At 47.5% G+C, this 72,089-nt stretch overlaps 1 protein-coding gene across 2 annotated transcripts; it reads left to right on the plus strand.

Annotated features, from left to right (window-relative positions):
- The first annotated feature begins 2,393 nt into the window (after positions 1 to 2,393).
- Positions 2,394 to 58,627, plus strand: LOC142312132 (uncharacterized). 2 transcript variants are annotated; one of them, XM_075351023.1, is made up of 7 exons: positions 2,394 to 2,478; positions 26,636 to 26,785; positions 26,915 to 27,094; positions 27,177 to 27,300; positions 27,383 to 27,480; positions 27,671 to 27,761; positions 56,093 to 58,627. In XM_075351023.1, the coding sequence occupies exons 2-7, from the start codon at positions 26,708 to 26,710 to the stop codon at positions 57,157 to 57,159; spliced, it is 1,638 nt and encodes a 545-aa protein (XP_075207138.1). In that variant the 5' UTR covers positions 2,394 to 2,478; positions 26,636 to 26,707; the 3' UTR covers positions 57,160 to 58,627. The 2 variants fall into 2 exon arrangements, with proteins under 2 accessions (XP_075207138.1, XP_075207139.1); XM_075351024.1 differs by having other exon boundaries at positions 56,096 to 58,627.
- Positions 58,628 to 72,089: the final 13,462 nt, after the last annotated feature.

Below are 72,089 nucleotides of genomic sequence, written 5' to 3' on the forward strand. Positions count from 1 at the left end.
TCCGCTCCGTACACCTCGCACACGCACAGCTCCGTACACCTCGCACACGCACAGCTCCGCTCCGTACACCTCGCACACGCACAGCTCCGCTCCGTACACCTCGCACACACACGCCTCCGCTCCATACACCTCGCACACGCACGCCTCCGCTCCGTACACCTCGCACACGCACGGCTCTGCTCCGTACACCTTGCACACGCACGGCTCTGCTCCGTACACCTCTGCTCCGTACACCTCGCACACGCACGGCTCTGCTCCGTACACCTCTGCTCCGTACACCTCGTACACACACGGCTCTGTGCTCCGTACACCTCGTACACACATGGCTCTGCTCCGTACACCTCGTACACACACGGCTCCGCTCAGTATACCTCGTACACACACTGCTCTGTGCTCCGTACACCTCGTACACACACGGCTCTGCTCCGCACACCTCGTACACACACGGCTCTGCTCCGCACACCTCGTACACACACGGCTCTGCTCCGCACACCTCGTACACACACGGCTCTGCTCCGCACACCTCGTACACACACGGCTCTGCTCCGCACACCTCGTACACACACGGCTCTGCTCCGCACACCTCGTACACACACGGCTCTGCTCCGCACACCTCGTACACACACGGCTCTGCTCCGCACACCTCGTACACACACGGCTCCGCTCCGCACACCTCGTACACACACGGCTCCGCTCCGTACACCTCGTACACACACGGCTCCGCTCGTACACACACGGCTCCGCTCCGTACACCTCGTACACACACGGCTCCGCTCCGTACACCTCGTACACACACGGCTCCGCTCCGTACACCTCGTACACACACGGCTCCGCTCCGTACACCTCGTACACACACGGCTCCGCTCCGTACACCTCGTACACGCACGGCTCCGCTCCATACACCTCGTACACGCACGGCTCCGCTCCGTACACCTCGCACACGCACGCCTCCGCTCCGTACACCTCGCACACGCACGCCTCCGCTCCGTACACCTCGCACACGCACGCCTCCGCTCCGTACACCTCGCACACGCACGCCTCCGCTCCGTACACCTCGCACACGCACGCCTCCGCTCCGTACACCTCGCACACGCACGCCTCCGCTCCGTACACCTCGCACACGCACGCCTCCGCTCCGTACACCTCGCACACGCACGCCTCCGCTCCGTACACCTCTGCTCCGTACACCTCGCACACGCACGGCTCCGCTCCGTACACCTCTGCTCCGTACACCTCGTACACACACGGCTCTGCTCCGTACACCTCGTACACACACGGCTCTGCTCCGTACACCTCGTACACACACGGCTCTGCTCCGTACACCTCGTACACACACGGCTCTGCTCCGTACACCTCGTACACACACGGCTCTGCTCCGTACACCTCGTACACACGCGGCTCTGCTCCGTACACCTCGTACACACGCGGCTCTGCTCCGTACACCTCGTACACACACGGCTCCGCTCCGTACACCTCGTACACACACGGCTCCGCTCCGTACACCTCGCACACGCACGCCTCCGCTCCGTACACCTCGCACACGCACGCCTCCGCTCCGTACACCTCGCACACGCACGCCTCCGCTCCGTACACCTCGCACACGCACGCCTCCGCTCCGTACACCTCGCACACGCACGCCTCCGCTCCGTACACCTCGCACACGCACGCCTCCGCTCCGTACACCTCTGCTCCGTACACCTCGCACACGCACGGCTCCGCTCCGTACACCTCTGCTCCGTACACCTCGTACACACACGGCTCTGCTCCGTACACCTCGTACACACACGGCTCTGCTCCGTACACCTCGTACACACACGGCTCTGCTCCGTACACCTTGTACACACACGGCTCTGCTCCGTACACCTCGTACACACACGGCTCTGCTCCGTACACCTCGTACACACACGGCTCTGCTCCGTACACCTCGTACACACACGGCTCTGCTCCGTACACCTCGTACACACGCGGCTCTGCTCCGTACACCTCGTACACACACGGCTCCGCTCCGTACACCTCGTACACACACGGCTCTGCTACATCCACATTGTAAACCCCTCCTGACCCCACACACAACCTTCCCCTCATCCAGCACCATGACACCCAGCACAGCAGAGTCCTGCATACACTGAGGAGCTGATCATGTGACCCCTGACTCCTCCCCTCCAGGTGACATCATCACAGGTCCTGTAAGCACAGAGCAGCTTGTATTGGTGGGCGTGGCTGGCTTGGTTGGTGGGCGTAGTGATGTTTAGCCCCACCACTCCAGCCTCCCCCATCTAGAGCTCTTACCCCCCCAGATCCCCACTTTTAATATAAAGAGCTCCATGCCCACCTGGACTTTATAATATAACGTTGCTTCCTTCTAGTTTGTGGAGGCCCCGCCCCTTCAGGTCACATGGGCATGACGTCAGCATAGGTCCCTCTGGCCACTGGGATTAAGCCGTTACCATATACCTAGTGTGGGCCCTGCAGGAGGAGGTATGTGGCGGTTCTCCATTACGGGGTGCGGGGTGGGCATTAACCCTATGTGTATGTGTTCACCTGCAGTTTCCAGTGATTGCAGTCATAGCCGCCTCCAGGTTTTTGTGGCCCCCCTAATGAGTCTCAGCAGGCCACATGCACACGCACATACACAGGTACACATACAGGCATACATACGTATACATATTTAACCCCTTTACGACGGCTGTACGGATTAAAATGGCGGTAGAAGAGAGGGTCCTTCTTCCATTTCACTGCGTTGGAAAACCTCCGGGATTTCAGTTTTCGGGATTAGCTGAGACCCTGGAGATCACGATTTCGGCCATTTTTTCCGGGTTCCGGTCATGTGATCATCAGTGCACACCATGTAACCGTGATGATGTGACAGTGAATGGCGGTGCTGGTAAAAAATGATTTATCTCCCACTTGGAATGATCAAACATATCAAATGGGAGATAAATCTCCTCCCCCGGTCCCCAATGTGGCCAAATTACCCCTCCGACCCCCTCCTGATAATCCAAGATGGCGGCGCGCACGACCAGCACTGCCACATTCATCCTCTTCTGATTGCTGTCGCATGTGCTAGGATGCATGCCACAGAAAACTGCTCCCCAGGTCCAGCTAGGTCACCCCCTATAATCTCCCCCGGTACCTTGTGCAGCTCGAATCCCCCACGATCTCTCCTTCTCAAAAGATGCTTGCCGCATGCATTTGCGCAGAGCGGCTGTCACCCTGCTTCCTACGTTCAGTAACGCTCAGCTCACTGCCGCTCATACTGCCGAGCTGAGGACCCGGGGTGAGTGGGTGCACCCAAACTCCTCACAAGGAGGGTCTACAGTTCCAGAAAATGGGGGATACGTTCCCTGAGCGTGCCCCCCATATTGAGGAATGAGGTTACTGCAGGTCACTCTTCCCTCAGTTGGATCGGGGCAGTGTGAGTGCAGCATTCTCAGATCACTGCAGCCACACTCCTCACATGGAGGGTCTGCACTTCCAGAAAAAAAGGGATAGGTTCACTGAGGGTGCCTCCCCATATTCTGGAAGGTCCAGAGTCGTCATGGGACCTCCAAAATGGATTACGGCGGACCAGATTTTATTTTTCTTTTCAATAAATTGGTGAAAGAGGATGGGGAGCATTTTTTTTTTTATTACTGACAGTTAGTGATGTCTGGTATCTGATAGATGCTGTGACATCACTAACCCCTGGGCTTGATGCCAGGTGACATTACAGCTGGCATCAACCTCATTTATTACCCCGCTTACCACCGCACCAGGGCAACGGGATGAGCTGGTTTGAAGCACCAGGACTGGCATATCTAATGGATGCGCCACTACTGAGGCGGCTGTGGCCTGCTATTTTTAGGCTAGGAAGGGCCAAATAACCGTGGCTCTTCCCACCCCAGATGTCAGCTTCACCTTGGCTGATAATCCAATTTAGGGGAAACCCCATATTTTTTTTCTTTATTATTTATTTATACATAATAAAAAACAGCCTGGGTTATACTCCGTTTTGGATCACCAGCCAAGGTGAAGCTGTGAGCTATGGTCTGCAGGCTGCCCCACGTCGATTTTCTCTTTATTATTTATTTTTTGGCTAAATACAAGGCTAAACACCCTTTAATGCCACATGAAAGTCACTAAAGGGTGCCAGCTTAGAATACACTGTGTTCTAAATTATTATGCAAAAAGAGTTTAGGAGTGATAAGGTTAGAAATTCTTTGTTTGTCATTTAAACTCATTGATGGTGATGTGTGTCAGGGCTCTTTATATCACTGAAAGCAATTGCAGAGACCTGTGCAAATTAGTTTGGAAGGTGTGTCCAAATAAAGGCAAGACTACTTAAGAGGGATGTTCCACATTATTAAGCAGCCTACATTTTTTGCCAAAATTGGAAAGAAAAAGGATGTGTCTGCTGCTGAGAAGCAACAAATTGTGGAGTATTTAGGTCAAGGCATGACTACAATCAACATTGCCAAGACACTTCATCGTGATCATCGCACAATCAAGAAGTATGTAGCTGATTCACAGCACACGCGTGTGCGCGCTGATAAGGAAAAATTGAGGACTCTTTCCAACAGGTAATTGCGTCAGGTTAAAAGAGCAGCTGCTAAAATGCCTTGTCATAGCAGCAAAGTTTTTAAAGCTGCTGGTGCCTCCAACGTCCCCCGAACAACAAGATGCAGGGTCCTTCAGAGGTTTGCAGCTGTGCGTAAGCCCTCCTGTCGACCACCTCTATCCACTGCACACAAGCAGAAATGGCTCCAGTAGGCTAAACGATACATGAAGACTGACTTCCAAACTGTTTTGTTCACTGATGAGTGCTGTGCAACTATCGATGGTCCAGACGGATGGAGTGGAGGATGGCTGGTTGATGGACACCCCATGAAAACACGGCTAAGGCGCCAACAAGGAGGAGTAATGTTTTGGGCTGGAATCATGGGGAGAGAGATTGTCGGCCCCTTTAGGATCCCAAAAGGGGTAAAGATGAACTCCAAAATCTATGTGGAGTTTCTAAAACAGCACTTCCTGCCATGGTTCAGGAGGAAGAACCGTGCATTCCGCAGCAAGATTATTTTCATGCATGATAATGCACCGTCTCATGCTGCAAATAACACATCTCTGGCTGCTATGGGCATAAAAGAGGACAAACTTATGGTGTGGCCACCATCTTCCCCTGACCTCAACCCCATTGAGAACCTCTGGAGCATCATCAAAAGGAGTGTCTATGATGGCGGGAGGCAGTTCACATCTAAGGAACAGCTCTGGGAGGGTATTCTGTCCACATGCAAAACAATTGAAGCACAAACCATCCAAAAACTGAGAAATTCAATGGACGAGAGAGTTCAGATGCTTCTTTCGAACAAGGGGTCTGTCACAAACCACCGGGGGGGTCACTCAGAAATCCCCCGCGCTGGCTACCAGTACGTCACAATCGGGGGGTAACAAGTGGGGGTCACCCCTCCTTTATACCTCCCGACCGACAGACAGAGCACGTGACGCGCTCTCTAGCGCCCCTCTTATAGTCAGGCCAATTATGGAATTGCCCGACAATAAGCAAGGAGGCCGCTATACTACTTATGCCGATTATTGAAGGGTCCCCGGTGAGAGTAAGGTATATATTCCCCCGACCTCCGCGGGCGGAATATATAATATCTTCCCGAATCTCACTGGCCTCCCCACAATAATCCTTGGCACAACTCGCTGCCACCAACCGCTTCACGGTAACTATTAGCCGAACACACAGACGTGGGATTCAAGATCGAGATAACAGAACAGCCCAAGATTAATTATATAATTTAATCGCCTAAGGCACACTAGAAACTACAATATATACAATAGGGAATCTACAGAATATACAGTTATGTCAGAGTACAGTTACAATCAAAGCATGGGTTACAAACAGGCACACACAGTTCAATCAGTTACCTTGTGCGTCTGGCCACAGGGGGGCGCTGTAGACCAGGTTTCCAGGAACTCTCTCACAGGTCTGTCCCAACCAGGCCCCCGAGCAGAAGAACACTGGAAAATGGCCGAAGTAGGGTTATCAACCTGGGCAGATCCAGGTCCCCTCCTACCTTAGTGACCTCACAGGGAAGCACTGCCACTCCCCCTGCATGGATCAGAATTATCCAGCAAAGGGGATTTTGGCTATAACTTTGCCTGGGAGCGTCGTAGGCAGACGCCAATGCTCTCATTGTGACAGTTATGAATTTAGCTACAGAACGAGGGGACTCATGACCTGTCTGCCAGTTCCCCATTGGCTGATATCACGCCTGGGGCATTTCCCAATGTCCTGTTCCCATAAAAAGGGGGTGCCGGCATCGTCCACATGCGGAGACACCATTTTTATGGTTGCCATATTTATCGGAAATATGGCTTGCGAGATATGAACCATTTTTTACTGGAGTCGTTCTGTCTGGCTATTTCCATAGCCTTGCTAACTAGCTAGCAGCCCCCACTACAGGGTGACGGCAGGGAGTCATCCTGTGTCCATTGTCCTAAAGCCACCTAATTTCCATATCACAGGACATGGCCATGGATTTGTTGCTAAACCAGTTGTGTGAAGGGAAGGGGGTAGTGACACCAGGAGAGGGCTTCCTGACATGACTTGAATGTCATGATTTATCGTCATATCTCCGGATTTACCTCACACCTCCCCCCTTTTGAGGGCGCTAGGGGGCAGCACACTCCGGTGTTCCCCCGTGCGCCCGTCCGCGACCTCTCCTTGTCGGGACAGCCCGTCTGCGTTACCGTGGTCACGGCCCCTTTTGTGGCGAATGGTGAAGTTGTATTGCTGGAGCGCAAGGCTCCATCGCAACAATCGCCCATTCGTCCCAGAGACGGTGTGCAACCAGCTGAGGGGATTGTGGTCCGTCTCCACGATGAAGTGGCGCCCGTATAGATAGGGTTGCAGGCGCTGCAGGGCCCACACTATGGCCAGGCACTCCTTCTCCATTGTAGAATAGGCCACTTCCCTTGGTAACAGCTTCCTGCTCAGGTACAAGACTGGGTGCTCTTGGCTCGCAGAGTCCACCTGGCTGAGCACCGCACCGAGGCCGAAGTCACTGGCGTCGGTCTGTACTACAAACGGCCGCGTGAAGTCGGCTGCCTGTAGCACGGGCGGGCTGGACAGGGCGTCCTTTAGGGCCCGGAAGGCTGTCTCGCCGTCCACTGTCCAATCGACTGCAGAGGGCAGCTTCTTCTTGGTGAGGTCCGTCAAGGGCTTTGCTAGGCTACTATAGCATGGAACAAACCTCCTATAGTACCCAGCGGTCCCCAAGAAGGACATCACCTGCTTCTTGGTCCTGGGGGTGGGCCAGGATGCGATGGCCTCCACTTTCTCAGGCTCGGGCTTCAGCGTTCCCCCACCTACCCGGTGACCGAGGTACTGGACCTCGCTCATGGCCAGCTGACACTTTCCCGGCTTGATGGTCAAACCTGCCCGGTGGATCCGCCTGAGCACCTGTGCTAGATGCTCTAGGTGGTCCTCCCAGGTGGGACTGAAGACGGCAATGTCATCCAGGTACGCGGCCGCGTACCCTTCAAGTCCCTTGAGCAGGGTGTTGACCATCCGCTGGAAAGTGGCAGGGGCATTCCTCATCCCGAATGGCATCACCGTGGACTCGTACAGTCCAAATGGGGTAATAAAGGCAGAGCGTTCCCTGGCCTTGCGAGTCAGGGGGATCTGCCAATATCCCCGGCTCAGATCCATGATGGTCAGGTACTGAGCCCCGGCCAACTGATCGAGCAGGTCATCGATGCGTGGCATTGGGTACGCATCGGCGACCGTGACCGCATTGAGCCCCCTGTAGTCCACGCAGAACCGCGTGGTTCGGTCCTTCTTAGGGACGAGGACTACAGGCGAGGCCCAAGCGCTGTTGGATGCCTGGATCACCCCCAGCTTCAGCATCTCGTCAATCTCCTGGCGCATGTGTTGCTGCACCTCCAGGGAGACCCGATATGCTGAACGCCGGATCGGGGGATGATCCCCAGTGTCCACGTGATGGACAGCCAAGTCAGTCCTTCCGGGCTGGTTGGTAAACAACCCCCGGAAGGGGTGTAGGGTGGCCCACAGCTGGGACCGTTGGTCCTCCAAGAGCTGGTGGCCAACCTCCACATCCTCAATGGATCCGCCTGCCCTAACCTGGGCTAGCATATCCAAGAGGGTTTCCGCTTCTCCCTCCTCGGGCAGGTTGCACACGGGGAGCGCACATGCCTCCCGCTCATGATGTGCTTTCATCATGTTCACATGGAAGGGCTTCCGCCTTCCACGGGCAGGGTCCAGGGTGACCAGGTACGTCACAGGGTTGAGCTGCTGGTACACGAGGTATGGGCCTTCCCAGGCTGCCTGAAGCTTGTCCTGTGGTACGGGGACCAGTACCCACACCTCTTGACCCACTTGGTAGGTCCTCTCACAAGCGTTCTGGTCGTACCAACGCTTCTGATCGGCCTGGGCTTGAGCCATATTGTCGTGTACCAGTTGCGTCAAGGCCTGCATTTTGTCCCGGAAGCGCATGACATACTCGATAACCGACACTCCAGGGGTGGCCAAATCCCCTTCCCAAGCCTCTTTCACCAGAGCCAGGGGGCCCCGCACACGTCGCCCGTACAGGAGCTCAAACGGTGAGAATCCTGTTGAGGCCTGTGGAACCTCCCGGTAAGCAAATAACAGGTGTGGGAGATACCGCTCCCAGTCACGCCCATGGGAGTCGACCAACATCTTAAGCATCTGCTTTAAGGTGCCATTGAACCGCTCGCACAGGCCATTAGTCTGTGGATGGTACGGGCTGGCCACCAGATGTCGCACCTGGACTTGCTTACAGAGGGTCTCCATCAGCTGGGACATGAATTGGGTCCCCCGGTCGGTGAGCATTTCCTGGGGAAAACCCACTCGGGAGAAAATCTCCAGCAATGCGGTGGCCACCTTGTCAGCCCGAATGGACGACAAGGCCACTGCTTCTGGGTACCGGGTGGCATAGTCCACTACCGTCAGTATGAAGCGTTTCCCGGAGCTGCTGGGGATGGCCAGCGGGCCGACCAGATCCACAGCCACCCTCCTGAAAGGCTCATCGATGATGGGCAGAGATACCAGTGGGGCTTTGGGGCGTGGCCCCGCCTTCCCCACTCTCTGACAGGTTTCACACGAACGGCAGTAGGCAGCCACATCGGCCCCCATTTTTGGCCAGTAGAAATGCTGGTTTAACCTGGCCTTGGTCTTAGCGATCCCTAGGTGTCCGGCCATCGGAATCTCATGTGCGATCCGCAACAACTCCGTCCGGAACGGATAGGGTACCACCAACTGTCGGTCCCTGGGCCACGCCTCCGGTGAACCCTGCTGGACCGTGGCCCGGTACAGCCGTCCTTGGTCCCAGACCACTCGCTCCGGGTCCGAGGGAGGCTGTGCCGCCTGCTCCTTTAGAGCTTTCAGGCTGTCGTCAGCTTCTAACGCTGCCTGAAACTCCTGACTAGATGTGGCCAGAATCGACGAGACTGTCACATCTTCAGTCAGTACCCCGGGACCTGTGTCCTGGCCTCCACCTGACTCGGCTGCCACTTGGTCAGAAGGGGAAGAGCTATCGGACCTCCGGGAGGCCCCTTGGCTTCCAGCACTCCCACTGCGGGTGACAGCGGCCACAGCCGCTGCGACCGTGGGTCGTGCCTGCTCCTCCTCCGTTCCTGACCAAGTCGCCGGTTCAGGCAGACCTACCTGGCTTCCTGACACCCCGGTTGTGGGGGAACCCTGCACCGAGATCTTACCTGGGAGCACTTCCGCTCCTGGACCGGCCCCAATCTCACCTGCCTGTTCCCCCTCTGCAGCAACAGAACCCCGCTGTGAAATCTCTGGGGACCCCACATTTGCTGTGGTAGCCCCCACCCCACACACTGGTCCTCCCCCTGCAGCACCCTGCTCTCTGCTTATCCCTGCAGAGGGCAACAGATCCCAGCTCACAGGCTGGTTACTTGTAGAGGCATTGTCACACCTGTCTCTGACCCCCTCCCCTGTCACAGCTGCAGCTGTGTGTGTGTCTATGGTGTCTGTGCAAGCAGAAATATCAGAGTTCACTCCCTCCTCCCTTACATCATTCATAGATAACACATTAACATTGTCAGGAGTCATGTCAGCACTGGCTGAAGGTTCAGCCTTTGGGGCGGGGCCAAACTGGGAGGTTATTTGCCCCAAATCTGTCCCAAGTAGCACGTTTGCAGGGATCCGATCAGTTACCCCCACCTCCCTCACCCCTCGCCCTGCGCCCCAGTCCACATAAATGTCAGCAACAGGCAGCGCCGGGTCAATGCCTCCAATCCCGGAGACAGCGAGGGTTTTTCCAGGGATCAAGTCTTGGGGGGACACCATCTCAGGCCGCACCAGAGTCACCTCCGAGGCGCTGTCTCGCAGTCCTATGGTCACAGACTGGCCGACGGTGACAGGTTGGAAGCTGTCCAGGGACCTACCACCACCCCCACCCACACAATACACCTTGGGCGGCCCTTGGGACGGGGACGGAGCCGGGGCCTTGGGACGCTGAGGGCACATGGCCTTGAAGTGTCCAGGTAGGTTGCACTGGTGGCACCGTCTTGGCTCTGCCACGGGCCTGGAGAGGGGAGTTGAGGGGGACACCCCCTGCAGTCTAGGGGCAGGTGGGGCAGTCGCAGAGTTCATCTTACCCCCTCTCCAGGTGCTGCTGGTGGCTGCTCTCCTGGCTTCAGGAGCCCGATTGTTGGTGTAGTCATCTGCCAGGGCAGCTGTAGCCGTGGATCCCTTTGGCTTCTGGTCTCGGATGAACTGGCGGAGATCCTCAGGGCAGTTCCACAAGAGTTGCTCCGTGATGAACAAGTCCAGGATCTCCGGTCCGGTGGAAAGCTGCAGGCCTTGGGTCCAGTGGTCGGCAGCTCGGGCAAGTGCCCGCCGGTGGTCAGCCCAGGAGTCCTTTGGTCCCTTCTGCAGCGTCCGGAACTTCTTGCGGTAGGACTCCGGGGTGAGGTTGTACTGTTGGATCAGGGCCCGCTTGATGGTGTCGTAGCCCTGATCCGCCTCAGCAGGCAAGTCCCCAAGGATATCCAGGGCCTTACCCCTTAAACGGGGGGTCAGGTATTTGGCCCACTGGTCCTTGTTCAGATGGTGCTGCAAGCAAGTCCGCTCAAAAGCAGTCAAGAAAGAGTCCAAGTCTCCATCCTTCTCCAGCACTGGGAAGTCCTCAACACGGACCTTTGGAAGTTTGGTGTCTTGAAGGTCACGTGTGGCTGATGAGGGCCGGAGCTGAGCTAGCTGCAGCTGGTAGTCACGCTCTGCCTGGCGCTCTTCACGCGCTGCCTGCCGCTCTGCCCTGCGCTCTGCCATGAGTATCTCGTAGGTATCCCGGTCTCCAGCCTGGAGAAGGGCCATAGCCATTTGAAGAAGGCTATCCGAGCCTCCCAGGCTCGGTGGAATGGCACGTGGTGATCTGCGGCCCGCTGCGGAGCCTGGTGCTTCACTGTCCATTGCAGAGCGGAGGGCTGGCATCTGGCTCGTTGAGGAACCTTGGGCGAGCTCCTCCTCATCTTGTCCAGCAGTGCCCGGTTGTGCAATGTCCTCGGCAGAACGGTTTTCTGGCGTCGAGCTCCTGGAGGGCTCGTGGACAACCTCCTCATCGTCTCTGGCCTGAGCATCGGCCATTCCTTTGGCTTTGCTCCTGGTGCTATCAGCCATTGTTGCAGACTTTGGTCACTGACACAGAACTGACACCTGATGCCTCCACACACCTTACAGCATCTGCACTCTGACACTCTAGTGTTGAGCTGGTCTGAAGACCCCAGCAGCCACAGCTGCTGCAGGCAGTCTTTAGTGTCTGGGAGTATGGGTCTCACACTCACACACACTATTATCTCGATCCCACCGCTTGCCACCAATATGTCACAAACCACCGGGGGGGGTCACTCAGAAATCCCCCGCGCTGGCTACCAGTACGTCACAATCGGGGGGTAACAAGTGGGGGTCACCCCTCCTTTATACCTCCCGACCGACAGACAGAGCACGTGACGCGCTCTCTAGCGCCCCTCTTATAGTCAGGCCAATTATGGAATTGCCCGACAATAAGCAAGGAGGCCGCTATACTACTTATGCCGATTATTGAAGGGTCCCCGGTGAGAGTAAGGTATATATTCCCCCGACCTCCGCGGGCGGAATATATAATATCTTCCCGAATCTCACTGGCCTCCCCACAATAATCCTTGGCACAACTCGCTGCCACCAACCGCTTCACGGTAACTATTAGCCGAACACACAGACGTGGGATTCAAGATCGAGATAACAGAACAGCCCAAGATTAATTATATAATTTAATCGCCTAAGGCACACTAGAAACTACAATATATACAATAGGGAATCTACAGAATATACAGTTATGTCAGAGTACAGTTACAATCAAAGCATGGGTTACAAACAGGCACACACAGTTCAATCAGTTACCTTGTGCGTCTGGCCACAGGGGGGCGCTGTAGACCAGGTTTCCAGGAACTCTCTCACAGGTCTGTCCCAACCAGGCCCCCGAGCAGAAGAACACTGGAAAATGGCCGAAGTAGGGTTATCAACCTGGGCAGATCCAGGTCCCCTCCTACCTTAGTGACCTCACAGGGAAGCACTGCCACTCCCCCTGCATGGATCAGAATTATCCAGCAAAGGGGATTTTGGCTATAACTTTGCCTGGGAGCGTCGTAGGCAGACGCCAATGCTCTCATTGTGACAGTTATGAATTTAGCTACAGAACGAGGGGACTCATGACCTGTCTGCCAGTTCCCCATTGGCTGATATCACGCCTGGGGCATTTCCCAATGTCCTGTTCCCATAAAAAGGGGGTGCCGGCATCGTCCACATGCGGAGACACCATTTTTATGGTTGCCATATTTATCGGAAATATGGCTTGCGAGATATGAACCATTTTTTACTGGAGTCGTTCTGTCTGGCTATTTCCATAGCCTTGCTAACTAGCTAGCAGCCCCCACTACAGGGTGACGGCAGGGAGTCATCCTGTGTCCATTGTCCTAAAGCCACCTAATTTCCATATCACAGGACATGGCCATGGATTTGTTGCTAAACCAGTTGTGTGAAGGGAAGGGGGTAGTGACACCAGGAGAGGGCTTCCTGACATGACTTGAATGTCATGATTTATCGTCATATCTCCGGATTTACCTCACAGGGTCCTATGTGCAAATGTAACATCACCTAGAATTAAGTTTTGACTTGAAAACTGTTTGATTTCATTTTGTAATAAGCTGATAATGCTTAGAATTTCACAATTGACCATTTTGTTTTTCAAAATAAAAATAAAAAAGGTTGAAAACTCTGCTGTTTATAATAACTTGGAACATGCATTTTAGTGTTTATTATTTTAAAAAATATACTGTTTTCATAGGCAGTTTGATCAAAAACATTTCAATTATACTCGAATAGCAGATGACTGGAAAATAACAATGACTGCCATTCATAAAGTTAATTTAGGAAAATATGAAAAAATATTTTTTACATAATAATTTGGAACACAGTGTATGCAGGGGTAGGACATTATACAGTGGAACCTCGGTTAACGAGTAATCCGGTTTGCGAATATTTCGCTATATGAGCACAGCTTGCTGTAAATTTGTAACTCAGTTTACGAGCAATGCTTTACTGTATGAGCAAATACCGCACACACTTCCGGTTCCGTACTGTCACCGCGCTCTGACCCGCTCTTGCAGTACCCACTTCCGCTGTCAGACGCTACTCAAAGGTAGTGCGCTGACCAATCAGAGGCAAGCAGCTCATGCCTTTGACGTCAGCGCTCTGGCAGCGGAAGTTCCTCCATCGGTCGCAATGGTTACCCGATACACATCCTGTACCGGTGAACTACAAGAACCAGGAGGCCGGCGATGGAACGGAAGGTAAGGTGAGCATAATATGTGTGTGTTTGTTTGTGCATGTGTGGAATGGGACAATAGAGGACCAGGATGGGGACATTCAACAAGTTGTGGAACAAATTGTCAGCATTCCAATGATTTCCTATGGGAAATCTTGGTTTGCTAGATGAGTAACTTGGTTTACAAGCACACTCCCAGAACGCATTGTTCTCGTAAACCAAGGTTCCACTTTATATGTGTTTGACATCCATCCATCCATCCTAGCTTTTTAGGCTGTGTGCCTACGATCAGGGTTTGTAACGTTTTGGACACAGATTGTTTTCGCTGCGTCCATAATGTTGCGTTGAGCAGTACAAGCGCATTGGAAGGATTCAGAAAAACATATAAATAGTCATAAATATATATGAAGTCATATACACTGACACATTAGAGGTATAAAAATGGGAAAGTCGGCAGCAGCCTCCTCACCTCCCCGCTTGTCTCCATCCAACTCCTCCTGGCCATGTGGCTGTGCCGCGCTGATTGGTGGCCGGCACTAACAGATATGGCCGCACACAGACACTGCTGTGTATATATACATCACAAGAGAGGCTGAGGACTAAGCTATGTTCACACAGTACATTTTTATTGCATTTTTGGTGCGTTTTTGAGGTCACAAAGATGCACCTAAATACATGCATTTCCTTCTCCCAGCAAAGTCTATGAGATTTCGATTTTGCTGTCCACACTGGCCATCTTTGTTTGTCTGCATCTTTGCTGCGGTTTTGAAGATGCAGCATGTCAATTCTTTTTGCGTTTTTTCCCAGTGTTTTTGAGCCCTTCCAGTCAATAGATTTGACTTAAACGCATTGGGCAAAATGCGTTAACACGTCAAAAACACATGCGTTTTTTTGGGGCCAAAAACGCTGAATCTTTGATGCACTATGTGAACATAGCCAAACACATTACTAGAGGGCATACAGCTCTAGAGGGGGGCATTAGGCTGTGGATTGAGGGGACATACAGCTCTGGGAGCGCATATAGCACTGGAGTGGAGGGGACATACAGGTGCATCTCAATAAATTAGAATATAATCAAAAAGTTAATTTATTTCAGTAATTCAATACAAAAAGGAAACGCATATTATATAGAGTCATTACACACAGAGGGATCTATTTCAAGTGTTTATTTCTGTTAATGTTGATGATTATGGCTTACAGCCAATGAAAACCCAAAGGTCATTATCTCAGAAAATTGATATAATTACCCCAAAACACCTGCAAAGACTTCCTAAGCGTTTAAAATGGTCCCTTAGTCTGGTTCAATAGGCTACACAATCATGGGGAAAACTGCTAACTTGACAGATGTACAGACACATGGAGATGTCATTGACACACTCCACAAGGAGGGTAACCTGCAAAAGGACATTTGCTAAAGAACCTTGCTGTTCAGAGTGCTTTATCCAAGCATCTTAATGGAACGTTGAGTGGAAGGAAAGTGTGGTAGAAAAAAGTGCACAAGCAACCGGGATAACCGCATCCTTGATAGGATTGTTAAAAAATGTGAGTCAAACATTTGGGGGAGATTCACAAGGAGTGGACTGCTGCTGGAGTCAGTGCTTCAAGAGCCACCACACACAGACGTATCCAGGACATGGGCTACAAGTGTAGCATTCCTTGTGTCAAGCCGCTCATGACCAATAGACAACGCCAGAAGCGTCTTACCTGGGCCAAAGAGAAATAGAACTGGACTGTTGCTCAGTGGTCCAAAGTGTTGTTTTCAGATGAAAGTAAATTTTGCATTTCATTTGGAAGTCAAGGTCCCAGAGTCTTGAGGAAGAGTGGAGAGGCCACAATCCAAGCTGCTTGAGGTCTAGTATGAGGTTTCCACACTCAGTGATGGTTTGGGAAGCCATGTCATCTGCTGGTGTAGATCCACTGTGTTTTATCAAGACTAAAGTCAGCGCAGCCGTCTACCAGGAAATTTTAGAGCACTTCATGCTTCCCTCTGCTGACAAGCTGTTTGAAGATGGAAATTTAATTTTCCAGCAGGACTTGACACCTGTCCACACTGCCAAAAGTACCAATACCTGGTTTAATAACCACAGTATCACTGTGCTTGATTGGCCAGGAAACTCACCTGACCTAAACCCCATAAAGAATCTATGGGGTATTGTCAAAAGGAAGATGACAGACACGAGACCCAACAATGCAGATGAGCTGAAGGCTGCTATCAAAGCAACCTTGTCTGCCATAACACCTCAGCAATGCCACAGGCTGATCATATCCATGCCATGCCGCATTGATGCAGTAATTCATGCAAAAGGAACCCCGACCAGGTATTGAGTGCATTTACTGTACAGACTTTTCAGTAGGCGCCAACATTTCTGAGTTTAAAATCTTTTTTTCAGTTGGTCTTATATAATATTCTAATATTCTACTTTATTGAGATGCACCTGTACAGCTCTGGGGGTATACAGCACTGGGGTGCAAGGGACATACAGCTCTGGGGGGTATACAGCACTTTGGTGGAGTGGACATACAGCTCTGGGGGTTATAGTAGTATGCAATAAGTCCAGATCGTATAATGCAACCATCTTAGACATGGAATAACCATAGAATACATATAACTAACAACAAGCAAAAGGGTAACAATGTTTTGAACTTTTGACTTTCAGGTTCCATATCTCACTATATCACTCATCACTCATTATTATATCACTCACTCTCATTATAGCTTTGAGCATCAGACGACTTTCATTTTAGAAACAATCATCTTGGCTATCTCGTATATAAATTTGACTTGCAACTATTTAGCATATGATTAGTTATGCAGATTCTTGTCATGTCACTGCATTGTTAGGGTACGTTCACACAGTGCGTTTTTCACGGCGGTTTTGCGCGTTTTTGGGATGCGTTTTTGGCCTCAAAACTGCATGACTTTGCTTCCCCAGCAAAGTCTATGAGTTTTCATTTTTGCTGTCCGCACAAAACTTTTTTTTTAAGCTGCGTTTTTTAGCTTAAAAAAAAATGGACGTGTCAATTCTTTCCTGCGTTTTTCTGCGTTTTCCCCCCATGCAATGCATTGGAAAAACGCAGAGATCAAAACAGCAGCAAAACGCAGCCAAAAACGCACCAAATCGTGGTAAAAACGCATGCTATTTTTGCCGCGTTTTTTTTGCCGTGGGTGCGTTTTTGTGCGTTTTTAGCGGTTAAAACCGCAGCGTCAAAAAAACTCAGCATGTGCACAAAGCCTTATTGATTCAAGCTGAAATCTGATCCCTGGTCTCTTCTACACATTCCCAAAGTTGGTGCATACTGTTCGGCACACTTGAGCATGCATAGTCTTAAGATTTAGCACACAATGGGTTATCACCTTATCCCTAGCTGGTGTAGAAGATAGGTTAATTAGCAATAACACATGATCATTGATTAAGTAGACACTCCCTCATCTACAATAAGGGGTGCTTCACACACAGCGAGCTCGCTGCCGAGATCGCTGCTGAGTCACGCTTTTTGTGACGCAGCAGTGACCTCATTAGCGATCTCGCTGTGTGTGACACTGAGCAGCGATCTGGCCCCTGCTGCGAGATCGCTGCTCGTTACACACAGCCCTGGTTCGTTTTCTTCAAAGCCGCTCTCCCGCTGTGACATACAGATCGCTGTGTGTGACAGCGAGAGAGCGACAAATGAAGCGAGCAGGGAGCAGGAGCCGGCATCTGACAGCTGAGGTAAGCTGTATCCAAGATAAACATCGGGTAACCAAGGTGGTTACCCGATATTTACCTTAGTTACGAGCCTCTGCAGCTCTCACGCTGCCTGTGCTGCCGGCTCCGGCTCTCTGCATATGTAGCTGCTGTACACATCGGGTTAATTAACCCGATGTGTACAGCAGCTAGGAGAGCAAGGAGCCAGCGCTAAGCAGTGTGCGCGGCTCCCTGCTCTCTGCACATGTAGCTGCATTACACATCGGGTTAATTAACCCGATGTGTACTGTAGCTATGGTAGGAGAGCAAGGAGCCAGCGCTCAGTGTGCGGGCTCCCTGCTCCCTGCACACACAGCTGTGCGCTGGTAACTAATGTAAACATCGGGTAACCATACCCGATGTTTACCTTAGTTACCAGTCTCCGCAGCTTCCAGACGGCAGCTCCGTGCAAGCGCAGCGTCGCTTGCACGTCGCTGCTGGCTGGGGGCTGTTCACTGGTCGCTGGTGAGATCTGCCTGTTTGACAGCTCACCAGCGACCATGTAGCGATGCAGCAGCGATCCTGACCAGGTCAGATCGCTGGTCGGATCGCTGCTGCATCGCTAAGTGTGAAGGTACCCTAAAGGGAGTTAAGCCCCCCGTCACATTTAGCGACTTACCAGTGATCCTGAAAACTATGCAACCTGATAAGGATCGCTGGTAAGTCGCTGGGAGGTCGCTGGTGAGATGTCACACAGTCAGACCTTACCAACGACTCAGTAACGATACAGGTCGCAGTAGCGACCTGTATAACGATCTCTACTGTCATTGGGACCCTGTCACACAGTGTCAAACATAGCGATGCGTCCTGCCCAGCAGGACATCGCCTTTGAAGAAAATAAACCAGAACAGTGTGTAACGATCAGCGATTTCACAGCAGGGGCCAGGTCGCTGCTTAGTGTCACACATAACGAGATCGCTGGTGAGACCCCTATTACGTCACAAAACCTGTGACTCGCTAGCGATCTCGCTATGTGAGACGTACCCCTAAGCAGACCCCACACCATGTTTTGCAGCAATAGTGAATTTAATTATCATAGGGTGGGAAATTTGTGCTGCCTACAGACGCCAGGACATGAAAATTTTAGGTAAATACATTTTAGACTTTCCAGGGAACTGACAAGCAATAGGTGACTTATAAATCCCTAGCGTTGGGAATAGGACTGTGCAGCTTGCTCTAGCACTTTTTTGCCAAGGGCTGAACCATCTGTAGCGAACATGTTTACACGGTAGTGCTTCATGAATGTGGATAATGACGACCAGGTCGCAGCCCTGCAGATGTGATCCAGATGTACGTGCGCCAACTCAGCCCAAGATGTTGAGGTAGCCCAAGTGTTATGGACTCTGACTGGAATTGGTAGTTCCTGATGATTTAATAGGTAAGTATCACACATGAGACGCTTGATCTACCTTGCTAAGGTGCTTTTGATAGCTTGTCTCCTGAGCTTCAACCCTCCAAATTGAAGAAACAGATTCTCGTCTTTCCTGGCTGAGTGTTCTGAAGGTAGAGAAGAAGTATTCTTTTGACATCGAGCAAGTGAAGATATCTCTCTCTTCATCAATTTGAGGATTAGGACCCCGCACCGTCAGGATTATTTCCTGGTTGATTTCGAAAGAGGAGCCTACTTTCTGAAAAAAGCAAAGCATGAGTCTCAGGGCCACGTGATCTCCACCAATATGTAGGTATGGTTCTCTGGATGATAATGCTAGGTACTCCCCTAACCGAATGGTCATTGTAATTGCCACGAAAAATAAAGCTTTCCAAGAGAGATGTTTAATAGTTGCCTGCTCCACTGGTTCAAAGGGGGGGGGTCTTGAATGGGAACCTGTCACCACTTTTTTGGCCTATAAGCTGCGGCCACCACCACCACCGGGCTCTTATATACAGCATTCTAACATGCTGTATATAAGAGCACAGGCCGGGGGTATGACATAAAAAACACTTTATGAAAAATCAGCAGGAAAAGTTTTTCCGCTGTGGAAAAAATTAATTGGTTTTCATTATAGTCCTCAGGAAATCCTGAAAATAATTAGCCCTTTCCGCCATACAGAATGGTATTGTCTGCAAGACCTGGGAGGGACGTTGGGAGTCTTGGGACCATCATTAGACACTTTTCGCGTACCATATGGTGATTGTAGTCGACACCATAGCAAGAACATAATTGTGGAAGGGTTCACACTCACATTCTTATTCTTCGTTTGTGATACTACCTTTTATTTTTTTCTTTCTTTCCAAGGTTTACAGTTGCATTGACGAACAAATCAATCTCATGTATACTGATGTTTTCTATTTGACCATGCAATTGACTGTTTAATTTTTTTGTTATGTTTAAAAATTTGAATAAGAAATATGTTTAAAAAAAACCCAAAAACCCACTTAGATAAAAATTATTAACGGTCGCGCTGTGGGCCTAATGGGCGTCTCCGTTGTCTGGTGCCAGCGCCGCCTCTTTTGGCCATCTTTTGTTCTCCTTTTCTAGCCGCGGTGCACGACTGGTCTGACGTCATCCACACTCGCCGGCATTCAGGTCCTGAGCAGGGCAGATCAAAGTACTGTAGTGCGCCTGCGCAGGACCGGCGATTGTGTATGACGTAGCCGCGTCATGCACCCAGGCTTCAGAAAGAGGACGAAGATGACCAAAAGAAGAGGCACCGGCAACGGAGACGCCCATTAGGCCCACAGCGCGACCGTTAGGTAAGTATTATATAGTTTTTTTATGTTATGCTCTATATAAGAGCTCGGTGGGGGTGGCCGCAGCTTATAGGCCAAAGAAGTGGTGACAGGTTCCCTTTAAGAATCAATGTTAGATCCCATGAGGGAACTGTCACAAATGTGTCACGGGTGACAGACAGCCCTGTGGTGTCCAGCTATAGAATGTCACATACTTTAGCTGTGCAAACTGCTCCCTTACCTATTATTTCTGCTTGGTTTTCATCACTTATCCTTTAGGACCCTGTGGAATTTTCAACCTTCCAGCTGATTTTCATCAGTAATTCCCTTGCTGTCATTATATAACTTCACTTCCTATTACTCGGTGCACATGATAGCTCTTATACCGTTAATAAATCTTTAGTGCAAGCAGTCAGCTTGCATACATCTGGAGATTCTTTGTGGTTGTTGCAGTTTTTCTCCCTGAGTGATCTGGAGATAAGTTGTTAGTTCACTTTTCCCATGTTTGTTATCCCTATGTCTTCTTTAGTGCTAGGTGGGTTAACTAAGCACTCATTCCATGCACTCCCTACCTAAGGCCTACTGCACTGTCATCCAGAGTCAGGTATCTGACGCAGTGCATAGGTGCAGAACCTATCTAGGGTGGTGAGGGAAGCCAGAGCCCAGCGACAGGCTTGGTCAGGGGACAACTTCTCCCCCTTCCCTAGGCACAAGCTTTTCCTCCCCTTTCGCCGTTCGCTTTGTTACTTCCCCATATTTAGCGTGAGAAGGAACTGAAGCTATGAAGGGAGACCTTAGATTTTTGATAGCCTTAAAAAGTTTGTTAATCAGGTGATGCTTTGCAAATAAGCCATCTAAGTGAGCATTAATCTTGAGAGTGTTGTGCGGCAATCTCTTATCAAATCCTGCTTGAAGGAACTGTAATACTGAGGCTCCAGATTTTTTTTATCTACTTTTTCTGATGAACTCCATTCTTTATAGATTCTCCATATGCTTGCATAAACCTTTAGGGGTACTTTGCACGCTGCGACATCGCTAGCCGATGCTAGCGATGCCGAGCGCGATAGTACCCGCCCCCGTCGCACATGCGTTATCTTGTAATAGCTGCCGTAGCGAACATTATCGCTATGGCAGCTTCACACGCACATACCTGCCTAGCAACGTCGCTCTGGCCGGCGACCTGCCTCCTTCCTAAGGGGGCGGGTCGTGCGGCGTCACAGCGACGTCACACGGCAGGCGGCCAATAAAAGCGGAGGGGCAGAGATGAGCGGGACGTAAACATCCCGCCCACCTCCTTCCTTCCGCATAGCCGGTGGAGGCAGATAAGGTTCCTCGCTCCTGCGGCTTCACACACAGCGATGCGTGCTGCCGAAGGAACAAAATCGTATCTCCTATTGGTGCGACATTATGAAAATGTTCGACGCTACACAGATCACCGATTTACGACGCTTTGCGATTGTCTATCGACGCATCTAGGCTTTACACGTTGCGACGTCGTTATCGGCGCCGGATGTGCGTCACTTTCGATTGACCCCGACGATATCGCAGTAGCGATGTCGCAACGTACAAAGTACCCCTTAGAGTTGCTGTCCTTGTAGTTGCGGAGAGAGTGGTTATAACCAGTTCTGGAAGACCATAGGCCCCTAAATTTTCCTGGACAATCTTCATGCCATCAGGTGCAGTCTAGTTGAATCTGGGTGAAAGTTGTTTCCCTGGACCAAAAAAATCTGGTAGCTTCCAGAGGCACAACTAAACACAACTTTCACCAGAGAGAGTCTGGCAGACAAGGGAAAACCAAAAAACTGTCTCACAGCACAAACACACACAGAATAAGAGATTCAGGAGGAAAACAAGAGAAAGAAGGAATTACAAAACAACAGGGGTGCACTCCACATCTGCACCAAGGAAAAAGCACAGCTAAGCAAAAATGTCACCAGAGAGGGTCTGGAGCACCACACCTCACTGACCAACACAGAATAAACTGTAGCTGGCATGGGTAGATGGATTCCAACAGTATAAATTGGAGGGGTGAAGATGTGATAGGTCTCCCACAACATGTGATTGAAGGAAAGAGCAGACTAGCAGAGATTAACTTTTGCTAGTTTGCCTATGAATCAGCACACAGCAGGTCAACGCCAGAGTCTGCTTGTGTTGATACCAGACACCAGAGAAACAATTAGGCGGAATGTCACAATCTGCAATCTTAACAGATTACCGTTTGCGTATCCCGGAAAAAGCCCTCTAAGCAATGGCCATCCAGCCTACCCCTTCCACCAGCCATTTTTTCTCCCATCAACTCTCAGGCCGTCACTTCAGAGAAGAGATTTCCTTCTGGTTTGGTGAAGAGGGGGCGTAAGGGGGGCTACTGTAGCTCCAGCATCTCTGCATTGCTCTCCCAGGCAGGCACAAAGTCTTACTCACTACTGTGACCTGCTCGTGCCATGCAGCCTTCCCCGTGATCCTCTGCTTCTTCCTCCCAGAGCCTCAGCAGGCTGCACAGGTCTCCTAAGAATGCGTCTAGGGCGCATGCGCACAGCTGCCCTTCTCTTAAAGGGTCAGCAAGTCATTTCCTGGAAGTGCCCCTAAGGCTGTCGCTGAGAGGCACTGGGTACTTAGGCATCTTCCCTAGTGGGAGAGTGCTTTGAGAAACGTGGTTAGTTAGTGGTTTGTCTTTAGCTAGCTAGTTGTAAGGTCCCCTTGTCCACTGTCTGTGCCAGTGTACAGTGTCCTATTCCTGTTCTTCAGCCCTGTCGGCATCCTCAGTGGTCTCGGTCGACACTAGTTACTCTGCCTGTTCCTTCTGGTCATGCTACCAGTCTCAGCCTCCCAGGTGATCTCTGTATCCACTAGTTACTCTACCTGTTTGTTCTAGTCATGATACCAGCCTCAGCCACCTAGGTGGTCCCTGTCTACACTAGTTACTTTACCTGTTCGGTCTGTGCCTGCTGTATTAGTGACTCTGCCCCTCTGGCCATTGGACGCTGCCAGTCTTTACCTGTGTCTGCCCATTCCCTGGGGGGTGAGCCGCCACAGTTCTGGTCCCTACCTTGGGATTAGTACCTGGCGTCTGCCTCGCAGTGGTTGGTTAGGCAAGGCCCTCTCACTAAAGGCTAAGCCTGGAATCCCCCTGTGGTCCAATGGATCCACTTCAGCTCACCACCTTACTATCACCAGCAGCGAGCGTTACAGACCTAATGGCATCACTAGATTTTCAAACTCCCCCTCTGGCATATTAAACGCCATTTTCCACTCATCCCCCTGTCTGACTCGGATCACATTATAGGCCCCACTAAGATTTAGTATAGATAACCATTTAGCACTAGCAATTTGATTAAATAAGTCAGGAATGGGTAGCAGGGGATACCGATCACAGACTGTTATCTGGTTGAGCTCACGAAAGTCCAGGCATGGCCGCAGTCCACCATCCTTATTTTTAACAAGGAAGAAACTAGCAGCCACCAGGGATGAGGAATGCCTGATGTGTCCTTTAGCCAAATTCTCAGTTATCTACTGTTTAAGAGCTAATCTCTCAGGGCCCGACAAATTATACAGTCTACACTTGGGTAATTTTGCCCCTGGCTTCAACCATATGATGCAATCATAAGGTCTATGGGGTGGCAACTCTTGACAACGCTTCTCAGAAAACACATCAGCAAAATAATTAATATTGGCCAAGACTAGCAAGAGTAGCTTTTGTCGAATTACGATTTTACTGCAAATCACTTACACGAATCAACCCCCAAATAGTCTCCCATTATGTTCTCAATATACTGCCCTGGGTAGCATCACTCAAAGACCTTTATATCCTGATGAAAGCGCTCACCTTGCTCTTCTGAGTAAGCCCCCATGTTTTCCTTGAATTTGTCAAGATGAGCCTCCAAGATAAGTGCTTTGAGAGACATCCTACATTCCATTTTTCCAAAGCTCTTTATCAGAGTCTGAACCAGTTGCACATATCTCTCATCCTCGTGATTGCTCATGAAGCCATGCACCCCTGCAGCAAAGCTGCTCCAAGCTGCTTTCTCTTTTCTAGTGAGCTTCTTTACGAATTCTTCGTTCTCTAGGATCTGCTTGTTTTGTGGTCTGACGAAGATACCAGCTTTTACCTTTGCCTGAGACAGCTTAGGAAAGAGACCTTGTAGGCACTTGAAGGCTGCCGATTCTTTGTCGAGAGCTGTGACAAACTGTTTTATCAGGCCTATGTTGTTGTGCAGGGGTGGCATCAGCACTTTCCATAGGTCCACCAATGGCTTCCACTTCACGTTATTCTTTCCCACAGAAAACTCAGTCCTCTGTGGCGAGTCCCGAATGTGATAGTGCTGATTGGTGTCCCGGCTGTCCCAAAGGCAAAGAAAACATTTTTGGAAGCTACTTGCGGTCTACACAACATTGCATGTTTTGCAAAAGTTCAAGAATACCTACTATAGATTTCAAATTACCAATGTCCTAACCGCAAAAGCAAACTTTCTTGGGAATTTTTGCCATTTTCTTTTCACTTTTGTTATAAGTGGTTGGGAAAACACCTTTGATACCCAAGGACAAACAAAAAATTCTAATTTGTTACATAGTGTTATAGATCTCTATAATTTTGGACCAATAAGATATTATGTTCATTTTTTTTTAATATTTCTTATTCCTAAAAGTGATATTTGTGCTTAAAATCTTTAATTTTCTTCAACAATTTTTCAACAATAAAACCTACAAAATTATTCCTAAAAGCAAAAAACTGATTCAAAGAGTACAGATACAAAACCTAAAAGAGAAGGTAGCCCCTAAAGTATAAACAAAATGCAGTGCATAGGGGAAAACCCCAAAAATACCACAGGACCACAAAGTATAGGCAAAGGGAAAATATTTCGGGCTGCACGGTGGCTCAGTGGTTAGCACTGCAGTCTTGCAGCGCTGAGGTCCTGGGTTCAATCCCCACCAAGGACACCATCTGCAAGGAGTTTGTATGTTCTCCCCGTGTTTGCGTGGGTTTCCTCCGGGTTGTCCGGTTTCCTCCCACACTCCAAAGACATACAGATAGGGAATTTAGATTGTTAGCCCCAATGGGGACAGTGTTCCCAATGTATGTAAAGCGCTATGGAATTAATAGCGCTATATAAATGAATACATTATTATTATTATTATAGTAAATTACAAAAGTGATAGTGTCTATGATGGAACAGCGTAAAACACACCAACACAGCCTCTAAAAGACAGCCAGTATATTACAGGTTACTTACCTGTACCTGTACCTTACCTGTAGCATATAATAGTGCAGCAAACAATACTACAGAAGCATGTAACCTGCCAGACCCAATTTAGGCTATGTGCGCACGTTGCGTACTAGCCCTGCAGAAATTTCTGCAGTGATCTGAAGAGCACACGTGCGCTTCAAATCGCTGCAGAAAATGTCCGTAGAAAAAAAAAAAAGCCGATTCCATGCGCTCTGCCTGCAGCTCCTCCCATAGACAGAGCAGGAGCTGCCGGCAAAGCGCACGGAAAAAGTGACATGTCACTTCTTGAACGCAGCGCTTCGGGCAGCAGCCGAAGCGCTGCGCTCTAAGACGCCACGTGCGCACGGCCCCTGCACAATCTCCATAGATTATGCAGGGGACGCAGGACGCATGCAGTTACGCTGCGCTACAAAGCGCAGCGTAACTGCATGAATTACGCACACGTGCGCACATAGCCTAAAGGCTGGCAAATGAATCACAGAGCGACACTGCTCCAGTACACACACAGTAAAGTTACCTTCACACATAGCGAGATTGCTGCTGAGTCACAGAGTCTGTGACGCAACAATGACCTCGCCAGCGATCTCGCTACGTTTGACACAAAGCAGCAACCAGGCAACTGCTGTGAGATCGCTGGTGGTGTCGGAATGGCCTGGACCATTTTTTGATTGTCGTGGTCCTGCTGGGCAGGATGCATCGGTGTTTTTGACGCCTTTCCAACGACCTAGTTGACAACTCAGAGCTCAGACATGTACCACAGAGATCGTTATACAGGTCGCTACGGTCGCTGTATCATTGCTGCGTCGTTAGGAAGATCTGACTGTTTGACATCTCACCAGCGACCACATAGCGACTTACCAGCGATACTTATCAGGTCGTATTGTTGTCGGGATCGCTGGAAAGTTAAAAAATGTCACGGGGGCTTAAATATATAGTAGTACTAGACAATGCTAAATCAACTGACTGCGTGTGCACAGGAACAGATAATTTTTCAACAATATTAATTCGTGTGATCATACAACGTGCAAGTCTTTCATTACTATATGCCAGTCCATATGAGGCGAGAATACAAAATGTACTTGTTATATTTCGTATATTTCCTCTTATTATCTCTAGTGCTTGTATATTATATGAGATTTGTTTGATTTTCCATCTTCTTACCTATCAGATTCCCACAACACTGAATCCTGTCAGTGGAAATATTCCATATAAGAAAATTTTCCTGATTGACCTGTCAAGAATGGATAATGAAAGGGACAAGATGGTGGAGAGGATATTACACCTCACCCTAGAGATCCTCTTTCGGCTTACTGGAGAGGTGAGAGATTCTGATGACGTCACATTACATCATTCTTATCTATGGGAATAACAGATAGACAGAACTGGAGAGGTGAGGACTCTGGAAATGTCTGTAGTGAGATTTATTACTGTGTCTCTCCATAACCAGGATTACACAGTAGTGAAGAAGACCTCTAGTGAGCGCTGTCAGGACCCTGTGTCTGAGGGACGGGGAAGACCCCTGAGCCCAATCACGGGGCCTCCACCTCACCCCCTGATACATGAGGACATCAATGACCAGAAGATCCTAGAACTCACCTACAAGATGATTGAGCTGCTGACTGGAGAGGTGACACTGCTGGGAATGCTGGGGCATTATACAGTAATGCTCTGAAGGGATCGGGGGATGACGGTATCATTGTATGTGTCAGGTCCCTAAAAGGTGTCAGGACGTCGCCGTCTATTTCTCCATGGAGGAGTGGGAGTATTTAGAAGGACACAAAGATTTGTACAAGGACATCATGATAGACGTTCCCCAGCTCCTCACATCACCAGGTAATACACAGGACTACATACACATTGCCTATAATTATTTGTATTAAAGAATTAATTCAATCCCTGTATGTGTTTCCTCTAGTTCTATCCAGTGAGAGCACAACACCAGAGAGATGTCCCCTTCCTCTTCTCCCACAGGACTGTAAACAAGAAAATCCCAATGTTCTTCAGGATCATCAGGTAGATGGAGAGAAGGTGCCATGAAATCTCCCTATGATGTGTAGACGGCTGTGAAGGTCTTGTGCTCACTCTTGTTTTATCCAGTATTATATGTTTTATACTTTTGTAATGAGAACGGTGGAGATGGCAGGATTAGAGCTGATCATAGATGTGACTTCTCCATCTGTAACTTTTACAATATTTGTTTCAGGCTGAAGATCTGACCCATATTAATATTACAGAGACATATGTGATGGGTGATGAGTGGTGTAAAGAGGAGATTCCTACAGATAACTGCCCAGGTGAGTAATAATGCTAAATGCAGAGAAGTCACAGATTCTTCTCAGTCACCGTCTGTCTGGTTTTATCTGCGGTGTAGTCCGGCCATATCACAATCATGCGGTCACCATTCTCCTGCTAAACCAAAACCACCCTCACTACTTTGGACATTGGAAGTCCTTCTGTTGGAGTGAGATCTGTTCCAGCAAGAGCTTACAGCCCGGAGAATGCACCCTACTCTCTAAAATTAGAAGATGCTGACCCTTACCTTCCCATATCTCTAAACTACAAAGCCAAATTACAGCATAAATAGAATGAGCTGACAACTTAGAAAATCATGTGAAGAAAACTATAATTTGTATGGTGGGCCTTACTTTTTTAATGAGACCCCAGTACTTGTCCTTTTTATTTATATGCTCAAATACCGTGTTCCCTAAAAATAGTACCTACCCCGAAAATAAGCCCTAGCAGGCATTTTAGGAGTAAGACGTAAATATAAGCCCTACCCCAACAATAAGCCCTTGTCGCGGTTCAATAATGAACTGTCCATGCAGCTAAAAAAGGTAAAGAATCCTGCAGGACACTTCTACAGTGTGTCCACCCATATCCTGTCCACCGCCATTAACTTGAGAACGGCGGCAGCTATAGGCATAGAAGTGGTGTCTAGATATAGTAAAGTAGCTATGCGCTATGCAATGAACCACCTATAGCACCACCTGGTGGAAAACAGAAAATTAGCATTTTTATCTCAAAAACTGAACGAGAGAGAGAAAAAAAGTGAATTACAAAGTTGTAGCGCATCATCAATTCAATACAAATCGACACCTTGTATACAGAAATGCTGTGATTATAACATGTAAAACTCACAAGGCTGCGGATGTGAAGCGATACCTCATGGAGACCTTCCTACAAGTCAGTCATTGGATATAGTGGGGTAAAAACTGCATTTTTGGGGGTAAACTTTGCCCCAGCTGTATTTCCCCGAGAATAAACCCTGTCCCGAAAATAAGTCGTAGTGTATTTTTTGGGGCAAAAAAAAAATCGTGTTTTATTTTCGATGAAACACAGTATAGACAGTAGACACATTGACACAAGAAATATTATACAATTGTATTTTTTTTCCTCCTTTTTCTTTCCAAACACACTGACACCCACCCATTTAGAGGAGAGAGAGAAAAAAAGAGAAAACCCTTCAATCAATAATTCTTGCCCATATTTCCAAAACTCTTTCCTTACACTTATCCCAGCAATTATTATATTTGGAAGTGTAACTTGCCCTAACCTGTTAGAAAATATTTTTATTAGACGTTATCTAGTCTTTAAAATAATTCCCCTTACAGATAATAACTGTGATGTATTGGATTCTGAAATGACAAAACAATATTCATTCTCTCAGCAACAAATGTGATAACCAGTTCCAACAAATCCCTAATTTCTTGGCCGTCCCAATAGATCTGCCGCCTACTTGAGACATTTAGAATTTTTAATATTTCCAATCTTCTGCATAAAAGCCGGGTACGGTGCAATATGTGAATAACCATAACTTGAAATATTCTCTCCTTTGACATAAAGAATAAAATTGGCAGAATGCACAACTTTCTTCATCGTTCCTATGGGAGACCCAGACCATGGGTGTATAGCTTCTGCCTCCGGAGGACACACAAAGTACTACACTAAAAAGTGTAGCTCCTCCCTCCGAGCATATACACCCCCTGGATAACCAAATATAGCCAGTTCAATGCTTTGTGTTCAGGAGGCACACATCCACACATGTATTCTCATCTGATTTTTGATTTTAAAGAGTTTGAAGAAAAGCGGGTCCAAGCCTGGACCCCCGGCATGTCCCTTCTCACCCCACTGTGTCGGCGGTGTTGTTAAGGTTGATTTCAGGGCTGGAGCCTTACATGCCGCGCTCCTTCACCATCCCTCGGGCTCTGGCTTGAAGTGGGAGCCAGCACGGTTCTCACTGCCTTGCAGGAGACCGGTCTCCATCCGCAGCCCTTTCAGGATCCTGACGGACGGAGCACTCATCCCTCAGGGACCTGGCCCTGCGTCTCACAAGCTAAGTATTGAGACGTTATTGTCAGGGGGGTCCCTTGCACTTTATTGTTGGGGAGAGTGTGTTATTTAACCTTTGTGACATTTCCGGCCGGTTCTCTGGTTTTCACCAGAGAACCGCGCCGAGGGTGCCTGCGCGCCGCCCGCATTGTAAAATTTAGGCCCCGGCTTCGCTGAGGCCTAGTTTCGTTTTCACTGCCCCTGCATGTCAGTCATGCAAGGGGACAGTGCGGCTCCGCCCACCGGCCGTTCGGCACAGGGGAGGACACTCCTCTCTGAGGAGATGTTTCCCTCCCCTGTATATCTCCTTGGCCCTCTGGATCCCGCTCTTTCACTAAGCCCCGCCCCCTCTCCTTGCTCCGGCGCCATTTTATCAGCGTTCTCACACTGATCGGCGCTGGCTGCAGCATCTCTGTTAATCTGTCTGGGGGTCCGAGCTGTGGAATCCGGAGGGCACACAAACGGTCTGGTAAGCCACAACCTCGGTTGTGGACTTTCTTATAAACTCCCTGGGGGTCATTCTGGTAGAGCCCCCACCTCAGCAGCATGTCTCACACTAGGAGCAAGGTTGCAAGGCTGTACTCCATATGCACTGCATGTAAGCTCGTACTGCCTGAACCGAGCACATATCCACATTGTGATGCCTGCTCTAACATGGTGGTGCCTCAGCCTGGAGTCTCCCCAGTGGTCTCTCTGGCTGCTCCGGCCCCGGTGGCTGAACCCCCGGCTTGGGTAGAATCCTTCTCTAAGTCTATCTCCCAGTCCTTTGCCGACTCCATGGGAGAGTTGTCCCGGACTCTGCTGAGCATGCATCAGCCCCCTTCTCAGGGCGCCTCTGCTGCTTCGGCTCGCTCTCCAGAGCTCACAGAGGATTCTTCATCTGCTCCTAGACCCCGTCCTCCTAAAAGGAGACGCAGGGTCCCCTCTCCTTCCTCGTCCCGCGGCTCTGATTCACGAGCTGACTCGCAGGACGAGGAGGATGTTTTTTCTAGGGGCTCGGACGCTACCTCCATGTGCCCCATTGATCTGACCGAGGGTGACGCAGATGTTAGTGATTTGATTGCATCCATTAATTCTGTACTGGACCTCAATCCGCCAGTATCAGAGGAACATCCCTCTCTGGCAGAAAAGCACCAGTTTACCTTGCCTAAGAGAACAAGGAGTGTGTTCTTTAACCACTCCAGTTTTCAGGCCACTGTGACCAAGCCCAGAGCCTGTCCTGACAAACGCTTCCCAAAGCGTGGTTCTGATGACCGTTTTCCTTTTCCACCAGAGGTGGTCAAGGAGTGGGCTCACTCACCAAAGGTAGACCCTCCGGTGTCTAGACTCTCAGCCCGGACAGTTGTTTCAGTGGCTGATGGCTCCTCACTTAAGGATCCCACTGACCACCAGGTTGACCTTCTGGCCAAATCTGTATATGAGGCGGCAGGGGCCTCGTTCTCCCCATCTTTTGCAGCAGTGTGGGCTCTCAAAGCCATCTCTGCTTCTCTGGAGGAGATGCATTCCCTCGCCAGGGAATCTATGCCTGAAATGGTTGCCTTAACTTCTCAGGCTTCAGCCTTTTCAGCCTACGCCATGTCTGCCGGGCTGGAGGCTTCTCACCGCACTGCGGTGGCTTGGGCTAATTCCCTCGCTATCCGCAGGATCTTGTGGCTTCGAGAGTGGAAGGCAGACGCTTTTTCAAAGAAGTACCTTGCTGGGCTCCCATTTGCTGGGTCCAGGCTGTTCGGTGAACAGCTGGATGAGATTATTAAGGAAGCTACTGGCGGGAAGAGTACTTCCTTGCCACAGACTAAAGCCAGGAAACCTGTCCAGGGCAGGAACCAGTCGAGGTTTCGTTCCTTTCGTTCCTCTAACTGGTCGTCCTCTAAGCCCTCGGCCTCGTCCACTAACTCAGCCAAGGACCAGAAGCCCAACTGGCGCACGAAGCCGCGTCCTCAGAAGTCCGCAGGAGCTGCTGCCACCAAGGCAGCCTCCTCTTGACTATCTGGCCGAGCCAGCAACGTCCTTAGTCGGTGGCAGGCTCTCCCACTTTGGCGACGTGTGGTTTCAACACGTCTCCGATCAGTGGGTGCGGGATATCATCTCCCACGGCTACAGGATAGAATTCTCTTCCAGCCCGCCAAACAGATTTTTTCTGTCAACTCCCCCCTGCTCCAAGGCCGCCGCCTTCTCTCAGGCCGTGGTTGTACCGGTTCCCGCCAGGGAACGGTTCAGAGGTTTCTACTCAAATCTCTTCCTAGTCCCCAAAAACGACGGTTCCTTCCGGCCCATCCTGGATCTCAAGCTTCTCAACAAGCATGTTCAGGTGCGGCATTTTCGCATGGAATCTCTGCGATCAGTCATTGCCTCAATGACCCAAGGAGATTTCCTGGCATCCATCGACATCAGAGATGCCTATCTGCATGTGCCAATTGCAGTTTCACACCAGCGTTGGCTACGTTTTGCAATCGGAGAGGAACATTTCCAATTCGTGGCTCTCCCCTTCGGGTTAGCCACGGCCCCTCGAGTATTCACCAAGGTCATGGCAGCAGTGGTTGCGGTTCTGCACCTCCCAGGGGTTGGCAGTGATTCCTTACCTGGACGACCTTCTATTCAAGGCTTCATCCAGTGCAGACTGTCAGCGGAGTGTCTCGCTCACTCTCGCCACTCTTGTTCAATTCGGGTGGCTTGTCAATCTGCCCAAGTCCACTCTGACTCCGACCCAGAAACTCACGTACCTAGGGATGCAATTCGAGACTCTGCCGGCACTTGTCAAGCTGCCCTCAGTCAAACAGCAGTCCCTCTCTGCTGAGGCCCCGCCGTCATTCCATCAGGCACCTAATGCAGGTGCTGGGTCAGATGGTGGCGTCAATGGAAGCGGTTCCCTTTGCCCAGTTCCATCTGCGTCCTCTGCAGCTGGACATTCTCCGCTGTTGGGACAAGCGGACTTCTTCCTTGCACAGGTTGGTGGCTCTGTCGCCACAGACCAGGAGCTCTCTTCAGTGGTGGCTTCGGCCCCTCTCTCTGTCTCAGGGACGCTCCTTCCTGGCCCCGTCCTGGGTGATCCTCACCACGGATGCCAGTCTATCCGGCTGGGGAGCAGTATTTCTCCACCACCGAGCACAGGGCACTTGGACTCCGTCCGAATCAGCCCTCTCGATCAATGTGCTGGAAATCAGAGCTGTGCTCCTAGCTCTCGTAGCCTGTCACCACCTGTTGGCGGGCAAGCACATTCGAGTCCAGTCAGACAACGCGACAGCAGGTGCCTACATCAATCACCAGGGCGGGACTCGCAGCCGCCTGGCAATGTTGGAGGTTCAACACATCCTTCAGTGGACGGAGGACTCCAAGTCCACCATATCCGCAGTCCACATCCCAGGCGTAGAAAACTGGGAGGCAGATTATCTCAGCCGTCAAACCGTGGACAGCGGCGAGTGGGCTCTGCATCCGGCAGTGTTTCGGTCAATCTGCCGCAAGTGGGGCACTCCGGAAGTGGATCTAATGGCATCCCGGCACAACAACAAGGTCCCGGTTTACGTGGCTCGCTCCCACGATCCTCAGGCCTTTGCAGCGGACGCGCTGGTTCAGGATTGGTCCCAGTTTCGTCTGTCTTACGTGTTTCCCCCTCTAGCTCTCTTGCCCAGAGTCCTGCGCAAGATCAGAATGGAGGGCCGTCGGGTCATCCTCATTGCTCCAGATTGGCCCAGGCGAGCTTGGTACCCAGACCTGCTCCATCTGTCTGTAGAGGTGCCGTGGCATCTTCCGGACCGTCCAGACCTTCTCTCACAAGGTCCATTTTTCCGCCAGAATTCTGCGGCTCTCAGATTGACGGCGTGGCTCTTGAGTCCTGGATCTTGACGGCTTCTGGCATTCCTCCCGAAGTCATCTCCACTATGACTCAGGCTCGGAAGTCATCCTCGGCCAAAATTTATCACAGGACTTGGAGAATTTTCCTGTCCTGGTGTCGGTCTTCCGGCCATGCCCCTTGGCCTTTTTTCTTGCCGACCATTCTGTCCTTTCTACAGTCCGGTCTGCAGCTAGGACTGTCCCTCAGTTCCCTCAAGGGACAGGTCTCGGCTTTGTCAGTGTTGTTCCAGCGGCGTATCGCCCGGCTGGCTCAGGTGCGCACCTTTATGCAGGGCGCATCTCACATCATTCCACCTTACCGGCGGCCTTTGGATCCCTGGGACCTTAATCTGGTCCTCACGGCCTTGCAGAAACCCCCCTTTGAGCCTCTTAGGGAGGTTTCTTTGTTTCGTCTTTCACAGAAAGTCGTCTTTCTAGTGGCCATAACTTCCCTCAGGAGAGTCTCTGATTTAGCTGCTCTCTCTTCGGAGTCACCTTTTTTGGTTTTTCATCAAGATAAGGTGGTTCTCCGCCCGACTCCGGACTTTCTCCCTAAGGTGGTATCTCCTTTCCACCTTAACCAGGACATTTCATTGCCTTCCTTTTGTCCGGCTCCTGTTCACCGCTTTGAAAAAGCGTTGCATACTTTAGATCTGGTGCGGGCGCTCCGGATCTATGTGTCACGCACCGCTGTTCTTAGGAGGTGCACCTCTCTTTTTGTCTTGACCACATGTCGGCGCAAGGGCCTCTCGGCTTCTAAACCGACCCTGGCTCGTTGGACTAGGTCGGCCATCTCTGATGCCTACCAGTGTACTCAAGTGCCTCCCCCGCCGGGGATCAAGGCACACTCGACCAGAGCTGTCGGTGCCTCTTGGGCTTTCAGGCACCAGGCTACGGCTCAGCAGGTCTGTCAGGCTGCCACTTGGTCTAGTCTGCACACCTTTTCGAAGCACTACCAAGTGCATGCTCATGCTTCGGCAGATGCGAGCTTGGGCAGACGCATCCTTCAGGCGGCTGTCGCCCATTTGTGAAGTTAGGTTTCGCCTACTTCTCAGTTTTTCTGTTTATTTCCCACCCATGGACTGCTTTGAGACGTCCCATGGTCTGGGTCTCCCATAGGAACGATGAAGAAAAAGAGAATTTTGTTTACTTACCGTAAATTCTTTTTCTTATAGTTCCGTAATGGGAGACCCAGCACCCTCCCTGTTGCCTGTTGGCAGGTTCTTGTTCCGCGTGTTATCACCGGCTGTTGTTGTAGACAGAGGCTCCGGTTGTTCCGGTTTTTTGCTCAATCTCTACTTGTGGGTGGCTATTCTCCTTCAGCTTTTGCACTAAACTGGCTATATTTGGTTATCCAGGGGGTGTATATGCTCGGAGGGAGGAGCTACACTTTTTAGTGTAGTACTTTGTGTGTCCTCCGGAGGCAGAAGCTATACACCCATGGTCTGGGTCTCCCATTACGGAACTATAAGAAAAAGAATTTACGGTAAGTAAACAAAATTCTCTTTATTTCCCATTGTGTAACCCATTACCGACATATGAGGTACTGGTACTTCATATACTGCCTCCCTAACATTTTTTTGGGCTCGCACACCGATGCCCGCTTTGTTCCTGTTGGATGACGGTTGTGTTATTCAGCCTTCATCTGCCTTTAACAGCTGTGAGTGGAGCAGCGCTGAGTCTGCAACGGTTATCCTTCTAAATAGTAATGTCAACCTCGGACTTGTACTAGCAGGGGGCATTATTCTACATTCCCTTCGGTGCACCTGTGGTGTCAGGGCCGGATTATAGGCGGGGCAGACGGGGCTTCAGCCCAGGGGCCCCCACCACAAGAGCCTCTGAGGGGGCCCCCACCACCATCTGTGTGTCCGCCATTTTATTAATGTTGCAGTGGTTCAAGACTGCACTGTACCTTTAAGGTATTTCAATCCCGGCCATCACTGTACTGCAGACACGCCCACTGTACGTTGTGTGGGCTGCGCCTGCCAGGATGACGTCACCGCGCTGCTGTTTCTTCCTGCCGTAGAGGAACTTGTGGGAGGACCGGAGGTCTCAGTGGATCCCGGTAAGTATGAGGTCATTAATCATGGTGCCGGCCGGGCAGGAGACTGCAGTGAGGAGGGAGCAGGACGCCGCTGATAACTCCGACGGGATTCCATAGTGTCAGCACAGCGGCCACTCTGCCCGGGATCAGTGTGAGTTATTGCCGGTCGCCGGAGTCTGAACTGCTGCAGATCAGGTCGGGCTGTCAGTGCCGGTCATCGGCCTCATCCCTCCCCTGCAATAACTCACACTGATCTCCAGCAGAGACATCACTACACAGAATCCTGCAGTGATCACATCTGAGCCTGCAGCACACATTACACTATATGGCCCATATTACATATAGAATATGTTACATCCTGTCCTGTAGGCCCAGGTGTGATCAGTGCAGGGGATTGTATATCTGTGTACATGGTATACCACATCCAGCGTACAGAGAGAGTAGTGTGATACACTGTGTACACACATCAGATGGTACATAATAATGTGTATATTGTATAACATCTGGTGTCTGTATCACAGTATATTGTGTACCAGTCATGTATTCTCCTGTACACTGTACAGGGGCGTACCTTTGGGGGGCATGCGGCATATGTTCCCCTGCACGGCAATCAGGGGGGCACCATTAAAAAGTGTGAGGCAGCAGTATGGTGGGAGAAAATTGTAAGTGGAGAGTATTGGTGGAGAAAAGTGTGAGGGGCATAGTATAGAGCCTGGGTAGTGGGGGGGTGGGGATAAGAAGTATAGAGAAGGGGCAGCATGGTGGCCAGTGTGAGGGCACAGTATGGAGGGCACAGTATCCTGAGGAGGGGGAATGTGAGCTGGTGGTACAGTATAGTGACTGCATAGTGAAGGAGGTAGGCAGTATAGAGAAGGGGCAGCATGGTGGCCAGTGTGAGGGCACAGTATGCTGAGGAGGGGGAATGTGAGACTGAGGTGCGGTATAGTGACTGTATAGTGAAGGAGGTAGACATTATAGAGAAGGGGTAGTATGGTGGCCAGTGTGAGGGCACAGTATGCTGAGGAGGGGGAATGTGAGACTGAGGTGCAGTATAGTGATTTTGGTACTGAGGGTGAGGGCAGTATAGAGAGGGGCTTGCATGGGGAACAGTGTGAGGGCACAGCTCAGGAGGAGGAGTGTGAGGGGGCACAGTATAGACATTTGGAAGTATAGTGGGTACACAATGTAGAGGCCTGTGTGAAGAGGGGGCCCAGAACTGAACGAATAGGCCATGTACCATAAGAATGACATTGTGTGGGTCATTTTGTGCAGGGAGCACAGTGAGGGGCAATTATTTATTCACACACACAGTGTAGGTCATATATTTATATTTAGGAGCATTATAATCATTCTGCTATTTATTTTAAGGGCATAATGTCGAGATGTGCTGCAGAAGACCCGGGAGGTCTGCAGAGAGGAGCTGTAGATGTGAAAAGTCATCATGACGTCTGGACAAGATGGAGAAGAAAGAATAAGATGACTCTGATCAGAGAAGATGTCACCTACAAGGTACCTGGATGTAACTGTATGTGTGTGAGGCCCGTTTCACACGTCAGTGAAAAACACTGACGTTTTTCACTGGCGTGTAAAACACGCACATGTCCCTGCGTGTGCTGTGATTCACGGCACACGGGGGTTGTATAAGTGCAATCCGGGCTCCGTTCTCCGTGGCCCGTGATTGCACTTAGAAATCAACTCACCTGTGCCCGCTCCCGCTGTCCATGGTGCTGAATCCTCCCGCGGTGCAGCATCCGGCCGGCGCTGACCCCCGCAGCAGCTGCTTCCGGGTCGGCTGTGTCGCGCATAATGAATATGCGTGACAGTAATGAGCCGGCTTAGAAGCAGCAGGGAGAACGGGCTGCAGAGGACATCGCTGGACGCCGGGTGAGTAAAAATGTTTTTTATTTTAAATGCACGTTTTTTTCTGGCACGTGTTTCACGGACCACACCACTGCGTAATCCGTGGGACATCAGTGATGCCAGAAAAAAATGGACATGTCTCCGTGCAGCAATCACACACACGCGGGTACACCGCACGGAGACACGTGCAGTGAAAAATCACAGACGCGTGAGCAGACCCATTCATTATAATGGGTCTGCGTATGTCAGTGATTCTGGTACGTTTAAAAAAAGCACAAACGTCCCAGAATCACTGACGTGTGAAAGGGGCCTGATACTCAATGCTTCTCATCAGGACTGTGGTTCCTGTATGGTCCAAATTCTGATAAATACTGATAACAACTCCCAGCATTTTCTTACAATTGTTAAGGACATACTGGGAGTTGTTAATTCATGTGATACCAATGTATATGGGGATGTGACATTACAATATATTGTTGTAGTAAATTTGGTACTGTAGTCATGTATTGGTGGTTCTGGTGATATATTCGTTTAGTGATGAGGGTGCTAGTGATGTATTTTGGTATTGCTTTTGGTTCTGGTGCTGTACACTGTGTGCAGAATTATTAGGCAAGTTGTATTTTAGAGAATTTTTTTTTATTATTGATCAACAGCAATGTTCTCAATTAGCCCAAAAGACTCATAAATATCAAATCTTAATATTTTTGGCAGTTGGAGTGGGGTTTTTTAGATTTGGCTATCTTAGGAGGATCTGTTTGTGCAGGTAACTATTACTGTGCAGAATTATTAGGCAACTTAATAAAAAGCAAATCTATTCCCATCTCACTTGTTTATTTTCACCAGGTAAACCAATATAACTGCACAACATTTAGAAATAAACATTTCTGACATGCAAAAACAAAACCCAAAAAAATTAGTGACCAATATAGCCCCCTTTCTTTCTGATGACACTCAGCAGCCGACCATCCATAGATTCTGTCATTGCTTGATCTGTTTACGATCAACATTGCGTGCAGCAGCCACCACAGCCTCCCAGACACTGTTCCCAGAGGTGGACTGTTTTCCCTCCCTGTAGATCTCACATTTTATGAGGGACCACAGGTTCTCTATGGGGTTCAGATCAGGTGAACAAGGGGGCCATGTCATTATTTTTTCATCTTTTAGACCTTTACTGGCCAGCCACGCTGTGGAGTAGTTGGATGCATGTGATGGAACATTGTCCTGCATGAAAATCATGTTTTTCTTGAACGATACCGATTTCTTCCTGTATCACTGCTTGAAGAAGTTGTCTTCCAGAAACTGGCAGTAGGTCTGGGAGTTGAGCTTCACTCCATCCTCAACGCGAAAAGGTCCCACAAGTTGATCTTTGATGATCCCAGCCCATACCAGTACCCCACCTCCACCTTGCTGGCGTCTGAGTCGGAGTGGAGCTCTCTGCCCTTTACTGATCCAGCCTCTGGCCCATCCATCTGGCCCATCAAGAGTCACTCTCATTTCATCAGTCCATAAAACCTTTGAAAAATCAGTCTTAAGATATTTCTTGGTCCAGTCTTGAGGTTTTATCTTATGTTTCTTGTTCAGAGGTGGTGGTTTTTCAGCCTTCCTTACCTTGGCCTGTCCCTGAGTATGGCACACCTTGTGCTTTTTGATACTCCAGTAACGTTGCAGCTCTGAAATATGGCCAAACTGGTGGCAAATGGCATCTTGGCAGCTTCACGCTTGATTTTCCTCAATTCATGGGCAGTTATTTTGCGCCTTTTTTGCCCAAAACGCTTCTTGCCACCCTGTTGGCTATTTGCCATGAAATGCTTGATTGTTCGGTGATCACGCTTCAAAAGTTTGACAATTTCAAGACTGCTGCATCCCTCTGCAAGACAGCTCACAATATGAACTTTTCAGATCCCGTCACATCTCTCTTCTGACCCATTCTGCCAAAGGAAAGGAAGTTGCCTAATAATTAAGCACACCTTATACAGGGTGTTGATGTCATTACACCGCACCCCTCCTCATTACAGAGATGCACATCACCGGATTTACTTAATTGGTAGTTGGCTCTCAGCCTATACAGCTTGGAGTAGGACGACATGTATAAATAGTATCATGTGATCAAAATACTCATTTGTCTAATAATTCTACACACAGTGTATTTATGTACATTTTACTGATTCTGATCCTGTACACATGTAGCAAGCCATAATTTGTAAAATTACATGACCGCAAGGGTTTCTACATTATGTTAGTAGCATTAAAGGGGTTGTCCAGGTTTGTGATGAAAGTTTCTATGTGACTGCAGACTTCTGAATCCTCAGTGTGCACACTGCACACTATCAGGACTCTCCGATGCCAGCAGTGAGAGCTTGAGGGCATGTAACTATTGAGTGAGGCTGCAGACGTCTAATTTGAATGTGGCCGGAAGTAAGCAAATCGCATACTTGCAGTCCCATGACTACTTGCTCATGGCACGGGAAAATCATGACAGTGTGCAGTCCGCAAGCTGTGAGAATTCAGAAGTCTGCAGTCATATAGGATAACAACAAATTTTCCTTGTCGACCTGGACAACCCCTTTAATAATAAAAGTAAGCCCCGTAGCATGCCCAATCCAACAACCTGTAATATACTCAATGTAAGGATTTAGCTCTGCTTGCTAATTCCAGAAGTGGTCACATGACCACTTGCAGGTCATTTTAATACTTTGAGTCACAATTAGCTTCTCTTCCTGCTTCTCTTTATGGGCTGTAGTATTTCACTGAACATTGAGAAAATTCGGAAGAGCAGCTCATCGGCACGTGTGAAAATGGCGTATGAGCGGTCACATGACAACTACTCAAACCGCATAAGCCGTGTATAGAAGGGGGCGCCAAACTGACCTCCTACTCCATGGACAGGAAAACCTAGATCCACCTCTGATACTGTGTATGGCATACCGTGTACAGACCTCAGCTGCTATGTACTACTCTAGAGATAATACAATAGAGAGCACATTAGTATTTTTAGCAACCATGGCTGCCAGTGAGAACTTTCCCTTTCTGTATTTTTACTATTACTTGGCTGTCTTAACATTGGGATCAATAAAAAAAATGTGAGTAACTTTCTATTTATAAGTGTAAATGTGAATGTGGCAGAACAGGATAAAATCCATGCTCAGTGGATTTATTTCTAAATGCTACGGTTCGCGCTCTACTGTTATGGCTAAAAATGTTAACGTTATGGGGCCCCCACCAGATTTTCTGCCCAGGGGCCCCCACCAACCTTAATCCGGCCCTGTGTGGTGTGATCTCGGGGTGTCAATAGATTGCCATGACAGCTAGGAGTTTGCTGAACATCCCTGTGCTTGTCTTTACAATACTCCGGTGAAAGCCACCTTGCAGCTGGCATCTTTAGGAGATCGTGATTTTCACTGTACAGTAACAAGCAAAAAGGATAACAATGTTTTGAACTTTTGATTTTCAAGCTCCATATCTCACCATCCACTACATCTTTCAGTGTGAGTCAACCTTCATTTTATAGACAATCATCTTGGATTTGTTATACGTAAATATGACTTGCAACTATTTAGCATATGATTATGCAGATTCTTGTCATGTCACTGCATTGTTACTGTTTTGCTTCTTAAAATTTAAATTTTAATATTGTGTTAGTATTTTGTAAATCTACCTTTTGGCTTTCATCACTGCCTGAATCCCTCTGGGGCATACTCTCGATCAAAATCAAGCATGTCCAGACCAAAGTCTGATCCCAGGTCTCTTCTACATGCATATTGGTGCATACTGGTTGACTTACTTGGGTATGTATAAAGCTTTTTCTTCAACTTTAAACACAAGTTTTCAATTGAATTGAGGTCTGGGGACTGTGAGGGCCAATCCAGCACCTCTACTTCATTGTCATCAAACCATGTCCTTGCCAATTTCTTCATATGCCTCAGTTCTTTTTTTTTTCTCTGCTTAAACACTATGTCATATTTTTCATTCCCATAGTACTTCAGTATATGAAGTAACTCATCTTGTAGGAGAGTCACACATACCTCAGCAGTGAGACCACCATCAATTCTGATCAAGTATCCACTGCATTTGGCTGTGAAACCCCATATCGTCAGGCTTCCTCTACTGATTTTGACAGTTCCTTCAATTTCTCAGTCTGTTAGCCTCTTTTTTCCCTCATTTCTTCAAGACCTATTTGTACCCATTAGAGCCTAGTCTATTGACTGTCATATCATTGCTTGAAATCACCTATTTCCAACCTTCTACTGTCCACATTTCCTATTTTTTGCAACTCCATTCTTATGATGATATTGAAATTGTGGCTTCTTCAACTTTTTTTAGGCAACTATTCCAGATTTCTGTAATAAGCTTCACATGGTACTTACAACGACATCTGTGATCTCACTATTGTGAAGCATATGAGGCACTTCCACTGCTGTGTTTGTCACTTTAGAACTGATAGACCTTGTGATGAACCGACTTGTTGACTCGAATATTTTAGGCTGGCTTGGCTTTTGAATAGACGAACTTCATTTCTTATTCTTCCAACTGTCATAGCACCCACATGGTGCAGTTTGGCAATTTTTTTGGTCGAGAGACCACTATCAATCAGCTGGATGATGCTGTTCTTCTTTTCTTGGGAAATCGTCTTCATGGAGGCTCCTCAATTTGAACCAGTGACTGGTGAGAAGAGGTTGTAATTTGCAGTATACAGGAAGAAAAAGATTTTTCAAACACCAGAACCCAAACAGTAATAATGCAGTGACCTGACAAGAATTTGTATAACTAATCATATGCTAAATAGTTGCAAGACGAATTTATGGTTGAGATTGTCAAGATGATTGTCTGTAAAATGAAGGTTTTCTCATGCTCAAAGCTGTAGTGGATGGTGAGATATGGAGCCTGAAAGTAAAATCTTTGTTACCCTTTTGATTGTTATTGTAAATTTTGGCATAAAGAGAAGAAAATCTAAAAACCAAAATTACGCATTTTCGCCGCAGCAAGATTACAGTAAAATGCAATAAGAGGGATCATAACATTATATCTACCCCAAAACAGAATGAGTGAAAACGTCAGCTTAGGGCGCATATAATAAGTCCTCACACAGCCCCAGATCCCGATAGCTGAAAACATTACGAATCTCGAGAAAATGGAGAAGAAGCTAATTTATTTTTTTCTTACAAATTTCAGAATTTTATTTCACCAATTAAATAATAAACTATTCATATTTGGTATCTATATAATTGAACCAGTATACTTGTAGTATCGGGGACAGGAAGTGACTGGGCATGACTGGCCAGAATTAGTGGGAAGGAGGGGAGATAGTGGGCGTGACCAACTGGCCCCCTGCATATTGAAAGCTTGTTATGGGCTGCATGTCAGGCCATGCCCACCAAGACTAGCGTCACACCCACTAAGCCGCAAGTATGTCACTTTGATAATGCAAGGGGAGCTTGGCCGCCCTCCGGAATCCCCTCTTTTGGTGGTCTTAAACCCAAACCACCGTGTCTATTAGAAATAACTCAATGACAATGTGGACTTAAAAACTAATGTTTACTAAATCCGGGTGGCCACCCACGCCCACCAGCTCTACTCACACCCATTTACTCCAGCCTGTGATGCCCAGTCACTTCTGGTTCCCGATACTACAAGTGCGTGGCAATACCAAATATGTGTATATTTTTGAAATTTTTAACGGTTTTATTTTGAATGGGGGGGTGATTTGAACTTTTATTTTTTTTTTCCAGGTCGCCACATCACAGCACTACAGGAGTTGCTACTTTGACCTCTACAGGGGCAGGAAACACAAGAGGTTAAAAGCCCCTCCCACTCCAACCTCCTCAGTGTTTTTCCTGTCCCTGTACAGGATGGACTCAAGAAGATCTTATTGTCGGGATGAAGGGGGTCCAGGTGGATCTGGGGGCCTTCCTCTCTCATTCCGGCCTGTCAAGCAGCCCCAGGCGGACACCTCTCAAGGAGAGTTCCTCCAGCCTCGCCGGTGGAGCAGGAGCTCCTGGTGCCAACCGCTTCCCTCTTCGGAGGGCTCTCAGCATCCTGCACGCAGGCACTTCCAGTCTTGCGCATGGCGAGCATTCCAGGGTGGGATGCACTGCCATGGATGCACAGAAGAGGATCAGTCGCACTTCTGGTTCCGGGTCAGGGCAACTTCTTGGAGAGTGGCATGGGTTCCAGCACGGAACTCAGAAGGAAGGACTAGGACCTGGAGGTACCCCGTATAACGTAATAAAAACCTGTGGGGAGGGGAAAGGACACCGTCAGTATTCCCTTGGGGTAGGTCGTGTACAGGATTCCTGAACAAGCCTAGTCATGCATGTGGGTGCCCGCTCAGACATTTCTCCTGATGTACCCCAGGTCCATGTGAGTGCCCGTTCCATAGGACTAGCCCAGATGGGGGTAGTATGGCGTACTAAATAGTCTAAGCCCTTGTATATGTCACAATGGAGGTTACTCTGTGGGCTCTGGCACCATCCTTAAAAAAGGCAACTATGAAGTTATGAGGAAAATCTAGACTGTTTGCAGTGCCTAATGGGAAGTTAGCAGACACTTGTGCTAAAAAAAAACTCTGTGAGGCCTGTATTGCCAAGCTTGTCTCGGAGGAACAGAAGTCCTTCCTGACAGATAAGAGGCAATTATTTGGAAAGAAGTTCAGACGACAGTGTCCTGTATGATGCCCCAACAAAAACCCTGTATGGCTTCTCGGAAGAGGCAGCGGTGTGAATTGGAGGAGTCTTCTGAAGCGGAAGACCCATTCTGTGACTCTGAGTCGGATGTTGAGGAAAAGGTCCCGGGAACATTGCCAGAAGAAGGGAGACAATACCTTTTTTCATCACAGGATAGAGATGGCCTTCTGAGGGCAGTCTGAAGGACCATGATGGTGGAGGAGACTGAGAAACCACGATCTATCCAGGACGAGATTCTTCCCTGTTAATCAACATGTCCGAACCATGGTCATGGAGGAATGGAAGGAGGCTAAAAAGAAGCAAGTGATTCCCTGGGACTTCACGGCTTGTCTTCCCTTTGAACCTGAGGACATCAAAGCATGGGAGGATGTTCCCAGGATTGATGTTCCTGTAGCGAAGGTGGCTAAAAAGACTTCTATACCATTTGAGGACTCTTCTGGTCTTAGAGACCCAATGTTCAGGAAAGCAGATGGACTCCTGAAGAAGGCATGGGAAGCTTTGGTGGCCACCATCAAAGCTAATATAGCAGCTACTTCAGTGGCTAGGTCTAGGTGGTTGGATGATCTTGAAGCTCAGATCAGAAAAAAGGCTCTAAGAGAAGCTGTCTTGAAGTCCATTCACCTGTGAAAGATGGCCACAGGTTCATGGCGGATTCCTCTGCAGAGTCTGTTAGGATTTCTGCTAGAAATGATGCATTAATCAATTCAGCCTGCCGTGCTATATGGCTTAAAACATGGTCAGGGGATAGCACCTCTAAAAATAAACTTTGTTCTATTCCCTTTTCAGGTCTCCGGGTATTTGTCCATGTGTTAGACGATATTCTGGAGAAAGCTTCGAATAAAAAAGGAGGATTCCCGGAGGAAAAATCTCGGACGTCTCTGCCCTCTCGTAGATTCCGGTCTTTTAAGGGGCAAGATTACGAAGGAAAAGGGAAAACAGGGAAGTGGAGCTACCCAAATGGGGGGGAAGGATAGGAACTCCCATTTTGATTCCAGGAAGAGACCGGATAGGTCCTGACGCCATGTACATAGGCTGGAGACTGCGTGGCTTTCTGGAAGAGTGGAGGCGCATATCCTCCAATCCATGGGTCCTCCAATTTGTAGCTCAGGGACTCCAGATCGAGTTTCCCATACCCTTCCCAAAAGGTTTATCCTCACAAAGCCCTGGTCCACGTTCGTTTGCAACCGTCTCTGGACGGATGTAGAAACCTTATTACAAACACAGGCAGTAATTCCTTTTCTGGTCCTTGAACAATTTCAGGGTCATTACTCAACCCTCTTTTCCCTAAAAAAACCCCAAAACATCAGGCGACTTCTGTACAATAAAAAACCTACAACCTCTAAACCGGTGGGTCCGTTACAAAAAATTTCTTCTCAATACAAACTCCGTCATGGGCATGGTAGATCTAAAAGACGCCTATTATCACGTAGCCATCCATCGAAAATCCCAGAAGTTCCTAAGGTTTGCTCTAAAAAAAAAAAGGAGAACGATTTTCCACTTTCAGTTCCCGGTCCCTACCATTCGGCCTGTCATCTGCTCCCATAATATTCACAAAAGTAGTGGCAGAGGTAGTTGCCCATCTTAGAAGTGACGATGTGACAATTGTACCATACCTAGACGACTTCTACTGGTGGCGGACCCTCAGGAGGAACTGTTTTGTAGGATTACTATTACCTTACAACAACTTCAGTCACTAGGTTGGATAGGCATAAGAACTTCCTTTTTACCGTCACAGAAGGCAGAGGTAATCAGGAACAGAATCCAGATCTTGGGACAGAAGAGGAGGTGCACGGTCAGGAAAGCCATGAGCATTCTCTGCCTGATGACGTTGTGCATTCCAAGCCTCAGGTAGAGTCAATTATCCTCCAGAGTCCTTCAGAAGCTGATCTTGACCGCTACAATCGGCTTCCGGTGGTCCTTGAACAGCCAGATCAGTTTACCGCATCATCTCAAAGAAGATCTGAGATGATGGATGGATTGGAAGAACCTGCAGGTCGGAGTTCCCTGGAATTGCTCTCCTTGTGTCACGCTTACTACCGACGTCAGTCAGACAGGTTTGGGTGCCCACGTTGGTCCAGTTACTTCCAGGGAGAGTAGCCGGTACAGATGAAGAACAAGTCTTCAAATTTCAGAGAACTAAACGCCGTCTGGCAAGCTCTCAGGAGGAATTGAGAACTGTTTCTGAATCAGCATGTCAGGATTTTATCCGACAATGTCACAACAGTGTCCTTTCACCGGCATCAGGGAGGCTCAAGACATTCCCCTCTACAATCTCTAGCAACAGAGATTTATTTGTTGGGCCGAAAGATCAGTGCTATCCATCTCCGCAGTCCATCTGAAAGGATCAGAAAAGTACCTGGCAGACTCTCTCAGCAGCCGCACGATAGATCCCTCAAAATGGGAATTGGACGAGGTCGTATTCCAGAATCTGGTCAGCAGATGGGGTGCCCTTCAAGTAGACCTGTTCGCTTCCAAAAGAAATACAAAAACAAGAAAATTGTTTCCCCTGAATCCAAGAGACAATCCCACCGTGGAGGATGCCATGTCTCAGATCTGGGACAGGAGTCTAGCATACGCATTCCCTCCTCTCCCATTGATTCCCAGTCCTCAAGCAGATCCAGCAGGACGGAGCCAAAGTAGTATTAAAAGCGCTTTATTGGCCGAAGAGGAGCTGGTTTTTGTTGCTTAAAAACCTTGCAGTAGGAGACCCTGTGTTCCTTCCCTTGAGGGAGAATCTCCTCAGCCAGGGACCAGTACTTCACCAAGAACTACGACACCTACACTTGTCGGCCTTGATCCTGAAGGGAGGTTCCTGAGGATTAAGGTCTTATCAGATGCAGTTATTTCCACCCTCCAGGCGAGCAGGAAATTGGTAACAAGGACGATCTACAGAAAGGTCTGGAGAAGGTTAGACACATTCCTAGGCGAGGAACCGGTGTCCAGTGCGCACCCGAATATTCCCAAGATTTTGGATTTTCTTCAGATGGGCTTCCACAAGGGACTGAAACCAAATAAGTTGAAGGTACAGATTTCGGCCCTTAGCATCTTCTTCGATGTACCACTAGCCTGCTATTCGTGGGTCTCACGGCTTGTGAGGGGTATCCAGAGGTTGAGACCCACTATCAGATCCACAGTGCCTCTGTGCGACCTGGGTTTGGTTCTGAATGGACTTTGCGACCTTCCATTTGAACCAATTGATCAGATATCGGTTGAGACGTTGTCGATCAAGATGGTGTTCCTGGTTGCAGTGACAAAACGGCCAAACGAATCTGGCAGATCCAGGTCTTATCTATCAGGGATCCCAATCTTCAGGTCCTAGACCAGTGACGGCGAACCTATGGCACGCGTGCCACCAGGGGCACGCAGAGCCCATTCTGCTGGCATGCGTGCTGTCGCCTGATCCTGCCGCATTGATCTGCTGGTGCAGTCGCGCCGGCAGATCAAAGCTGTGTTGGAGCGGAGGAGACATTTCTCCTCGCTCTGACACTCCTCCTCTCCCAGGCTGCAGGTGTGTTGCCTAGAAGACGGAGGAGCGTCAGCGAGCGGGGCCGGCGTAATGAGGTCTTCTGGCCACGTGGGAACTGAGGACCCAGCGGCGCGCAGCGGGGGAGCGTGTGCAGGAAGGTAAGTTGTGTGTTCCTTTTTTTTATAACTCGTGTGTGGCTGTGCCAAGGTGGGGGATGGGGGGGAGCGCCAGCATGGAACGCACATGCCAGCATGGGGTGTGGGTAGGAGAACGCACATGCCAGCATGGGGTGGGGGTGGGGGTGGGGGAACGCACATGCCAGCATGGGGTGGGGGTGGGAGAATGCACATGCCAGCATGAGGTGGGGGTGGGAGAACGCACATGCCAGCATGGGGTGTGGGTGGGAGAACGCACATGCCAGCATGGGGTGGGGGTGGGGGAACGCACATGCCAGCGTGGGGGTGGGGGAACGCTCATGCCAGCGTGGGGGTGGGGGAACGCACATGCCAGCATGGGGTGGGGATGGGGGAACGCACATGCCAGCATGGGGTGGGGATGGGGGAACGCACATGCCAGCATGGGGGGGAACGCACATGCCAGCATGAGGGGGAACACACATGCCAGCATGGGGAGGAATGACATGCATGCCAGGATGGGGGGGACATGCATGCCAGGATGGGGAACAATGCATGCCAGGATGGGGAAACATGCATGCAAGGATGGGGAAACATGAATACCAGGATGGGGAACAATGCATGCCAGGATGGGGAAAACATACATGCAAAGATGGAGGAAACATGCATGGCAGGATGGAGGAAACATACATGCCAGGATGGAGGAAACATACATGCCAGAATGGAGGAAACATACATGCCAGAATGGAGGAAACATGCATGCCAGGATGGAGGAAACATACATGCCAGGATGGAGGAAACATGCATGCCAGAATGGAGGAAACATACATGCCAGGATGGAGGAAACCTACATGCCAGGATGGAGGAAACCTACATGCCAGGATGGAGGAAACATGCATGCCAGAATGGAGGAAACATACATGCCAGGATGGAGGAAACATACATGCCAGGATGGAGGAAACATGCATGCCAGGATGGAGGAAACATGCATGCCAGGATGGAGGAAACATGCATGCCAGGATGGAGGAAACATACATGCCAGGATGGAGGGAACATACATGCCGGGATGGAGGAAACATGCATGCCAGGATGGAGGAAACATGCATGCCAGGATGGAAGAAACATGCATGCCAGGATGGAGGAAATATACATGCCAGGATGGAGGAAACATGCCACGATAGGGTACATTTACCAGGAAGGGGAACATTTACCAGGAAGGGGTACATGCTAGGAAGGGGGACATTTACCTGGATGGGGGTACATTTACCTGGATGGGGGTAAATTAACCAGGATTGGGAACATTTACCAGGATGGAAGACATTTACCAGGAATGGGGTACATGCCGGGATGGGGGAACATTTACAAGGATGGGCAATATGTCAGGATGGGGTACATTTACCAGCATGGGGGAACATGCCAGAATAAGGTACATTTACCAGGATGGAGGACATTTACCAGGATGGAGTACATTTACAAGGATGGGGTCATGATGGGGACAAATATACAGTGCCTACAAGTAGTATTCAACCCCCTGCAGATTTAGCAGGTTTACACATTCGGAATTAACTTGGCATTATGACATTTGGACTGTAGATCAGCCTGGAAGTGTGAAATGCACTGCAGCAAAAAAGAATATTGTTTCTTTTTTTTTTTTTTTAAATTGTGAAAAGTTTATTCAGAGGGTCATTTATTATTCAACCACTCAAACCACCAGAATTCTGTTTGGTTCCCCTAAAGTATTAAGAAGTATTTCAGGCACAAAGAACAATGAGCTTCACATGTTTGGATTAATTATCTCTTTTTCCAGCCTTTTCTGACTAATTAAGACCCTCCCCAAACTTGTGAACAGCACTCATACTTGGTCAACATGGGAAAGACAAAGGAGCATTCCAAGGCCATCAGAGACAAGATCGTGGAGGGTCACAAGGCTGGCAAGGGGTACAAAACCCTTTCCAAGGAGTTGGGCCTACCTGTCTCCACTGTTGGGAGCATCATCCGGAAGTGGAAGGCTTATGGAACTACTGTTAGCCTTCCACGGCCTGGACAGCCTTTGAAAGTCTCCACCCATGCCGAGGCCAGGCTTGTCCGAAGAGTCAAGGCTAACCCAAGGACAATAAGGAGCTCCGGGAAGATCTCATGGCAGTGGGGACATTGGTTTCAGTCAATACCATAAGTAACGTACTCCACCGCAATGGTCTACGTTCCAGACGAGCCCGTAAGGTACCTTTACTTTCAAAGCGTCATGTCAAGGCTCGTCTACAGTTTGCTCATGATCACTTGGAGGACTCTGAGACAGACTGGTTCAAGGTTCTCTGGTCTGATGAGACCAAGATCGAGATCTTTGGTGCCAACCACACACGTGACGTTTGGAGACTGGATGGCACTGCATACGACCCCAAGAATACCATCCCTACAGTCAAGCATGGTGATATGCTGCAATTTTTTCCAGAAAGATCAATCCATCTGCTGTGTTTGGAAAGGGCTCAGCTTCAATGTGTGGTAAGCATGCATGAGTGTGATGCCCCCTGCTGAAGAGAAGAGAAGACGGCAAAGGTAAGGTTAAAATCAATTATTTACATTATAGGATTGGTTGGCACTTCGGAAACAAAAATTGGGTTTAGGGCTACAGTTTGGGCACTCGGCCTGTAAAAGGTTCGCCATGACTGTCCTAGACCATCGGATAATACTGAAATTGGATCCAGCCTTTTGCCCCAAGGTAGATTCATCCGTGAATCTGGAGCAGGAAGTTATCTTGCCCTCCTTCTGCCACAACTATAAAAATCAAAAGGAACGATGCTTACATTCATTGGATGTCAGATGGGACAGTGTTGACTTATTTGGAGGCCACCTGGAACTGGAGGATGGACTCTACTCTATTTGTACAATTCAGGGGAAAACATAGAGGAGGGAAGGCCACAAAGGCAACTTTATCACGGTGGGTCAGATCCGCTATAGCTTCTACCTATACATCCGTAGGTAAAGACCCTCCGGTAAACCTTAGGGCCCACTCAACTAGGGCATTATCCACCTCAGGGATGGAAAAAGCAGACACCTCAATTGAACAGATTTGTAGACCAGCCACCTGGTCAGGTCCAATACATACTGCAAGCATTATAAATTAGATGTCCTAGCCAACCAGCAGACCTTGTTTGGTAGGAAAGTGCTTCAAGCCGTGGTCCCCCCCCTGATAAGAGATTACTTTGGTATTCTCCTGTGGTGCTGTCATGTGGCGACCTGGAAAATAAGAATTACGACCTACCGGTAATGATGTTTTCAGGAGCCCATCATGACAGCACCCTTATTTCCCTCCCTTTCGTTCTTTATACTTAACGTGAACTAAACATTGTATGAAGGAAGCAATAATAAAATTGTATTGTACCCATCCTAGTGTGGTAGTTGGAAAAGTCATTACTGAGGAGGTTAGGGTGGGAGGGGCTTTTAACCTCTTGTGTTTCCTGTCCCTGTAGAGGTCAAAAGAGCAACTCCTGTGGTGCTGTCATGATGGGCTCCTAGATACATCATTACCTGTAGATCGGAATTCCTATTTTTGTCATTTTTTAAAACTTTATTTTTACATTTTTTAATTATTTTACTAGTCCCCCTAGGGGACGTTATGGATCAATAGTCTGATCGCCTGTGCATTTCTGTTGATTAGAGTTGCACTCTGTAAGCTCTTACAGGAACTATGTCATGATAGCGAAAGGGGTCATAACACGACCCATCGCTACCGTGGTAACCTGACCCTGTGATCGCATCCTGGGGCCGTCGATGGTGGCGTTGAAAGGCATTTCCCACCACGGCCATTTAAATTGCGCTGTCACATTTTGACAGTGCAATCTAAGTGACAAGCAGGCGTTGGTGGATCGCAAATCCACCTGCGCCTGTTAGCCCCATGTCTGCTGTTCAAATCAGCAGACATGTGCAGGGTTCACTGCTGACTCAGCGCAGCAGCTGGCAGTGATTACCGTGACATGACCAATGACGTACCAGTACATCATTGGTCGTGAAAGGGTTAACTTACCTGGAGAATCATATTGCCGGGTCAATTTTAGTGAATCATATAGTGAAAATGGTAACAAGAAAAAAAAAAAGTGTATATGTATATACACTACAGTTCAAAAGTTTGTGGTCACCCAGACAATTTTGTTTTTTCCATGAAAAAAATCATACTTTCATTTATCAAATAAGTGGCATAATGAATAGAAAATATAGTCCAGACATTGACTAGGTTAGAAATAATGATTTTTACTTGAAATAATAATTTTCTCCTTCAAACTTTGCTTTCGTCACAGAATTCTCCTTTGCAGCAATTACAGCTTCACAGAACTTTGGCATTCTAGCTGTTAATTTGCTGAGGTAATCTGGAGATATTTCACCCCATGCTTCCAGAAGCCCCTCCCACTAGTTGGATTGGCTTGATGGGCACCTTTTGCGTACCATACGGTCAACAGCTCAATTGGGTTGAGATCTGGTGACTGGGCTGTCCACTCCATTACAGATAGAATACCAGCTGCCTGCTTCTTCCCTAAATAGTTCATGCATAATTTGGAGGTGTGCTTTAGGTTATTGTCCTGTTGTAGGATGAAATTGGCTCCAGTCAAGTGCTGTCCACAGGGTATGGCATGGCGTTGCAAAATGGAGTGATGGCCTTCCTTATTCAAAATCCCTTTTACCTTGTACAAATCTCCCACTTGACCAGCACCAAAGCAATCCCAGACCATCACATTACCTCCACCATGCTTGACAGATGGCATCAGGCACTCTTCCAACATCTTTTCAGTAGTTCTGCATCTCACAAATGTTCTTCTGTGTGATCCAAACACCTCAAACTTCGATTCTTCTGTCCATAACACTTTTTTCCAATCTTCCTCTGTCCAATGTCTGTGTTCTTTTGCCCATATTAATCTTTTCCTTTTATTAGCCAGTCTCAGATATGACTTTTTCTTTGCCACTCTGCCTTGAAGGCCAGCATCCCGGAGTCGTCTCTTTACTGTAGACGTTGACATGGGCATTTTGTGGGTGCTTTTAAATGAAGCTGCCAGTTGAGGACTTGTGAGGCAACAATTTCTCAAACTAGAAACTCTAATGTACTTGTCTTGTTGCTCAGTTGTGCAGTGGGGCCTCCCACTTCTCTTTCTATTCTGGTTAGCGCCTGTTTGTGCTCTCCTTTGAAGGGAGTAGTACACACTGTTGTACGAAATCTAGTGGCTTTGCAATTTCTCGCATGGAATAGCCTTCATTTAAGAACAAGAATAGACTGTCGAGTTTCACATTAAAGTTTTCTTTTTCTGGCTATTTTGACAGTTTAATGGAACCAACAAATGTAATGTTCCAGATTCTGATCTAGCTCAAAGGAAGGTCAGTTTTATAGCTTCTCTAATCAGCAAAACTGCTTTCAGCTGTGCTAACATACTTGCACAAAGGTTTTCAAGGGATTTCTAAACATCCATTAGCCTTCTAACACAGCAGACACAATGTACCATTAGAACACTGGAGTGGTGGTTCTTGGAAATGGGCCTCTATACACCTATGTAGATATTGCATTAAAAACCAGACATTTGAAGCTAGAATAGTCATTTACCACATTAACAATGTATAGAGTGTATTTCTGTTTAATGTTAGCTTCATTAAAAAAATGTGCTTTTCTTTAAGAAAATTATCTAAGTGACCCTAAACTTTTTTTACACTGTAGTGTATATTGTGGAACTGCACTTTATTTTTCAATTTCAACACACTTGTATTTTTTTCTCGCTTTCCCGTGCATCACATGGTAAAATGAATGGTGTCATTCAAAAGAACATCATCCTGCAAACAAAAGCCCTCATATGGCTATGTGGATGGAAAAGTAAAAAAGTTATTGCTCTTGGAAGAAAGTGAGGGAAAAAGCAAAACAAAAAAAACGGGAAATAACCCAGTCAGGAAGGGATTAAGATAAATCCAAGATCTGATTCTCAGAATTTAATCTCCTCTCAAAATCGATTAATGAAATGGTTTATATAGGGAAATAATGTAGTTATCAAAAAAAAAAAAGGACAGAAATTATTACATAAAGGTCGGATATTTTACCTTCAAAAGCTTGAAAAATATTTTCTCTGTTAGGGTATGTCCACACACTGCGTTCTTGATTTGACAAAAAAAAAATACACCCTCTGGCAGACTTTGACAACTGTAAGCACTGCGTATGAGAAAACAAAATGCATCCAAAACGCATGTGTTTTGGATGCATTTTTGACAGTGCGGTCCCACTGGGATTCACCTCTGCTACATCCCTGTCCTGTCACAGCAGCACCATACAGCATGACTGGTCGCTGACAGTAGACAGAGCTGCGCGAGGAAAATGAACTCTGGTGAACTCCTGACGTAAGTGTCACGACATTGGCAGTAGTGCGGGGCCCGCAGCTGTGACGTCAGAGGTTCACCCGAGTTCATTGTCATCGCGTGGCTCTGTCTCTATGTCGCGGCTTTGTTTGAGGTCACAGGTGAAGGACAAGGTGGGACGAAACGGTGAAAAAATGCAATTCTGCCATTGTCTTTTTGAGTTTTGCTTTTACAGGATTCTTTTTGCTGTAAAAATTGTTGAAAACCGAATTCTCACATCAGTCTACTGATTATTTCTGAGTATTACTGTGATACCAAACATTGATCTTATTTTTCCTGTTTCAGTAAAGAAACAAAATTCTGAATATTGGGGAAAAAAAAATAAATTTCGTGTTGCCATTTTCCGACGCTTATTTACGGATGAGTTTAGTCTTTTAATGGTATCATTCTGATCTACATACTTTTTGTTTTGTGACTTATAATCCAGTATTTGAGAGGCTGAACGAACAAACAGGGCCGACATCATGCTCTACACCAGTATTTCTCAACTCCAGTCCTCAAAAGTCCCCAACAGGTCATGTTTTCAGGTTTTTCTCAATCCGGTTTTCAGGATTTCCTTAATGTTGCACAGGTGATGGAATTATCCCCTGGCTAATATTGATGAAAACCTGAAAACATGATCTGTTGGTGGGTCTTGAGGACTGGAGTTGAGAAACACTGCTCTACACATTCCTGCTCTGAGGTCTATTGTTACTTACATGGTGAACTACAAAAAGAATACTGAAACTCATATTTAAAACAATAATTTTTATTATTGAGAAATTGTTAAAAGGTTTTACAGGAGGAAAATGGGGGGGGGGGAGCATGAAAAATGAACAGTGAATAGTTAAATCCTGAAATGGTCACCCAGAAGCTGAAAAAGGAGTAATATATTGATTCAATACATGAACTGAGAGAAGGGGTCTCACTAGAAATGGAGTATTGTATGGAGAGTCGGACACCAGTGTAAAAGGTATCCTATGTATATATTTAAGTACTTTATAAGTAACAAGTTACTGTTAATTGCATATAAGGCCTAAATCAGCCCACATAAATAACTCCAATACAATAGTCCTCACCATATAAAGTCAAGTAGACAGTTGACTAAAATATAAAGTGCTCAGTACTCCTTAATAGATCTTAGAATGCATATATATGAAAAAGTCAACTCATAACTCAGATTTTGGTAACTATACTCCTATTAGGTGAGCTAAATAGCAAATAAGACCGTCTTATTTGCTATTTAGCTCACCTAATAGGAGTATAGTCACCAAAATCTGAGTTATGAGTTGACTTTTTCATATATATGCATTCTAAGATCTATTAAGGAGTACTGAGCACTTTATATTTTAGTCAACTGTCTACTTGACTTTATATGGTGAGGACTATTGTATTGGAGTTATTTATGTGGGCTGATTTAGGCCTTATATGCAATTAACAGTAACTTGCTACTTATAAAGTACTTAAATATATACATAGGATACCTTTTACACTAGTGTCCGACTCTCCATACAATACTCCATTTCTAGTGAGATCCCTTCTCTCAGTTCATGTATTGAATCAATATATTACTCCTTTTTCAGCTTCTGGGTGACCATTTCAGGATTTAACTATTCACTGTTCATTTTTCATGCTCCCTCCCCCCCCCCCCCCATTTTCCTCCTGTAAAACCTTGTAACAATTTCTCAATAATAAAAATTATTGTTTTAAATATGAGTTTCAGTATTCTTTTTGTAGGTTATATATGGTAATGTATACTGGAACCAATAATATGGTATTCTGTTTACTGTTACATGGTGAACTGTTTTAATCTCAGTAAATAACATTATTTTTCTACAAAACTTGAATTTTCTATAGATATTTTAGAAATGTTATACAATTAAGTTAAAATATTTTATGCAAAAATAATAACAATATTTATTCTTAGCAGATGACTGTACCAGGACATCAGAGGGACAATTAATATCTGCAATTTTTAAATCAGATGACTCTGCGATCACACAAGACATAACTGAAGTGAATGCCATTACTCCAGATATCCCATCATCCCTTCACAGCAAAGATCTATCATCTGATTCTTTTAAACAGGTCCTAACTTCTGATTCCTCAGAGACTAGTAAGAAAAATAAAAGTCACGAAACAAGCATTAAAAATGAAGCTGCTCTTAAAGCAAAGAAGCCATTTTCAAGTGCAGAACATAGTAAAGATCTGTCCCTCAAAATGGCTTTTGCTACTGATAAGAAAATATTTTCCTGTACAGAATGTGGGAAATATTTTAACTGCAAATCACGGCTTGTTAGACATGAAAGAATTCACACAGATGAGAAGCCATATTCATGTTCAGAATGTGGGAAATGTGTTGCATCAAAATCACATCTTGTTACACACCAGAAAATTCACACAGGGGAGAAACCTTTCTTATGTTTAGAATGTGGGAAATATTTTGCAGAGAAATCACATCTTGTTGAGCACCAGAGACGTCACACAGGGGAGAAACCTTTTGCATGTTCAGAATGTGGGAAAAGTTTTTCAAAGAAAACATCTCTTGTTATACATCTGAGAAGTCACACAGGGGAGAAACCTTTTCCATGTTTAGAATGTGGGAAATGTTTTGCAGATAAATCAGCTCTTGGTATACACCTGAGAATTCACACAGGGGAGAAACCTTTTTTATGTTCAGAATGTGGGAAATGTTTTGCACAAAAATCACATATGGTTGAACACCAGAGAACTCACATGGGGGAAAAACCTTTTTCATGTTCAGAATGCGGGAAATGTTTCTCAGACGAATCACATCTTGTTGAACACCAGATAAATCACACAAGGGAAAAACCTTTTTCGTGTTCAGAATGTGGGACATGTTTTGCAGAGGAATCATATCTTGTTGAACACCAGAGAAGTCACACAGGGGAGAAACTGTTTTCATGTTTAGAATGTGGGAAATGTTTTAAAGTCAAATCAAGTCTGTGTAGACACCAGAGAAGTCACATATGAGAGAAGCCTTTTTAAACTCCCAGTATTAGTTATCTGCCATTTATTACCGTTTTTTATATGCACAATCTGCATGTCAGAAGAAATGTTTTTTATGTATATTACAATAATAAACCTAATATGTTGTAAGATACTATTTACATCTACGCTCCATTACCTTTTTGTAGGAAAGTCTGATGTGATTTATTATTTTAAAACAGTTCCCATATAGAAGGTTGTTCACCATCATTGAGAACAGATTTCCTTCTCTATGCTCCAATACACATATTATTGGGTCTAAAGGGACTTGGATTTTAAATAGTTACTCAATTGTCTCAAAAACCTGACCTCCAAAATTTACACTTTATAGCATAATAATATATGAGGGGTTAACCCCTTAATTAACCACCAGTGATACGCCTTTTAATGGAAGTCACTCAAGGTACTTCTTCCACAGCCCCGTTAAAAAGTGGCACTGAGGAATAAATACCCTGAACGACTAATAAGTGAATAGCAGCACCCTGTGCTTGAAATTCCTGCGGGTGACTGCTGTACATCACAGCTGACACCCGTGGGCAACTTCCCCAGTTTCTGGAACCAATCGAGGCGGATTAACCCTTTAATCCATCAACAACAGTGCATGAGATCAGTGATCAAACTAAAATATATTCTTGTCCAATAGTGGGACTAAGTGAAAAAAGTTAAACAAAATATGAAACAAAACAACACACACAAAAAAAGCCCACACAACTTCACTTCTACATCAGGGGTCACATGACGTCCGTATAGAAGGGACTTAATAATATATGTGAAGGTATAATTTTTTATATATATTATGTGTATATAATAATATATAATATTTATTCATTTATATAGCGCTATTAATTCCACAGCGCTTTACATACATTGTCAGCACTGTCCCCATTGGGGCTCACAATCTAGAGTCCCTAACTGTATGTCTTTGTAGTGTGGGAGGAAACTGGAGAACCCGGAGGAAACCCACGCAAACACGGGGAGAACATACAAACTCCTTTCAGATGTTGTCCTTGGTGGGATTTGAACCCAGGATCCCAGCGCTTTACTTGGGAGGAGTTTCCAACACCTGGCTATACACACGTCCCCATGACATCACGGATTACAGCCAATCAAAGGGGAACATGAATCTTGGTCATAGGCCCCTATATAAGCTATCCTTATACCCTGTGAGGGTCTCTTTTCCTCTGCTTCCTTGGCTCTTTCTCGTCCTCTCTGGATGGCCACACGCAAGGACAGCAGGATAAAGGGATAGATAGTGTTAATTGTTGGGTGGGCTATTATATGATGTGAGTGCTATAGTCTGTTGGGGTGGTTGGTAATTGTGGGTTTAATATTGTATTTATAAACATATTTACTGGTGTTTTCCTGTATGGAATGTGGATTTACTTTAGTATATGCTTTTCATATTGATTACATGTGCTAGTATTATATAGTGTATTAAGCGTAGTCTTGTTAGTGAATAATAAACTTGTTATATTTTATCACAACAAAGTGTCTTGAGTAGAGATGAGCGATGTTCGAGGTTCACCAATTTCATGTTCAAGTGATTTTGGGGGGTGCTCGAGATCGAACTCCAGCCTTTTGCTAAAAGCTCGACAGTTTGAGTTACGTTCGAGAACGGTTCGATCACCAAAACCATGGCTTTTTACAGCTACAGTGTGCATGGAGCCATCGCTGGCAGCCTGCGGTAAGCTGGTAACCAAGGTAAATATCGGGTATCCAAGCAAAGCGCTTTGCTTAGTAACTCGATATTTACCCTGGCTACGTGTGCAGAGAGCCGACACTTCCCCGCTCGGCTCCGCCCCCTCATGCACTCGGCATGTACACACCCTCACCTATCCCCAGCCATTCAGTCCCCGGCACTGACGTCCTCATCGCCACATGGCCCCGCTCGGCTCCACCCACGTCGCACTCCGCCGTCCGCACACATTACTCCACTCTGCTCCACCCACCTCGCACTCTGCACACATTACCCCACTCGGCTCCACCCACCTCGCACTCCGCTGCCCGCACACATTACCTCGCTCGGCTCCACCCACCTCGCACTCCGTTGCCCGCACACATTACCCCGCTCGGCTCCACCCACCTCGCACTCCGCACACATTACCCCGCTTGGCTCCACCCACCTCGCACTCCGCTGCCCGCACACATAACCCCGCTCGGCTCCACCCACCTCACACTCCGCACACATTAGCCCGCTCGGCTCCACCCACCTCGCACTCCGCTGCCCGCACACATTACCCCGCTCGACTCCACCCACCTCGCACTCCGCACACATTACCCCGCTCGGCTCCACCCACCTCGCACTCCGCTGCCCTCACACATTACCCCACTCGGCTCCACCCACCTCGCACTCCGCACACATTACCCTGCTCGACTCCACCCACCTCACACTCTGCACACATTACCCCGCTCAGCTCCACCCACCTCGCACTCCGCTGCCCGCACACATTACCTCACTCAGCTCCACCCACCTCGCACTCCGCACACATTACCCCGCTCGGCTCCACCCACCTCGCACTCCGCTGCCCTCACACATTACCCCGCTCGGCTCCTCCCACCTCGCACTCCGCACACATTACCCTGCTCGACTCCACCCACCTCACACTCTGCACACATTACCCCACTCGGCTCCACCCACCTCGCACTCCGCACACATTACCCCGCTCGGCTCCACCCACCTCGCACTCCGCTGCCCTCACACATTACCCCGCTCGGCTCCTCCCACCTCGCACTCCGCACACATTACCCTGCTCGACTCCACCCACCTCACACTCTGCACACATTACCCCGCTCGGCTCCACCCACCTCGCACTCCGCTGCCGGCACACATTACCTCACTCAGCTCCACCCACCTCGCACGCCGCACACATTACCCCGCTCGGCTCCACCCACCTCGCACTCCGCACACATTACCTCGCACTACGCTGTCCGCACACGTTACCCCGCTCGGCTCCACCCACCTCGCACTCAGCTGTCCGCACACATTACCTCGCTCGGCTCCACCCACCTCGCACTCCGCTGTCCGCACACATTCTCGGTGGCCGACTGCTGTGAGCGATCAGCTGATCACTCTCATTAGCCGGCCGCCGGGAGATCATCTGTTCGTTCTCAAAAGCCGGCTAATGAGAGCGATCAGCTGATCGTTCTCTCTTTTACAATGGAGTCCGACAATAAATTCTATACTTGTCATCCGTTGTACAACGCATCAGTCACAAGCGTCAAGCAATGCATGTAACTTTTGCAAAACAACGGAAATGTGAACCTAGCCTTACCTATGGTGATGAAGTCCTGCCCTCCCGACGTCAGCGCTGTCACTGTCCTCCATGGCCGCCGCTTGTCACATCTCTCGCTGCCAACCCGAGACTGTGACTAGCGGTGACGTCACACGCTGCCGCGATACTTGGTTTGTGAAGGCCGCGGTCATTGAACTCAGTGACAGCTCTGCTATCAGGAGTGCAGCGATCACTGCAGGTAATGTACATTGCTATACTCCCTGACAGCAGCACTTGTCATGTCCTGCTGTGACCTGGGCTGACCTATTGATGTTAGCTCAGGTCACTACATTGCTCTCCCAGCCAATATGGAACATTATGTTCTTCATTGACTGGGACATTGACTATGGTATGGATCGTCATGGGAACCCCTTGGATTACACCAGACCTGGATTTGTTTTTCTCTCTAATAAATTGGTGAAAGAGGGAATGTTTTGGGGAGTGTTTTTTTCAAATAAAAATGTGTTTGTCATCTATTTTTTTTTTATTACTGATTGGGTTGGTGATGTCGGGTATGTGATTGACGCCTTACATCACGAACCCCAAGGCTTGATGCCAGGTGACATTACACATCTGGTATTAACCCCATATATTACCCCGTTTGCCACCGCACCAGGGCAATGGGATGAGCTGGGGCAAAGCACCAGGATTGGCGCATCTAATGGATGCGCCACTTCTGGGGCGGCTGCGGCCTGCTATTTTTAGGCTGGGGAGAGTCCAATAACCATGGACCTCCTTAGTCTGAGAATATCAGACCCCAGCTGTCCGCTTTACCTTGACTGGTGATCCAATTTTGGGGGGACCCCCACGTGTTTTTTTTTTTAATTATTTAATTTAAAATAACAGCGTCAGGTGCCCTCAGTTTTGGATTACCAGCCAAGGTGAGTCTGCCAGCTGTGGTCTGCAGGCTGCAGCCATCTGCTTTACCCTAGCTGGCTATCAAAAATAGGGGCAACCCCACGTCATTTTTTTTTTTAAATTTATTTATTTTTTTGACTAAATACAAGGCTATGCACCCCTTAGTGCCACATGAAAGTCATCAAAGGGTGCAAAATTACAAAATGCAGGAGAGTGGGACATTATGTGTCTTTCTGCCATTATAATGACAGAAAAGACTGATATGAAGTGTCCAAGCACAAGAAAATCACCAGAACGCTCTACGCTGTGAAAAGCAGTAGAAAATGGCACTGGAGTGAACATGTGACCGCCTCATGTAGGTTAAAGCTATGGATTCTGGGTAAATTTATGTATTTTCCCTCAGGCACACGGATGACAAACGGATGACATATGGACCGTATACGGAATGGAAACGGATGCCACATGGATGCACCCGTGAAAAAAATCGGACCATTTTTTGCGGACCGCCAAAACGAATCGGTCGTGTGAATGTAGCCTTATTCTGATCTGCCGTTTATAAACAGCAGGCAGAAATAAGTGAATAGCGCCCCCAGCGTCAGAAAATCTCCGGGGTTTCAGGGGGTAGCTGAGACCCTGGAGATCATGATTCAGGCCGGTTTTTCTGGTCCCCACTCACGTGATCACCGGTATACACCGTATACCGATGATCACGTTACAGTAAATGACAGCGCCGGTAAAAAATTATTTATCTCCCATCTGGCATGAACAAACATATCAGATGGGAGATAAATTTCCTCCCCGGTCCCCTGGTGTCGCCAAAGTGCCCCCCGCCGACCCCCTCCCGGAAATCCAAGATGGCCGAGCGCACAGCAGCGCGCCAGCCGCATTCACCCTACTCCTCTGATTTCTGTCGCATGTGCCGTGACACATGCGACAGAAAACTCCTCCCCAGGCCCTGCCAGGTCACCCCATATAACCCCACCGGTGTTCCCCGGTACCTGTGCAACGTTGATCCCCCACGGCCCCCTCCTTCACAATAGACGCTGCCGCATGCACAGAGCGGCTGTCAGCTCAGCTTCCTGTGTTCATACACAGTGAGTGGTGGTAATCATGCATCTGTAAGCTACTGCAATGCCCTGCTCATGAGGTAAGGAAGATAGTTGATCAGGAGAGCTATACTACATTTCCAAATAGAGGTATTTGATTTTATATTTACCCTGCTGAACGACTACCAAACATGAGAGTCCATTATACGCCACAAGAAAACACATCTAAATAGTGAGCTCTGTTGTTTAGTATTCATTCAGCTGGATACCTGGACTTAAAGGGGTATTCCATCTCGAAGATCCTATCCCCAATATATAGTAGGTGGAATAGCAATAATATCAGCAAATACCAATATTTGGAAATGTAGAATAGTTATCCTGATTAGGCATGCCCTTACCTCATGAGCAGGGCATTGCAGCTTTGGTAGCAACAGTTACGACATGGACTCTGCTGCTGTAGACCCGGGGAGAGTGGGTGCAGATTCTTTGCACCCATTCTCCTCACATGAATGGTCTGCACTCCTAGAAAATGGGGGATACGTTCCCTGAGCGTGTCCCCCATATTCTAGATGGTCCAGAGTCATCGTGGGATCCCCTTATTTTTTTTCCTTAGAATAAATTGGTGAAAGAGGGAATGTTTTGGGGAGTGTTTTTTCAAATACATTTTTTTGTTGTCCATTTGTTTTGTTAGTACTGATAGTTTGTGATCTCGGGTATCTGATAGATGCCATGACATCACAAACTGCTGGGCTTAATGTCAGGTGACCTTACAGCTAGTATCAACCCCATTTATTACCCCATTTGCCACTGCACCAGGGCACAGGGATGAGCTGGGATAAAGCGCCAGGATTGGCGCATCTAGTGGATGCGCCACTTCTGGGGCGCCTGCGGCCTGCTATTTTTAGGCTGTGAAGGGCCAATAACTATGGACCTTCCCACCCTGAGAATACCAGACCACAGCTGTCCGCTTTACCTTGGCTGGTGATCCAATTTGGAAGGGACCCTACGTTTTTTTGGTAATTATTAATATTTATAAAATAATTATAAAAAAAGAGCCTGGGGTGACCTCCATATTGGATCACCAACCACGGTAAAGCTGCCAGCTGTGGTTTTCTGGCTGCAGCCGTCTGCTTTATCCTAGCTAGCTATCAAAAAAGGGGGGACCCTACGTCATTTTTTTTTTAACTATTTTTTTAAATAAAAAAATTTAATGGGCTTCCTTGTATTTTGATTGCCAGCCAAGGTAATGCCAGGCAGATGGGGGTGGCAACCCGTAGCTGTCTGCTTTATCTGCGCTGAGAATCAAAAATACCGCGGAGCGCTACGCCATTTTTTTTAATGATTTATTTTTTTCAGCACTGTGATGTCAGGCAATCAAAATACAGGGAAGCCCATTTTTTTTTTTTAGTCCTATAAATAAACAATTAAAAAAAATTATATATGGGCTCCCGCTGCATTTTTTGTATTGCTAGCTGAGGGTAATCCAAGCAGCTTCTGGCTGCTAACCCGCACTGCTTGATGTTACCTTCACTGGCAATGGAAAATTCAGGGAAGCATTTTTTATTTTTTTTTGCCAAAAAACTACAAAAAAAATGACGTGGGCTTCGCCATATTTTTGTATGCTAGCCAGGTACAGCAAACAGGTACGGCTGCCCCCAACCACTAGCTGCCTATTTGTGCCTGGCTGGGAACTAAAAATATAGGGAAGCCCTTTTTTTAATTATTTCATGAAATAATTAAAAAAAAAAAAAATACGTGGGCTTCGCCCCATTTTTGTGTCCAGCCGGGTACAACTAGGCAGCTGGGGATTGGAATCCACAGCACAGGTTAGCCTGAGCGAATTGCAGTCCGCAGCCGTCCCAGAAAATGGCGCTTTCATAGAAGCGCCATCATCTGGCGCTGTATCCAACTCTTCCAGCTGCCCTGGTGATGGTGGCTTGCTGGGTAATAATGAGTTAATACTAGCTTTGTTTTACTAGCTAGTATTAAGTCAGAGATTCTTAATGTCAGGCAAGTTTGACTGGGCCATTAAGAATCTCCAATAAAGGGTTAAAAAAAAAAGACACCACACAGAGAAAAAATACTTTAATAGAAATAAATACAGACACACTTAGGGAGTAATAAAGATGGAGTCTCTGTCAGCCATCCACGATCCATGGTCTTCTGTCTTCTTTCTCCTTCAACCCATGCAGCTCTGCTACATCAGCAGCACTGCATGGGAGGAAGACTCTGCTGTTCCCCGTGCAGTCTTCTCACTCCGTGAGTGAGCAGAAACTGCTGGCTGTTAGCGGTGACGTCACCGCTGACAGACGGGTTACCATAGCAACGGTGATCTCCGTTATTGACCGGCTGTGGCAGCCGGTGAATAACAGAACGGGGAAGCAGACCGGGAAGCCAACCGTGTGCCAGAGCATGTCGCCGGTACACGGAGATACACAAACGATCACCGCGTATAGGAGAGATGCAATGACAGGACCTAGCATGACGTCAAAGCCATGTGACCAGTCTGTAGCCAATGAGATAATAGACACGTGACTGGTCACATGCTTTTTTTGACGTCACGGAAGGTCCTATCATCGGTGCTGGTTACCGGGAGGACGCAGCGATTATCGGAAGGAAAAGCAGCAGGAGACAGAGTGCAGGACGCGTCGCAGGGACAGGTAAGTTTATCGCAATGTTTATTAACTGTATGTGTACATTTTATAATGTGTTTTTATGTGTTTGTGTTTGCCTCCCATTGTTTTCAATGAGGTTCGTCGAACGGCTCCCCGAACCGAACTTGAACGCGGCCTCCGTTCGACGAACCGAGTCGAACTCGAGCCTGTAGAGGCTCGCTCATCTCTAGTCTTGAGTCTACGCATGTTTAGGATACACCAGGTAGATAGGACAAAGATATCTGTCTCCTACATGATGTTTTAAACAAAACTATGCTATCCATCCAAGCTTCAAGGTCTAGGCACAAAATATAATAGGTCACTTCACCACATACACTCATTATAGCCCCACTGCCTGTCTTAGCTCATGTAAATTAGCATACTCTTCTGAAACTGAATGTACAGGAAAACACAAAAAAACCCAGTTTCTTAATATACAACTCCTAACAGTCTTTTATAAGACAAAATAACTAACAGCCAACCCTCACATCTACTTAACTTAGAGACAAAGCAATTGAGGGTATGTGCGCACGTTGCGTTCTGTGCAGTGTGGAAAAGAACGCACCCTCTGGCAGACTGGATAACTGTAAACACTGCGTTTGTCAAAAAAAAATGCATCCGGTCCCACGGCAATTCAGCTCTGCTACATGCCTGCTGACAGCAGACACAGAGTCGCACGATGAGAATTAACTTGGATCAACTTCACCCGACTTCATTGTCATCACGCAGCTCTGTGTCGTGGCCTGATTTGCAGTCACCAGTGAAGGACTCCTCGGTGACCGCAAATCCCCTGAGATACTGAAGTTAGCAGCACTATCAGCGGTGCCGTCACTCAGGTTACCCGCGGCCAGCTGTAGTCCTCCACCCGAGACCGCAACTGAACTGTGACGTCATCGCTGATCGCGCAGCTCACTTCAGTTGCTCGGGCGACTTGCTGTCACAGTTGGAGGATCCAGCTGCGGCCGCGGGTAACCTGAGTGACGTCATTGCTGATTGCACGACTCACTTCAGTTGCTGCGTGGAGCTAACAGAGCGGTCGTGGTCTGTAGCCGCTCCTGTCAGCTTCATGTACCAGAGCTTTATGCGTCGTGTGATGCCGTTTTGATTACGTCGGACCTGGATGGGTGTTTGGGAATTAATAAAGTGGTGAAAAAGGGTATTTTTTTGTCTTTTATTCCAAATAAAGGATTTTTTGGATGTGTATGTTTATTTTCTTTAACTTACGGGTTAATCATGGAAGGTATATCGGGGAGACGCCTGCCATGATTAACCTAGGACTTAGTGGCAGTTATGGGCTGCTGACATTAACTCCTTATTATCCCGATTGCCACCGCACCAGGGCAATTCGAGATGAGCCGGGTAGAGTCCTGGGACTCTAACATGTAATGGATGCGGCAATTCCGGGCGGCTGCTGGCTGATATTGTTAGGCTGGGTGGCTCCCCATAACGTGGAGCTCCCCATCCTGAGAATACCAGCCTTCAGCCGTGTGGCTTTATCCTGGCTGGTATCAAAATTGTGGGGACCGCACGTCGTTTTTTGTTAATTATTTATTTTACTTCACGATATAGATCCGCCCATCGGTGGCTGTGATTGGTTGCAGTGAGACAGCTGTCACTCAGCGTGGGAGCATGTCTGACTGCAACCAATCATAGGCGCCAGTGGGCGGGGGAAGAAGGGAGTACGAGATGAAATAATGAGCAGCCGGCATTTTGAAAAGAGGAAAAGACGCCGGAGCTTTGTGACAGCCGTGCAGCGCCGCGTCAGTGATCGGTGAGTATGAGAGAGGGGGAGAGATGGACCGACGGAGAGAGAGAGCGAGAGAGAGACACAGAGCGACCAACTGACAGAGAAAGAGACCGACAGACAGAGAGATTGACTGACATCGACAGAGAGAGACTGAAAGACCTGCGTTTTGTTTGTCAAAAAAAGCATGCGGAACGCAACAAAAATGCAGTCCAAGTGCATTTTGGTTGCGTTTTAACCCACATCATTGATTTCAATGGGTGGAGAACGCAGCTACAATGCACAAAAGAAGTGACATGCTGCTTGTTTTTCCGCAGCGATATTTGGCATCCAAAACGCTGAGTTTAAAAACACAGCGTGCGCATTGCATTTTCAGATTTTTCATAGACTTTGCTGGGGAAGCAAAACGCATGCAATTTGGCACTGAAACGCTGTAGTTCAAAACGCAGCGTTGACGTGGGAAAAACGCAACGTGCGCACAAAACCTGACATTCCCTGTTCTGCCGTTCATCGTTATCTCAGCGATCTGGTTGAGTATCTGGGTTACACTAAACCTAAAACAAAAATGTACAAGCTCATACACTTAATAGGATGTCTCACAGAAAGACAATACAGAAAACAAGCAACAGACTGAGGCAGGATTCACATTTAAATTGCACTCACATAACAACTAAGATTGCACTTTTCTTACACCTAGTCTATGCCTCACACATCTCACAATTATTTCAGTTACCAAAAGCTACTAAAAGCAAAAGTAAAATAATATAAACACAAGGCATCAATATAATCAAACTTATAAACCAATAAAGAAAAGAACCGTATACACACAACACTATATACATAAAATAAAAACTATGGGCCTGTTATCTCAATTCAAGGCCTTAGTTGAACTCAATATGTCTTCCCTGTTTGTCACAAAGCCATCTTTTTGCACTTATGGGATAACAAAGGAGAAAAAAAAAACACTTTTCTGACTGTTCTGTTCTTCTACATTGCTACTCTCCTTCACAATATTGCTTGACCTATAATTCCTGGCAATATTTCCAAAAAGATGACATGTAAAACACTGAACAAAGCCATATTTCTTCCCTATTTTAGTCCCTGACCATTTGCAATAACTGGCAATGTGACCAAATCCATTACAGGCATAGCATCTAGCACAGACCTGGGCAAGGGGCGGCCCGCGAGCCCATCTTCAGCCGGTGCAGTGGAGCCGGGCTGCTGCGTACCGGGCAGGGAGCGATCCTGCAGCTACGCACAGTGAAGGCAGCGGAACGCAGGAATCTCTCTTCTGTTCCCTGCCGGCACTTTCTCTGTGACACACGCGCGCGCTCTGATGTGGTCAGCAGTACTGCGCGGCGTGTGTCATTTCAAAAGTTCCCGCCGGGCAGGAGAAGAAGCGGCACAGCGGGGCCATTCACGGAAAGAAGCAGCGGCGGGGGCCCCTTGGAGAAGAGCAGCGGCGCAGCCAGGACCTGTACAAGAGAAGGAGCAGCTCAGCGGGGGCCCCGTACGTAGGTGCCTGAGGACGGGGACAATAAGAAGGGAGAGGTAAGTAGTGACTATTAAGCTGAGGAGGGGACAATGGGGGAGGGGGGGACTGGTGACTAATACTTGGGGTGTAGTGGTGTAGTTTTACAGGTGTAGTATATGGTGTTCTGTATATAGTGGTGTAGTATATAGTGGTGTAGTACATGGGGTGTAGTGATGTAGCTTTATTACAGGTGTAGTATATAGTGGTGTAGTATATGGGGGTGTAGTTTTACAGGTGTAGTATATGTAGGGGGTGTAGTGTTGTAGTATATTACAGGTGTAGTATATGGGGGTGTAGTGATGTAGTTTATTACAGGTGTAGTATATGGGGGGGTGTAGTGATGTAGTAGATTACAGATGTAGTATATGGGGGTGTAGTGATGTAGTTTATTACAGGTTTAGTATATGGGGGGGTGTAGTGATGTAGTATATTACAGGTGTAGTATAGGGGGATGTATTGATGTAGTTTATTACAGGTGTAGTGATGTAGTATATTACAGGTGTAGTATAGGGGGATGTATTGATGTAGTTTATTACAGGTGTAGTGATGTAGTATATTACAGGTGTAGTATAGGGGGATGTATTGATGTAGTTTATTACAGGTGTAGTGATTTAGTATATTACAGGTGTAGTATAGGGGGATGTAGTGATGTAGTATATTACATGTGTAGTATGGAGGGGTGTAGTGATGTAGTATATTACAGGTGTCGTATATAGGGGGTTTAGTGGTGTAGTTTATTACAGCTTTAGTATATGGAGGGGCTGTAGTGATGTAGTATATTAGGTAGAACTGAGTTAATTACCGTATATTAGTCCGTCCCTCTAAAACCATCCCAATTTCTCATGCGGTCCCATGGGAAAATTAATTGCCCACCCCTGATCTAGCACATGCCAGGCTTGATTTTGGGCCTTAAAGTTCATGGTTTATTCTCTTTAGAACTTTTAACCTCTTTCATTAGTAATGATGTACTTTTAATAATTTTATACCTTTTACATTCTTACTTGTAGAAATCACATGCTCGCTTTTACATTTATTATATCGATAATTTATTCCATATCTCCCTCTTTTTGCACAATAAAAGGCAACATCTGGCTTGAATCTGGCCTTGGCTTGTCAGACAATAAAGCCGGCAACACACTTGAAAAATCATTGATAATATTTTGCATACTAGTTATCAGTTTAGAACAGCAAGTTCGTCATTCAACTGATCAATTGTCTCATTTTTTTCTTTGACCTCAGCATTAAACTAAGTGTAGCTGTACCTCAATATCATCAGAATGTTTTTTCATCTGCAGCAGTTGTGGCTCAAGCATGGAGATCTGCTTCTCTAAATCAATGTTACCTTGCTCTTTCTCTACCACTCGTGTCTGTACACAGCATTGACAATAAAAATTTGGGGAGCCTCTACACAATGATTCCTAATACACATACAGGCTTAGCAAGCATGGGAAGTCATTTGGTTATTTTATAGAAGACTGATAGTTTGTGTATAGACAAACAATCATGTCTTCATGCTTGCTCCAACAGAGCAGACCACAGCAACAGTACAGATCTAGGGTTGGTGGGAGCTATTGGGGTGAATAAACTGATTACGTAAGTGTTTCAGGGTAGATGAATCCATACTCACTATTCCAGGAGCTATCTTGGTTTTGTCCTACTCTTTGTCCCAGGAGAACAGTGACTGACTGTGTGGAGGTCTCCTCAAACGTCTCCTCACAAAGCAAACAAAAAAAATGTTAATACCCTTAAGACACAAAACACACTGATTCTTAGGTTCTCTGATTTTAAGGGGAACCTATCACACTTTTTTGGCCTATAAGCTGCGGCCGCCACCACCACCAGGCTCTTATATACAGCATTCTAACATGCAGTATATAAGAGCCCAGGCCGCTGTGAGAACATAAAAAACACTTTATAATAATTACCTAACGGTGGCGTGGTTGGCCATATGGTCGTCTCCGTTGTCCGGTGCCGGCGCCGTCTCTTTCGGCCATCTTCGTCCTCTTTCTGAAGCCTGTGTGCATGACGCGTCTACGCCATACACACTCGTTGGTCCTGTGCAGGCGCACTACAATAGTTTGATCTGCCCTGCTCACCAGACCATTTTTTGCAATTCGGAGCAGTGTCACTTTCACCGGTTATAACTTAAGAACACCTCAACGGATCCCAGTGATGCTGAGATGTTTTTTTTCTGACATATTGCATATTGTAGTTGAGGATAGTTATAAATTTAGGACGGTATTTTTTGCTTTTATTTGTGAAAATATCGGAAATTTGACAAACATTTTCGTAATTTTCAAGCTTTTAATTTTTATGCCCTCATACAAAATAGTTAATGAATAACATTTCCCACATGTCTGTTACACCAGCGCAATTTTTGAAACAAATTTTTTTTGGGGTTAGGAAGTTAGAAGGGATCAAAGTTTATCAGCAATTTCAATTTTTTTCAACAAAATTTACAAAACCATTTTTTTTTTTAAGGACCACATCACATTTTAAGTGACTTTGAGAGGCCTAGGTGACAGAAAATACCCAAAAGTGACTCCATTCTAAAAACTGAACCCCTTCAAGTACTAAAAACCACATCCAAGAAGTTTATTAACTCTTCAGGTGCCTCACAGGAACTAAAGCGAATGAAAAATAAATAAAAAATAAATTTTTTACCTAAAAATGTTGGTCTAGCCCCAATTTATTCACTTTTAGAAAAAGTAACACAACAAAATGGAACTCAAAATTTGTTACCCAATTTCTACTGAGTACACTGATACCCCACAAGTGGTCAGAAACCTCTGTTTGGACAAATGGGAGGGCTTGGAACAGAGGGAGCAATATTTGAATTTTTTAAAACAAATTTGGCTGAAAAAGATTACGGGTACCATGTTGAATTTGTAGCGCCACTAAGGTACTTAAACAGCTGAAACCCCCCACAATTGACCCCATTTTGGAAACTAGACTCCTCAAGGAATTTATTTAGATGTTTCATGAGCCCTTTGAACCACTGGGGGCTTCACAGAATGTTGTAACGTTGACCCATGAAAAAATACATTTTTACCAGAAAATTGTTACTTCAACCTTTTTTCACAAGGATAACAGGAAAAAAATGCACCATAAAATAATTTATTGTGCAATTTCTCCTGAGTGCGCAGATACCTCATATGTGCTGGAAATCAACTGTTTGGGCACACGGCAAGGCTCGAAAGGGAAGGCGTGCCATTTGAATGCAAAATTGTCTGGAATCATTAGCGAACGCCATGTCGCGTTTGGAGAGCTCCTGAGGTACCTAAACAGTGGAGCTTCCCCACAAGTGACCCCATTATGGAAACTAGACTCCTCAAGACTTTTATCCAGGGGTATACTGCGTATTTTGATCTCACAGGTACTTCACAGAATTTGATAATCTAAGGTTGTCATATTGAAAATGTTCATTTTTTTCATAAAAATCTGGCTTTAGCACCAAATTTCTCACTTTGTCAAGAGGAAACGCCAAAAAGGGGACCCCAAAGTTTATCCAATTTCTTATGAGTGCAGGGATACCCCTCATGTGGTCAAAAACCTCTGTTTTGACAAACGGGAGGGCTTGAAACGGAAGGAGTACCATTTGAATTTTGGAAGAGCTGAAATAGATTGCGGGCACCATGTTGCATTTGCATTGCCCCTAAAGGTACCTATGCAGCAGAAACTACCCACAAGTGACCCCAATTTGGAAACTAGACCCCTCAAGGATTTTATTCAGGTGTATAGTGTGCATTTTGACTTGGGGTCTCCCTCATTTTTGGTAGCCAGCTACGGTAAAGCAGATGGCTGCAG

Source organism: Anomaloglossus baeobatrachus, chromosome 5 (assembly GCF_048569485.1).
Source record: "Anomaloglossus baeobatrachus isolate aAnoBae1 chromosome 5, aAnoBae1.hap1, whole genome shotgun sequence".
NCBI lineage: Eukaryota > Metazoa > Chordata > Amphibia > Anura > Aromobatidae > Anomaloglossus > Anomaloglossus baeobatrachus.

Excerpts from the sequence above, each read along its gene's own strand:
- LOC142312132 (XM_075351023.1), top strand. The coding sequence starts at position 26,708 with ATGGATAATGAAAGGGACAAGATGGTGGAGAGGATATTACACCTCACC. Across the intron at positions 27,095-27,176 it reads TTGAGCTGCTGACTGGAGAG|GTCCCTAAAAGGTGTCAGGA; the intron begins GTGACACTGCTG and ends TGTATGTGTCAG. Across the intron at positions 27,762-56,092 it reads TCCTACAGATAACTGCCCAG|CAGATGACTGTACCAGGACA; the intron begins GTGAGTAATAAT and ends ATTTATTCTTAG.